General features: G+C 48.0%; 1 protein-coding gene across 2 annotated transcripts; it reads left to right on the top strand.

Moving 5' to 3' along the window:
- Window positions 1-25,881: 25,881 nt before the first annotated feature.
- On the top strand, window positions 25,882-43,882 carry SLC34A3 (solute carrier family 34 member 3). 2 transcript variants are annotated; one of them, XM_083161259.1, is made up of 13 exons: window positions 25,882-26,451; window positions 32,580-32,719; window positions 33,250-33,357; window positions 33,469-33,597; window positions 33,716-33,859; window positions 33,959-34,070; window positions 34,246-34,441; window positions 34,719-34,814; window positions 37,424-37,541; window positions 38,100-38,267; window positions 39,173-39,289; window positions 41,123-41,247; window positions 41,743-43,882. In XM_083161259.1, the coding sequence occupies exons 2-13, from the start codon at window positions 32,614-32,616 to the stop codon at window positions 42,247-42,249; spliced, it is 1,926 nt and encodes a 641-aa protein (XP_083017385.1). In that variant the 5' UTR covers window positions 25,882-26,451; window positions 32,580-32,613; the 3' UTR covers window positions 42,250-43,882. The 2 variants fall into 2 exon arrangements, with proteins under 2 accessions (XP_083017385.1, XP_083017386.1); XM_083161260.1 differs by lacking the exon at window positions 25,882-26,451 and adding an exon at window positions 28,158-29,722.
- Window positions 43,883-62,570: the final 18,688 nt, after the last annotated feature.

Consider the following 62,570-nt stretch of genomic DNA (forward strand, 5'->3'; position numbering starts at 1 on the left):
CTTCTATGCCTAGTCATCTTACAACAACTTTATTTAAACCAAGCACAAATTCACAGTCCCTTAACTACACTTGGGCTTATACAGCCCTCGTTCCACCTTAACCTGCCCCCGACTCTCCCCTCATTAACCTGCCCCCCGACAATCCCCTCATTAACCTGCCCCCGACAATCCCCTCACTAACCTACCCCCCGACTCTCCCCTCATTACACATGTCCCCACTCCCTCTGATTACACATTTCCCCCCGACTCCTCCCTCATTACACATGTCCCCCAACTCTCCCCTCATTATACATGTCCCCCCAACTCTCCCCTCATTCTACATGTCCCCCCAACTCTCCCCTCATTACACATGTCCCCCAACTCTCCCCTCATTATACATGTCCCCCCAACTTTTCCCTCATTATACATGTCCCCCAACTCTCCCCTCATTATACATGTCCCCCCAACTCTCCCCTCATTACACATGTCCCCCCAACTCTCCCCTCATTACACATGTCCCCCGACTCTCCCCTCATTATACATGTCCTCCTGACCAATGTTCCCTCTAATTTTACGAAGGCTGTGTGCGGCAAAAGATTTTGGCTGTGCAAAGGAAATTAAAATTTTTGTGCATCACTTATATATACAGTAACTGGAAAATGACATTCAGCATTTGTGTTAACTTTACTTCAAAATTATATTAAACATTTAAACATTCAAAACACAGCAAACAATGTAGTTAATGGGTGAAACACACATTAATTGAGTCCACAACTGCAAAAAGGGACCACTGCTGCTTTGTGCGCTCTGTTGTAATGTCTGTGCGCACGCTCGTCGAGTTGTGTGCGCGCGCATGAGCGCACAGCTTAGAGGGAACACTGCTCCTGACTCCTCCCTCATTGCACATGTCCCCCGACTCTCCCCTCATTACACATGTCCCCCTGAATCCTCCCTCATTATACATGTCCCCCCCAACTCTCCCTTCATTACACATGTCCCCCCCCAACTCTCCCTTCATTATACATGTTCCCCCAACTCTCCCCTGATTACACATGTCCCCCCAACTCTCCCTTCATTACACATGTCCCCCGACTCTCCCCTCATGACACATGTCCCCCCAGCACATGCGCAGTCTGCGGATAGCGGCAATAAGCTCCTCAAGCCGGGGGTGCCCTTGACTCCGAATCAGGCCCATTATTACAAGCGCACATCCCCATGTTATACTGTATATACGCCCCCCATGTACTACAAATGACTTAGAGAGAACAGACTTCCAAGCGCTCTATAGATAGACCATCTGCACCCTCCCTACCCAGGTGGTCTGTAAGCCCCCCTGCACAGTGGCACATCTAACCCACCACACATCCAATGCCTCAGAGCCTGAAAAACTGCCGCGGCCTGACAGTGACGCATTGGGCGGGATCAGAGGAAAAGTCGCTGTGATGTCTGTTTAAAAAAATATATAAGAACGTAACATTTTCTGATCCGCGTAAGTGTCCCGGGGTCCGTAGAACAAAGCCAGTTTCCAACACTGTGTATATATTAAGCTTTGCATTGTTTTGTCACAGTGGCCATCTGGAGAGGGACCGTTATAAACATCATTTCATCCTCGCGGGTCCTGGGATAATTATATATTTGACAAATACGGTGAATAATGAATTTTCCAGGAAATAAGGTTTCTGTAACCGACAGCAAAGTGAGAAGAGAGGAGTTAGCGGGGAGTGCGCGGCTTAGAGGGAAGACGGATTTATGAACAGGGCCAGGATAGCAACTAGATTAGGAGAACCAAATTGGGGACTACGTAACAACCGGAACCGGACAAGACCCCAGAACGTGCTTTCTGGAGCTTGTAGTGTTCGGTCCGGGGGGAGTCTTGTCCAGGGGCGGGGGGGCGGTGGTGGTGGTGTCCTGTGGGGCAGCACGGACGGTGTAATGGTTAGCATTACTACCTCACATCGCTGAGGTCATGGGTTCGATCCCCACCATGGCCCCAACTGTGCGGAGTTTGTATATTCTCCCTGTGCTTGCGTGGGTTTCCTCTGGGTACTCCGGTTTTCTCCCACAATCCAAAAATATACAGGTAGGTTAATTGGTTTCCAACAAAATTAACCCTAGAATGTCTGTGTGTGCATGTACATGTGGTAGGGAATATAGATTATAAGCTCCACTGGGGCAGGGACTGATGTGAATGTTCAAATATTCTCTGTACAGTGCTGTGGAATATGTGTGCGCTCTATAAGAAACTGTTAATAAATAAATAATACATAAATAAATAGCTTTCACCAGGGACATGAGGAAAGGGGAGAGTACGGGCTCCCCGTGTGGTCTGGACCGTTCCGGTTTTTAATACACCCCTGGACCATGCAGGGAAGCTGTATTCTCCCCCCTTCTCCTCTCCCTGATGACAGGTGTCAGAGAACCTCCCTCTGAGGGCAGGACTCTCCCGGCATTGCACCAGCTAAACAATGGGAGGTGGTAGCAGAGTCAGGGGGCTGATGTGTCCTTCTGTGGTGCAACTGGCTGGTCACTGGCTGGCTTGCTGATGCGGCTGACTGCGAGCATTGGGTACCGGACGGGGTCCCGACAGTCGAGATCCCGACTGTCAAAACACAGACAGCCGGGTTCCTGGCGGCCGGCGGCTATTTTCCCTCATGGACCCCCATAGAGGGAGAATAGAATAGGTGGCTCGCAGCGTGGCGAGCCTGCAAGGGACTTAGTTGCGCTACCAATGCTGTATGGGTCCGGACAGTCTGGATCACGATGTCGGGCTAATGACTGTCGGGATCCTGACTGTCAGACCCCTGTACCACACCCGTGAGCATTTAGGGGTGCGTTTGGTATAGCTGACATGTTACAGGCTGATTTTGAAAAGTGACAGTCACGAGTTTAACACCGTCCACTTTATCTCTCTCAAAATCTTAGTCCAGAGACCCATTATTCTAAGCAGGAGAGGCCTGTTTACTGCAAATTTGCAGATTGCACCGCCATTGCCTTGATCTGTGGGAAAATACATGTATAAGTATTAGTACACTGTGTGCTGTCGGCTTGGCCATGAATCACCTACGGTACATGAGAGAAATGCACTCTCTGAGTGTAGCAGCAGTATTAGTATGAGACAGAAGAGGTCACATTACCCGTGCGCTGGGTGGAACGATGTTTGCCTATTAAAAGGTTTAGCAGATTTCAGGCCATATTAGCCAAATCAGTAGAATGCGAGGTGGCTCAGCAGAGAGCGGAGTCTTGCTGTTCGTCCATACACCCCCTGATGTCTTCCTCTCATGCTAAGTGAGAATGTGAGGAGAAAATGAGGTCTGGAAAATGAGCCTTATCTTCTGAGTACTTCCGCAGTTCAGGATGAGCTGGGACCACATCATATATCATTACTGTGTCACAGAGGGCTGGAGTTCATTAGAGCCAGCGAAGGTTTATTTCCCAGGTCGGCCATGAATTATATTATTATACGTAGAGAACACAGTGCAGCCTGAGGAGGCCACAAGGAAGCCATCTTGTTATGGCCCGTACTGGGAGCATGTGTCGATAGAGGCGGCACCCATGTTATTGTAGCCCATCAGTCAATGAATTATGCAGGCCTAAGACTTCTGTGGCACAGTTCTGATCTTCTGTGGAAAGAAGGGGTTTGGTCTCAATAGAAGCGAAGGTGGTTTCACGTAAAGGGGTGCCGGAGGTCGGCCCAGGACTGCCAAGACATCTGGCAGTACCGGGGGGGGGGGGGGGGGGGGAGCATGTGCCAGTGTGGCTGCTGGAAATGACATTAGAGTTATATGGGCACACCAGTGGGTGACTCAAACTATGAACAGACAAGTCACTTAACCAGTGGTTCTGGTTTATTGGTAGCAGGTACAGCCGTACTCACTGTTGCATACAGTTTTCATTAGGCGGAGCTTCAATGCAGCGGAGTGTCATGCCACTCGCCAGTCAGCTACGCCAAAGACACAGGACCATATATAGGAATGCAGCAAATTCTGTAGGCTGTAAGTTTTACAGGAAGGAAATATGGGATCGTCCAGTTATAATTACTGATGCAGTCCAAGCAATGGGACTAATTCAGACCTGATTGCACAGCTGATAATTTTTGGAGCCTTGCATTCAGGTATACGCCTCCCAGCCAGAGTGACATCCCGTTCCGTGCAAGCCAGCAAATTGCCGAGCACGGCTTGTGAAATTATCACAGGCCTGCAATTAGCTGCAAATCCATCGGATGATTTCCCAGTGGGTGCAGTCTGTGCGTAGCTCAGGACTTACTCACCGTCTGTGATAGAATCAGGCTGATCGCAGCTAGAGCTGATGTCACATGACTTTCCTCAACCACAAATGCCGGCTTCCTGTCAATCACCCTGAGTACGGCCAGTGATAAAAAAGTGAGCAGGATTTTACCACAGGATCCTCGCACATGGACTTCTTCTGAAGAGAGAGCAGGTAGTCAGTGATCCTCCTACATGGACTTCTTCTGAAAAGAGAGCAGGTAGTCAGTGACCCTCCTACATGGACTTCTTCTGAAGAGAGAGCAGGTAGTCAGTGACCCTCCTACATGGAATTCTTCTGAAGAGAGAGCAGGTAGTCAGTGACCCTCCTACATGGACTTCTTCTGAACAGAGAGCAGGTAGTCAGTGACCCTCCTACATGGACTTCTTCTGAACAGAGAGCAAGTAGTCAGTGACTCTCCTAAGAGAGAGCAAGTAGTCAGTGACACTCCTACATGGACATCTGAAGAGAGAGCAAGTAGACAGTGACCCTCCTACATGGACTTCTTCTGAAGAGAGAGCAGGTAGTCAGTGACCCCCCTCAATGGACTTCTGAAGAGAGAGCAAGTAGTCAGTGACCCCCCTACATGGACTTCTTCTGAAGAGAGAGCAGGTAGTCAGTGACCCCCCTCAATGGACTTCTGAAGAGAGAGCAGGTAGTCAGTGACCCCCCTCAATGGACTTCTGAAGAGAGAGCAGGTAGTTAGTGACCCTCCTACATGGACTTCTTCTGAAGAGAGAGCAAGTAGTCAGTGACCCTTCTACATGGACTTATTCTGAAGAGAGTGCAAGCAGTCAGTGACCCTCCTACATGGACTTCTTCTAAAGAGAGAGCAAGTAGTCAGTGACCCTCCTACATGGACTTCTTCTGAACAGAGAGCAGGTAGTCAGTGACCCTCCTACATGGACTTCTTCTGAAGAGAGAGCAAGTAGTCAGTGACCCTCCTACATGGACTTCTGAAGAGAGAGCAGGTAGTTAGTGACCCTCCTACATGGACTTCTTCTGAAGAGAGAGCAAGTAGTCAGTGACCCTTCTACATGGACTTATTCTGAAGAGAGTGCAAGCAGTCAGTGACCCTCCTACATGGACTTCTTCTAAAGAGAGAGCAAGTAGTCAGTGACCCTCCTACATGGACTTCTTCTGAACAGAGAGCAGGTAGTCAGTGACCCTCCTACATGGACTTCTTCTGAAGAGAGAGCAAGTAGTCAGTGACCCTCCTACATGGACTTCTTCTGAAGAGAGAGCAAGTAGTCAGTGATCCTCCTACAAGGACTTCTTCTGAAGAGAGAGCAAGTAGTCAGTGACCCTTCTACATGGACTTATTCTGAAGAGAGTGCAAGTAGTCAGTGACCCTCCTACATGGACTTCTTCTGAACAGAGAGCAGGTAGTCAGTGACCCTCCTACATGGACTTCTTCTGAAGAGAGAGCAAGTAGTCAGTGACCCTCCTACATGGACTTCATCTAGAGGTCCCAACAGTAGCGGTGTTACACACCTGCCGATACGCCCATGATATTTACTCAGCATAACCTTCACCCTCCTTCTGATCTGCAGCCTGACCCTCCGATCCTGTCTGATGACAGCAAATCACTGAGCGAGACAGTCGTCTCTGTTGCTATGGGTCTTGCTGTCACCCATGGTAGAAGATGTCCTCCATATTAATCCAAATATCTCCAGCTGACTTTACAAGCAGTTTAAAAGCTGGAAACAGATCAATGAATCTGAAGTTACCAGATCCCTCGGTAACGTCACAGCGACACTTGGCGTGTCGGGGAGACAGCGCGCAGAGGACTGGGGATTAGGAAGGAGAGTCATACGTTGGGTTTAGCGCACAGGAAAAGGGAAATTCTACACAATGGAAAGTCTGCTGTTTGATGTGTGAGCTTCAGGTTAATTTTTCCGGCCTGACTGTTTGGGTTATGAGAAGCAGCCGTGCTTAGCGAGAGGCTTGTGATTAGTGTTAGAAGCCGTTTGACGTGATACATGCCGGGCGGGAGTTCTGTTCCGTGTTTGATCTCCCCGCTCCTGGCTCGGGCGGCTTCCGGGCCACGCGTTGTCTCAGCGCAGATTGATCAGGGTCATGTGGCTTAGATATATTCCCTCATATTGCCTTATATCAGGCCAAGATATTGAAAAAGATGGTCTGTTATTAATGCAAGCTTGCAGCCACCAATCAGGTTTCAGCTTACAATTATAAATGACGGAAACTTCTGTCTGATTGGGTGCTATCTGCTACTATGTACCCTGGCTAATGCATACCCTCCAACTGTACCGATTTAGCCGGTACAGTACAGTTTTTAAATGGTCTGTATCGGCTAAATCATAGTGTACCGAATGTACCGGTTTTTGGGATCCCGCGCTGGTGTCAGTGCGGTCGGGTGGGCACTGGCGCTGTATCGCCATTGCGGGTCGGGTGGGCACTGGCACAACAAGCTGGGCCACAGAACGGTGACTCCTGCTGCTCTAGTGTTGCCGCCTTCTCCTCCCCCCCCCCCCGCACGCCCGGGACCGGTGAGAGCTTCAGCCGCCGCGCGTGTGCTACGTCGCTTGCTCTGAATGACACCCAGGCCAGTGCAGGAAGGAAAGCGCCGCTCAGTCAGTATAATAGGGCTTTCTGTGCAACTACATGTGTGGGTGTATCGGTTAGTTTATCATCGTGGAAATGATCCTTCACTGCAGCCAGCCGCTCTTCTCCCTGTGCTGCCCGTGCGCACGGCAGCACAGGGAGAAGAGTGTCTGGCTGCAGTGAAGAAGACTGACTGAGCGGCGCTTCCCTTCCTGCACTGGCAGTGCAAGCGACGTAGCACACGCGCGGCGGCTGAAGCTCGCACCGGTCTCGGGCGTGCGGGGGGAGGAGGAGAAGGCAGATGAACTGGTAAGACCAAGTGGGGTGTCTTGGGGGGTGGATGACTGCTCCCACTATAACACTACTTCCACTCTTCGTCTCTGTTTCCTCAACTTAACTCAGTAGTAGTCGCATCTGCTACTATTTCCTGTTGCGAACTACAAGTCCCAGCATGCACTGCTGGCCACTTGGTGCTGGGGATCCACTATAGTGGTGCTGTTATGGAACAGCAGAAGGGGAACTGTAGAATATCACATCCGATGCTGGCTGAAAGGGGAGGTCCACAAGCAACAGGACCAGGGACACCATCAGCATAGGTAACCTGGGTAGTGGGTACATATACATGGGGGGTAGTAGTTGGTGCACAGTACACATTCAGAAAGGGGACGTGGCTGCACCGGGGGACGGGGGGGGTTTATACCATGGCCACGCCCCCTTGTTAATGGCCACGCCCTCTTTCTGAATGTGTACCGATTTCTTATCTTCAAATGTTGGAGGGTGTGCTAATGCAGTAATAATGAGTTATTTATTTATTAAGAGACTCTTATATAGTGCAGCAAACTCCATTGATTTTTGCAATTGGCAGCGACAGCGGCAAAACTGGGTAATAACAGAGGTAGGAGGGCCCTGCTCGCAGGCTTACACACTATAGGGAAATTGACATTGATACACAGGGATAGGTATATATTGTATTCTGTCCACCAGAATGCAGAGGCTCTTGTTGGGCTGTATGATATGGTCACCCAGCAATGTTGACCAATGGCCAGGGGTCAGGAGGGACCATAAGTGAGGAAATGTGTGGCCCAGGGTTGTCGACTTTTGTAGTCTCCTCTTTGGGAGAAGTCCGGAGAGGAGACTTTCCGCAGGACTTCAGGGGTGGGGCTTGAATGTGACTTCATTATGCCCCGCCCCCCAGATGGGAAATGACCCGTGTTGCTGATCTCCGTGGGGCCAAAATTACGCGATTATGACACTTTAGCCCCGTCCCCTCCTCGGAGATCAGCAGATCGGGTTATTTAAATGCCATGGTCAGGGGGAAGGAAGCCGCGATCAGGGGGCGGAGCAGGGGTCCCCAAGAATCCGGGAGGGTTGCCCACCTTTCCGGGGGGGGGGGGGGGCTGGGAGAGGGATCCGGTTTTCGTGACCCTCCCGGCCATTCCAGGAGGGTAGGCAACTCTGAAGTGGCCTGTATTATTATTATTATTTATATGGTGCCACAAGGGTTCCGCAGCACCTGCCAATACATATACGATCAAAAGAGCAAAACAAGAACATTTCCATTTACAGTACAAAAGCAAATTAGGACAAGTACATGGTAAATTAAAGACAGATGCAACAGCGGACACTGAGGCAATTATAACAGTGCAAAGATATATTCTTAGAAAAGCACATGAGGAGAGAGGGCCCTGCTCGTTAGAGCTTACAGTGGGGATGTGATTGGATAGGAAGTATAAATGATGGTTATGTGGCTGGTTCTGGAATCTGATAGGATGCCTGAAGAGCTGAGTACTCAGGGAACGCCTGAAGGATTGGAGACTAGAAGAGAGTGTTATTGTGCGTGGGAGCGGCTTCCAGAGTGGATGCAGCCTGAAGAAAGTCCTGCAATCATGAGTGTGAGCAAGTAATGCGTGTGGGTGAGAGATCTTGTGAGGAACGCAGAGGTCGGGTTGGGGGATATTATGAGATAAGAGAAGAGATGTACGTTGGTGTAGTCTGGTTTATGGCTTCTGGAACCAGTGTTCTGCATAGCATGATTGTGTGTACAGTGACGTAAGTTCGTCCCAGTTGCCCGGAGGCAAGATACATTTTGGTGCCCCCCAAATAGCTCAATCAGTAAGGTGTCTGTCTCTAGTAAGACAGGTCATGGGTTCTAATACTGGGTGTGACACTTGCAAAAATGATGCTAGGAGGGTGAGTCAGCCATAGAAGCGATATCAATGGATTTCAATTAACTGATTCACACTCGAAGGGTAGGAGAGGCAGTATCGCACGCAGGGGGGGTTTCTGAGTACCCAGAAACCCCCCCCCCCCTAGAAGTCTAAGGGCCCTAGGATGAAAGCTGAGGGTCCCCTCTTTCCATGGGTACAAGAATTTTAAAAACCGGCCCTTGGGAACCGGAGATATCTGACTTCAAAACAGTGGTCCCCATCCAAGCCTGTTAATTGCTCTTCCTAGTCAGATATTTCAGGTTCGGTCTGACTTACCCTCTGAGGGTATATTCCAAAAGCTGGGACTCTCCCCCTTTGATGGACACTAGTACGGTAGCTTGTCTCTACTGTTCCCAGAACCAGAGATATCAGCCTTCCAGTAGCTGGTTACTGCTCCAGCTCCACACACCTGGTATGTAGTTTTATATACTCGTTGGCAGATTGCTCTGCCTCCTGAATTCTGATCCCCTAGTCCCCAATACCATTTGGTAGGTGGGATTCTCTAGTTTTTAATTCCATTAAAATCTAAGAAATCTATTTCTGGAACTGGAGATATCTGCAGTCAAGCAAGTTGTCCTCCCACCAGAAAATTATGAATAATAAGCCCACTCCACTGTACACCCCTCCTCTGCATATTAAACATCCTCTACCACCCTGGAAGTTATGTATCAGCAGGGCCGGTGCAAGGATTAGTGACGCCCTAGGCAAAATGTCAGCCTATTGCCCCCCTCCCCCCAGTTATCCCCTTCCCAAACAGTAAGGTGAAAGTGCATATATATATATATATATATATATATATATATACATACACGCACGTGTGCATACCATCCCCCACACTGTACACCTGACCCCGTCCCACACAATGTACATCCTATCCCCACACTATGCACCTGACTCCACCCCCACACTGTATACCTGACCCCTTCCACCCACACTGCACACCTGACCCCATCCCCCCACACTGTGCATCTGACCCCATTCCACACAATGTACACCTGACCCCATCCCCCACACTGTACACATGACCCCATCCCCCACACTGTACACATGACCCCATCCCCCCACACTGTGCATCTGACCCCATTCCACACAATGTACACCTGACCCCATCCCCCACACTGTACACCTGACCCCATCCCCCACACTGTACAGCCTATCCCCCCACACTGTACACCTGATCCCATCCCCCCACATTGTACACCATTGTACACCTAATCCCTTCCCCCACACTGTACACCTGACCCCATCCGCACACTGTGCAGCCTATCCACACACTGTACACCTGATTCAATCCCCCACACTGTATACCTCATCCCCTCCCCCCACACTGTACACCTCATCCCCTCCCCCCACACTGTACACCTGGCCTCATCTTCCCACACACTGTATCTGACCCCATTCCACATGCCACACACTGTCCTCCCTGTCACTCCCAGTCCCCATCCATGCACTTACCTACAACAATAGCAGCTGGAAAGGTGAAGGCACCGAGAGTTGAGTTCTAGACGGCTCCTCTGAGGTTGAGACTGGAGAGCCTATGACTCATCGTCAGACAGTGCAGCTCTCAAGCCCCAGCAGCGTCATGTGACTTTCAACAGCAGCCTCAGCACAGTGTCTGCTGCAGGATGTGTATGCAGCATGAGTGTGGCTGCAAGCATATGGCTGTGCCCCCACAGCTCTAAACATATTTAGACCCCTCACTAGCTTGCACACATTAAAAGAAGGATGACTTCTTCCTTCATTTTTTCAGAATAACAGATATAACAGCGCCCTCTAGTGGCCAGCGCCCTAGGCAGCTGCCTAAAGCTGCCTAGTGGTAGCTCCGGCCCTGTGTATCAGGGCCCCTTCATTCAGCCCAATTCCCCCTTCTCCCACCACATCCCCCACCAGCTGTGCAGTAAAGGGGTAATTAGTGGAAATTACTGATCCAGGCCCTACATGCTGAGCAGTTGATAAAATACCCCCTACCACCCGCAGGACATCAAAGCTTCCCCCACCCCTACCGCTGGAGGATCGGTACGGGCCCCAATACATTGCTATGCCAAGGGGTCTACATTGCTGTTATGTATGTATATGTATGTGTGTGTGTATTATTTATTATTATTATTATTATTATTATTATTATTTATATACATTTGGTCTATCTATAATACATATACTGGGTCACCTAAGTGTCCATCTCCGTGCTTTGCTCCGCACCTCTGGAAACCCCCTTCTGAAAATCCTGCGTTTGCCACTGAGAGGTGCCCCCTTGGTAGCAGGAGCCCAGCGGCAGATGACTCCATTGTCTCCCAGAGTTACGCCTGTGTGTGTGTGTGTGTGTGTAAGAGTATCTAAAATCTCATACACCAGGGAGTGTGGTTTTCTGGTCACAAGGCCATGCCGTTTTCATGTAAGGTGTCCCGACACCAGAAAGGTATGCTATTGGGAAAGGCAGAGGAGCTGGGATCAGTGATATGTGGGTGTGGTCAATGATGGATGGGTGTGATTAATCATGAGTGGGTGTGACCAATGAAATGCGGGTGTGGGTCAATGCTGGTTGGGTGCAGTCAATGATGTGTGGGTGTGGTCAGTGCTGTTTGGGTGTGGTCAGTCTGGTATGGGTGTTGTCATTTCTGTGTGGGTGTGGTCAGGGCAATGTTTGCCTCTGTGTAACTAAATTACATGGCAAAAACTATTTTTGGCTGACAGCTGCATCGTCCCCAGCACGGTTATGGTCATGTGACCATCACTTCCGGGTCAGGCCTACAGTAAGTATATCCCTAACACTATTCCTTACCACTAACACTCTCTTATTGCCTTCCCCTGTTTGTCACTTAAAATATATGTAGAAGGGACCACAGTGTATATCTCCTATCCCCGCTGCGATCGCTCCATTCCAGCACACAGCAGTAGTCCCTGTAGGTTTCGGTACTTGTTTCTTATCGTGGCCACAATCGCGATCATCGTGTGCAATTTTAACATTGAAGCCTATGGGGAAATCGTGGCCATCGCGTCGCATCGTGTGCCTTAAAGTTAAGGCACACGATGCCCGCGATGCCCACGATGCCCACGATTTCCCCATAGGCTTCAATGTTAAAATATTTAACATTGAAGCCTATGCGATGGACCCGATTTCTCCATAGGCTTCAATGTTAAATTATTTTAACATTGAAACTGAGTCCATTTAACATAGTCAAAAATGGGAAAAGGCCGAATAAGGGCCATTTCTCATTGGCTATGTCCCCTCATGTGTGTAAAAAATAATGGCCCCCCATTGTATCCGCCACCCCCACGATTAACGCGAACCCGAAGCGTGGCGAGCGCAGCGAGCCCGCGAGGGGCGGCGGTGCGCGTCCTCCGACCTTTTCATTCCCCTACTATCCACGTCGGCGTGGAGTTGAGAATAGATTAGTGTGGCGAGCGCAGCGAGCCCCGCGAGGGGGCGCTGATACCTGTGAAGCCCGCGACGGGACGCACGGATCTGTGAAGGTATCAGCGTCCCCTCGCGGGTCTCGCTGCGCTCGCCACGCTTCGGGCTCGGTGGCTCGCTGCGCTCGCCACACTAATCTATTCTCAACTCCACGCCGACGTGGATAGTAGGGGAATGAAAAGGTCGGAGGACGCGTACCGCCGCCGCTCGCCACGCTTCGGGTTTGCGTCAATCGTGGGGGTGGCGGACACAATGGGGGGCCATTATTTTTTACACACATGACGGGGCCATACCCAATGAGAAATGGGCCATATTGGCCCTTTTACCATTTTTTACTATGTTAAATGGACTCAGTTTCAATGTTAAAAAAATGTAACATTGAAGCCTATGGACACGATGGACCCGATTTCTCCATAGGCTTCAATGTTAAAATAATTTAACATTGAAGCCTATGGAGAAATCGGGTACATCGCGTCGGTCGCGTCGTGTGCGTTTTGGTATGCACCCGACGTGACCGACACGATTTTTTCCGACACGACCACCACGATAGAAATCGTGGTGGCCGTGCTAGGAAACAAGTACCTAGGTTTCTATAGGGGATGCTATGCTATGATTGGCCCCTGCAGCTACCACTGAAGCACTATGGGCTGTACATCCCTTACCCAGCCAGGAGAGGGATCCTTCGGGAACCCTCCTCAGAAATATGTGCTGTACATATCTGGTCTATCTTGCATCTTGCCAATGGAATTGGCTGCAATTACAGCACCTTTTTATATTAACACGTGCACCAGTTTGCAAAAAAACACGGGAGTGAGATGTGACATGGGTGACACAAGGATTCCTATAGAATTGCAAGCTCCCGGGACACATCGGGCTTCACACCCTATCACCCCCGCGGCTGTATACGTCCACACAACTCCCAGACACCCCTCGCACACGCCGCTCACATGCAGTCTCTGAGCCGCAGATTTATATCCGTGTTTATTCTAACATGTGTAATGTCAGTTTTCCAGCCGTTCTGTATACACGTTCCCTGAGCTGGGCTGTAATGAATTATAAACGTGTCATAATCTGCCGAGAAGTTTGTGCTGGGGATTTTTCCTTGGACCACAGATGGTTTAATTTCAATGTAAACAGCGGTGGGGGGACGTGTACAATGCCGGCTGCGCCAGAACTGTTTTCCATATGGTGTTCGATCCGAAGTGATGATGTGATGGATTAGGAGGAGAGGATGGAAGGCTGTGATGACGGGTGACCCCACCTCGCCCTGCAAACTACCACTGGGGGGTTTCACCAAGCGGCCTCTGACTCCCAGAGCGGATCAGTTACAGCCGCGGCCTTGAGGCTGGTGTCTCAGAGTCACAAATAATAAATCTGCATCATGTATTGGTCCATTCCAGGCCTTGTGGGTTGAATCAATAACAGAATGGACAGTGGTTAGACAGTCGGCACAGTGGTTAGCATCAGTCCTGTAATTAGGGGTGTGTGAACGCGGTTCTTCCCAGATACCGGTGGCCCCGCCTCCTCAGTATACCGTAAGGATGTCATGCATCCGGGGGGGGGGGGGGGGGTGGCCAGCACAGGGCTCTTTAAAGCCCTGTTCCAGCGCTGCGGAATATGTGTGCGCTATATATATATTAAACAGTAGTAAATAAAATAAGTTTTATTTCTCAGACAGGCTTCAAATGAAATCTGAGGTTCTGAACTTTCACCCTTAGAATAAACCATTTGAGATACATTTGTGCAGTATGATAATTAGAATATATTGGAACTGGCATGTAAATAATGCACAGTATTAGTACACAGGGTGCGGCCTTTTGCTGGCCTGCAACGGGAATAAGAAGCTAAATTGAAAGAACAATATACTACGTTATAACACCTCTTGGAGGGTCTCAGTCTAGCTGCCATGTGGCCTATAGATGCTAGGTGTATGAGGACTCACCTGCAGGGCAACTGCTTACTTACCGCCTGATTCCCCCCTCACTTACCGTCCCCGGGTCCCAAACCCCTTCTTCTGGCTGAACGAAGCCCTGCTCCCAGAGTACAGGCTTCTTTGCCTCCAGACGCCGGCAGCCAATTAAAATGTGGCATGGCTGGTGAGCCAATCAGAGCTTGCGTACTTTTAGCCAATCAGAGCGGCTGCCGGCGGTGCGCGAGCTCTGATCGGCAGCCGGCATCTGGAGGTGAAGAAGCCTCCGGGACTCTGCAGGGCTTTTTTCAGCGCACTGAGAGTGCAGGCAGCACAGCGGAGGCAGTGGCGGGGGGTGCGGTGGGAAAAATTAACTGCCTGGGCCCTTCCCTCTCTCTCAGAGAGGTTGGGCCCGGGGCAGCTGTACCCACAGCACCCCCCTATTGGCGAGCCTGCTCACCTGTATTGTCTTATGGCTTCCTGTTCTTTCACATCACGCTTATACCGCACTGATACCCATCTGTAGTTTAATAAGTGTTCGCAGGCCTAATATATAATATAATTCTCCCTCATTCCTGCAGTAGTGTTGCATCCAATGACTGTTTTTGGTGTAGAAGCGGTGCCCCCTAGTGGATGAGATGTGATATGCATGTTTCTGTTTTATAGCATTACAATCAAGACACTTGCGTCCAAAATGCATACCTCCCAACTGTCACAATTTTAGAGGGACAGTCCCGATTTTCGGGTCCTGTCCCGCTGTCCCACCCGCGGCAGGCATTGTCCCGCTGCGGGGGGTGGCAGTTGGGAGACCCCCCAATCTAGTAGAATAGACGTTGTGCGCATGTGCACAGCGTCTATTCTCGTATGAAAATGAGGTCATGGCTAATTAGCATAAGCCACGCCCTCAATTGCATACGCCCCGCCCCCTTTTCGGGCGCGAGTGTCCCTATTTCTTCAGGTCAAAAGTTGGGAGGTATGAAAATGTATTTGCTAAGATACTGAGCAGTGAGGTACTCATACAGCACATAAAGGGAGCCTGGGGTGATATTATTGGATATTGAGCAATCCAGACCCTGTTATATGGACTGCAACGTTTATTTCATTTAAGACTAAAAATTATTGTAGCAACTCTACGCTTGTCTATTTCTGAAAACTATAATCAGTGAGATTACAGCACGATGCTCCATCAAGGGGGCGTGTCACACTCTCCCTGAATGGGCGTGTCTAGCTGCACATATGGGCAGGTCTAACTCTACATATGGCCGTGTCTATGCTTAAAGGCTTGTTGCTGCGAGATATTTCTATATAATATTAGTAACAATATATTTTGGGAAGCTTTGCAAGTATTGATAATATTATTGCTGCCTGCAATATTGAGTCACCATCACTCTGCCTGCATATTGCATTCTTATAGGTATTTGTGCAATTGTATTAAGAATTAAAGTGAGTTAGAATGTATTAGTGGCTGGGATGGTATGTAACCTCTTACCATTTGTTTATCTTAGTTTTATTGCTAGTGGGAGAGGGGCTCTGGCTGGGTGGGGTCTTAATCAATTAACTTAGAAACAGCTTTTAGTATTTAGTGAGAATACTAGGCTGACACAGCCTGGCTGACTATTGAAAGCTGACTATTGATATTTTGTCAGTTTTTAAAGTAGGAAGATTTTTAAGTAGGGAAAAAGTTACATAGATTAAAGATTGGACTTATTCTGGACTTTAACTGGACAGAAACTGACAACCAACTTAACATCTTGATATCAAAGTGATTCAGAAAAACAGAAACTACAGCAACTCAGAAAACCAAGGGACTGCTTTGAGTGAGCTCACTTCATACTCACAACATACTACTCCTGGCTATCTGTATGTTCATCCAACTTATCACTATTTCTGCAACTGCTAAAACTTTGAATATCACTGTTAATGCTTGTATTTGCACTGTCTGTTTTGAAAATGCACAGCTGTACCTCTAATGACTTCACCACTTCTGCTCTTCCATTGATAGTAGGTGTCCCCCATCATTTTATTCTTGGTCCTCTTCTTCTTCTCTATCTCTATATGCCCTCCCTGGGTGAGCTTATTTGCTCACTTAACTTCCACTATCACCTCGATGCTGATAATACTAAAATATACTGCTCCTTTTCTGATCTCTCTCCCTCTATCCTCACTCATATCTCCTACTGTCTCTCTGCTATCTACTCTTGGATGACCCAGCGCTTTTTTAGACTTAAAATATCAAAGACTAAGCTGACCTCTTCCCACCCTCCAGCATAAAACCTGACCATCTCTCATCCTAAACTACTGTTTATGCTCACTTCTTTCCCTTCTGTGTCACCCCTGTCTGTCTAACCCTCCCCTTTTAGAATGTAAGCTCTCACGAGCAGGGCCCTCTCTCCTCTTGTGCCTTTCTTAGAATATATAAACCTCTGCCACCCTGATGATTGCTTCAGTGTCCTGTCCCCTGATGCAACTATCCATTTTTACCATGTACTTGTCCTAAACTGTCTTGTACTGTAATTTGATATGTGTTTTTGCTCCTAATTATGCTTTGTAAAGCGCTGCGGAATCTGTGTGCGCTATATAAGAAACTGTTAATAAATAAATAAATAAATATGGGGTTTCTCATACCCCTTTTACACCGCCGAAAAATCCGGGTCAGCGGCGGGTCAGACCCGGATCCGCGGCGGTGTAAATGGGGGGTATCCGTTTCCATTTACACGGGTCCTCTACCCAGGTCCTGACCTGGGTAGAACACGGATAGGACCCGTGTAAATGTCGGTGTAAATGGTCCCGCTGCGGGTGCAGGCACCCGCAGCGGGTCCACAGCGTGCAGCGCTGGGGAAGATGTTCCCAGCTGCTGCGGGAGGAGGGGGGTCCCTGCGGCTGCTGAGGAGAGGGGGGTACCTGTCAGCCTGCTGTGCTGGGGGTACGGGGGTGCTAGGGGTGCTGGGGGTACCTGTCCTGCCTGCGGTCGGATCTCAGCGGAGAAGATGATGTGCGCCGCTGCTGTATCACCCCCCCCCCCGCATCCGGCAGCCGGTCCCTGCGGCGTATGGAGTGTCAGTATCGGCGGTCCCTCCAGCGCATAGGAACTAGTACTAGTTCCCATGCGCCAGAGGGACCCCCGCCACTGACACTCCATACGCCGCACGCCGCAGGGACCGTCTGCCGGGGAGGGGGGGGGGGGTGGTACAGCAACGGCGCACATCATCTTCTCCGCTGAGATCCGACCGCAGACAGGACAGGTACCTTCAGCACCCCTTGCACCCCCCAGCACCCCGGTACCCCCAGGTACACCAAGCACAGCAGGCAGGACAGGTACCCTCCGGCACCCCCAGCACCTTAAAAAAAAAAAAAAAAAAACACTTAACCTGGGTCAGCCCTGATATATATATATATATATATATTATATTTCTATATATTATATATTTCTATATATATATATATATTTCTATATATATATATATATATATATTTTTCTATAAATATATATATAAAATATTATTTAAGGCAGGGCTGACCCAGGTTCAGTGTAAATGGTGCAGACCCAGGTCCGACCCAGGTCAAAGTGCTGTGTAAATGGGGTATAAAGCAGGGTCAGACCCTGGATACTCCAGCATTCAAAGACCAGGGTCCGACCAGGGTTTTTGGTGTAAAAGGGGTATCATTTACATCTGCTTATTCCTTGTGATATTTATTTTCTTCTCATTGAGCACAGTATACATGATTAATGTGATACCTATGCAATAAATTCCAAATGCAATTTGACCTTGTGTGAATTCATCCCTAAGCATATAAGTATGTTTTCTGTATAGTAAATACTTTCTTTTTTATTGTGAACACTGAACTGTCTGCAGTTTGTGGGCAATACCTATATATTTATTGCATGTGCTGTTTTCCATACCATTATAGCATTAGCCAAATCAGTATGGGTACCAGATACTCTAATGAAACTAATTACTAGCAAAAATTCTTACCCTGGCAGAAGCAGCATGCTATGGAGGAGTGCACAGCAGCACAGATAAGAAGACCCTGTGTGTGATCATGCAAATCTGTCTCTCTCTCCTGTCAGGTGTTCCCACAACGGGGGATAATGAGTCATCAGCAGAGACTCCTGAGCAGCGACAGCAAATCACAGCGATTACAGCAAATCACTGGCCTTGCAGAGAAACTCAGTGGCACCGCTGGTAGAATCAGAAGAATACAGGAGATTAGATGTACAATGCATGGCAGAAGGAGAATTATGACTGAAATGGGAGCCTCCTGCAGGATGCACCGCCGTGCAAATGGATGTGTACGCCACTGTTTGGTGGGCACTAGGTGTACACCTGTGATGCACCCACCGTTTTTGTAGGCATGCCCATTTAACGATGGGTAGACCCCAGCGAACGCTCCTTGCCTGTCACTCAATTTGCAAACACCCTGGCGGGGGTTTGCCGAATTCAGACCTGTGCCTCGTATCTCTCATGTACATTACCATCCTCTTGGGTCCCTGTGCCTCATTATAGTCTCTGGTGCCTCCTATGCAGGCCTGAAATATTCCCAGTTTGTCCTCACAACTCTAGACAGTTACCTACATAGGGGCCGATTCAGCCCATATGTAACTGATTGAGGTGTGAGGCACCAGCCAAACTAGGAATATTTCAGGCCTGAGGCACCAGAGGCCTACGGAGACTATAATGAGGCATCGGGACTCAAGAGGATGGTAATGTACATCAGAGATACAAAGGCACATGACGCAAGGAGTTCTGTGAAGGGCACCGATGAGGCACGAGGCACCAGGAGGTTGTGAATGGTACAGCTGACTGATGGTAGCATGAGGAATTGGCCACTTGAGCAGACATATCTACGGCCATGGAGGGCTCCCTGGATTCGGCCGAGTGACAGACCATACCCGGACCAGGCAAAGCGACACCCAGAATCTGGGTCAGTGGGTGACGCATTCGTTCCCTGGATGCCGATTTGTTGAAAAAGTTTGTGTTTCGATGGCATCCCAGCCTCCTACGCACCCACTGGCCTCAGCTCTTGCCAACTGCCAATCATCAACTATGTACCTGAGTAATAATAACACCGTGATGGCCTGACCTTTGTCCCCGTGATCCTCACATCCCCCTATTCCCAAGCAACTCAGTTATTGCCATCCAGGTATGTGAACGCTGACATGACTGTGGGATCGATTCAGATCAGCTTGTAGCACTCCGAATTCATCCCCTTCCCTGAAGACTGGGGTTTGCATATGTAGAACCCGGGAGCGAACAGCTTCGCAAGTTGCACACCTGCCTGGCCGTTCGCTCCTGAGTGGGCGGGTGGGGGCTGGGATAGGGGAACACAGGTGTGGCGTTACCTGCTCGGGGCAGGTGGCTGATGTCACATGACTTTAGCGCGCGTCTCGTATTCATTGTTCAGCAGCGGTAATAAGTCAGTTTAGAGACTGACTTTTATTACCAAAGGGGTGGAAACTTTCTCTCCCCTTTGGCTGCTTGTGATGTGATCGAGTACACATCCCCTGGCACGCTAGTGAGTGGATTAGGCTGCGGTGGGTGTGCGAAGGGCGGCACTTACCTGTTCTCTAGGCTGCGAGTATACATGTCTGTTCTAACGCCCACTATCACACTTTGACATTTGCATACCTCCCAACAGTCCCGATTTTATCGGGACAGTCCCGATTGTCAGGGCCTGTCCCGCTGTCCCACCCGCGGGCGGCAGTGTCCCGCGGTGAGGGGGGCTGTTGGGAGTCCCCCCATCAGATGCTAAGCAGCGGGGAATAAACGCTGTGCGCATGCCCGCAGCCAGGGGGCTGGGGGCATGGCTAGAGGCTCACAGAGCCTCTGGGTCATGCCCCCATAGCGGCAAAATTGGGGCGTGGCCTCGCGGGAGAGCCGCGTGTATAGGCCACGCCCCCAAATTAGGCCAATCTATTTTTCGTGGCCACACGCACAATGCAGCTGCACATACGCATCAATGTTTATGCGCAGTGGCGAAACATCGCTCCCCTGTGCAAATGTGCAGGGGAGCGTGCCAACAAGAATAAGGTCCTATATCTCACAGTACGCTGACCTGTAATAAGGAGCGGAGTGCACCTTTCTTGGCTGCCTCTGTAATAACTAAATCAAGTCCGTAATCTATCTAAATATTTTGGATGCCTAATAAACAAAGCGATGGGGGACGTACAGTATGTAAGACACAGAGATTGCTCTAATTAGCACATTATGGGCTGGTGTAAAGCGTGTGGGTAACAGTTATTAAAAGTTGTAAATTGCATTAATCTTTTTTAATTTTATTGCTCTTCCTCCAGGAATTTGGGAGTGTGATACTGGGTGTTATTCTGATTAATCGGCTGATGTGGATTTCATGACCATCACGGACCAACATGAAGAAACACCTCAGAGATGCAACAACCCATCGCCATGGAGACACACCTAGGAGAAGTAAGTACCTGTCGCCATGGAGATACACCTAGGAGAAGTAAGTACCTGTCACCATGGTGACACACCACCTAGGAGACGTAAGTACCTGTCGCCATGGAGATACACCTAGAAGTAAATACCTGTCGCCATGGAGATACACCTAGAAGTAAGTACCTGTCGCCATGGTGACATACCTAGCAGAAGTAAGTACTTGTCACCATGGTGACACACCTAGGAGAAGTAAGTACTTGTCAACATGGTGACACACCTAGAAGAGAGTACCTGTCACTATGGAGACACACCTAGGAGACGTACGTACCTGTCACCATGGAGATACACCTAGAAGTAAGTACCTGTCCCCATGGAGACACACTTATGTGAAGTAAGTACTTGTCACTCACCATGGAGATACACCTTGACGGAGGAGATATATGTCACCATGGAGACACACCTAGAAGCAAGTGCCTATCGACATGGAGACACACCTAGAAGGAGTACCTTTCGTGATGGACACACACCTTGAAAAACAATTACCTGTCGCCATGGAGACAGATCTAAGAGAAGCACCTGTCACCATGGAAACACACTTAGAAAAGCAAGTACCTGCAATAGAGACACACCTCAAAGAAGTAAGTACATGTCACCATGGAGAATCGGAGATACACCCAGAGGCAAGTACCTGTCACCATGGAGACACACCTAGAAGAAGCAAGTGCCTTTCCCCATGGAGACATACCGAGAAGGAGGAAGTACCTGTCACCACATGGAGACACAGATAAAAAAAAAAAAAAACCTGTTGCCATGGAGACACACCTGGAAATAGCAAGTACCTATCGCCATGGAGACAGATCTAAGAGAAGCACCTGTCACCATGGAAACACACTTAGAAAAGCAAGTGCCTGCCATGGAGATACACCTAAAAGCAAGTACCTGTCACCATGGAGACACACCTAGAAGAAGCAAGTGCCTGTCGCCATGTAGACAGACCTTAGAGAAGTACCTGTCACTATGGAAACACACCTAGAAGAAGCATGTACCTGTCGCAATGGAGACACATCAAGAAGGAGGAAGAACCTGTCACCATAGAGACACACCTAGAGAGAGGAAGTACCTTTCACCATGGAGATACAACTAGAAGGAGGAAGTACCTGTGGCCATGGAAACAGACCTAGAAGTACCTGTCACCATGGAGACACACCTAGATGAGGCAAGTAACTGTTGCCATGGAGACACACCTAGAAGAAGCAGGTATCTGTTGCCATGGAGACAAACTAGAAGAAGCAGGTGTCTGCAGCCATGGAGATGCACCTAGAAGAAGCAGGTGTCTGTAGCCATGGAGATGCATCTAGAAGAAGCAGGTGTCTGTAGCCATGGAGATGCACCTAGAAGAAGCAGGTGTCTATAGTAGAGATGGGCAAAGTGACTCACTAAAGAGAGTGGGGATCAAGCGAGTGCCCAGCGGCAAGATCCGATTCTTTTTAGTGACTCGCTTTGAGAGCAAAAAATTGCTGCTGTACGGTTTGAGTGTACTAAGGGCCTTATTCTAGTTCATTCTTTCTTACAAAATCCTTCTAAGATGGACAAAACCATGTGCACTGCAGGTGGGGCAGATGTTACTTGTGCAGAGAGAATTAGATTTGGGTGGGGTTTTACTTCAAAGTGAGATCTATATCGCAGTGTAAAAATAAAGCAGCCAGTATTTACCCTGCACAGAAACAAAATAGCTCACCCAAATATAATTCTCTCTGCACATTTTACATCTGCCCCCCTACAGTGCACAAGGTTTTGTCCATCTAAGAAGGATTTTGTCAGAAGGAGTGAACTAGAATAAGGCCCTAAGTGTAGAATCTGTTTATTTTATTTACATTTCAATTGATTCTAGCAATGTAATGCAAATGCCATACATTAATTTCAGAACATCGGCAGAACAGCTGAACACCGATAAGATCCCATTTGCCGCCGGCCGGACCCACTTGTCCGATAAAGCTGCTAAAATGATTATCTCCACAGCGTCAGGCCTCAATGTGTTCAACACCACACACACAAGTGTGTAAATGAAGCCAGACAGAGGGGACCATGTGATACCAGAAAATGATGTAGCACACGGCTGTTAGTGGTCACTGGTGTAATAGAGGTGTGATACACCAGGAAGTAACGCAAGTGGGAGACCCAGGCAGATGGAGCCTAGCTCACTGGGGGGCCAGATGCACTAAGCTTTAAAAGCCAACCAGCCAATCAGCTCCTACCTGACATGTCACAGACTGTGTTTGCAAAATGGCAGGAGCTGATTGGCTGGAGGTTTATCACTCTCCATTTTATCACTTTTGAAGCTTAGTGCATCTGGCCTATGATCTTTACTTCATGAATCTGGTGCTGTCAAATAAAAGTTAACAGTACTACACAGCTCAGCAAACACAGATCTAATAAATGAAAAAAAAAAAAAAAAACATGTGCACTGCCTAGCCAAAGTGAGTGTGTGTCTGTGAGTGAGAATACGTGGTCATGCTACACACCTTTCTGTGATACTATGCTGCTTCTTAACTGGGGTACACTGCTGTGAGCCACGGCAGCATCAAATCCTCTGCTGGGACCTGTGGTGCTTCCAGATTGTTCTGCAGCAGCCCTGCCCCTGTTGTGATGCAACACTTAGCAGCTCCGCCTCCAATGCAATAGTCTCTGGACTGAGTTAGTACAGCTCAGCTGCCACAGGTGGCAGTGCTGAGCACAGACATGGTGTGGATTGCACTCTGCGGAGCTGAACTACAGCCCTGAGTCAGTCAGTACACAGTTACTCTAAGCTACCATGTTTGGCATTGCTGTGCTCAGGCCAATGCTGCATGGTATGAAAACTACAACTAAAAGAATGACCATTCACCTTTTTGGGAGGAATGACTCACTCTCTATTTTAAGTGAGTCGTTCAACTGAATCGTCTCGCTCACAACCGACCCATCTTTAGTCTCTAGCCATAGAGATGCACCTAGAAGAAGCAGGTGTCTCTAGCCATGGAGACGCACCTAGAAGAAGCAGGTGTCTGTAGCCATGGAGACGCACCTAGAAGAAGCAGGTGTCTGTAGCCATGGAGACGCACCTTGAGCAAGCAGGTGTCTGCAGCCATGGAGACGCACCTAGAACAAGCAGGTGTCTGTAGCCATGGAGACGCACCTATAACAAGCAGGTGTCTGTGGCCATGGAGACGCACCTAGAACAAGCAGGTGTCTGTAGCCATGGTGACGCACCTAGAAGAAGCAGGTGTCTGTAGCCATGGAGACGCACCTAGAACAAGCAGGTGTCTGTAGCCATGGAGACGCACCTAGAAGAAGCAGGTGTCTGTAGCCATGGAGACGCACCTAGAACAAGCTGGTGTCTGTAGCCATGGAGACGCACCTAGAAGAAGCAGGTGTCTGTAGCCATGGAGACGCACCTAGAACAAGCTGGTGTCTGTAGCCATGGAGACGCACCTAGAAGAAGCAGGTGTCTCTAGCCATGGAGACGCACCTAGAAGAAGCATGTGTCTGTAGCCATGGAGACGCACCTAGAAGAAGCAGGTGTCTGTAGCCATGGTGACGCACCTAGAAGAAGCATGTGTCTGTAGCCATGGTGACGCACCTAGAAGAAGCAGGTGTCTGTAGCCATGGAGACGCACCTAGAAGAAGCAGGTGTCTGTAGCCATGGAGACGCACCTAAAAGAAGCAGTTGTCTGTAGCCATGGAGACGCACCTAGAAAAAGCATGTGTCTGTAGCCATGGTGACGCACCTAGAAGAAGCATGTGTCTGTAGCCAGGGTGACGCACCTAGAAGAAGCAGGTGTCTCTAGACATGGAGACGCACCTAGAAGAAGCAGGTGTCTGTAGCCATGGAGACGCACCTAGATGAAGCAGTTGTTTGTAGCCATGGTGACGCACCTAGAAGAAGCAGGTGTCTGTAGCCATGGTGACGCACCTAGAAGAAGCAGGTGTCTGTAGCCATGGTGACGCACCTAGAAGAAGCAGGTGTCTGTAGCCATGGAGACGCACCTAGAAGAAGCAGGTGTCTGTAGCCATGGAGACGCACCTAGAAGAAGCAGGTGTCTGTAGCCATGGTGACGCACCTAGAAGAAGCAGTTGTCTGTAGCCATGGAGACGCACCTAGAAGAAGCAGGTGTCTCTAGCCATGGAGACGCACCTAGAAGAAGCAGGTGTCTGTAGCCATGGAGACGCACCTAGAAGAAGCAGGTGTCTCTAGCCATGGAGACGCACCTAGAAGAAGCAGGTGTCTGTAGCCATGGAGACGCACCTAGAAGAAGCAGGTGTCTGTAGCCATGAAGACGCACCTAGAAGAAGCAGTTGTCTGTAGCCATGGAGATGCACCTAGAAGAAGCAGGTGTCTCTAGCCATGGAGACGCACCTAGAAGAAGCAGGTGTCTGTAGCCATGGAGACGCACCTAGAAGAAGCAGGTGTCTCTAGCCATGGAGACGCACCTAGAAGAAGCAGGTGTCTGTAGCCATGGAGATGCACCTAGAAGAAGCAGGTGTCTGTAGCCATGGAGATGCACCTAGAAGAAGCAGGTGTCTGTAGTCATGGAGACGCACCTAGAAGAAGCAGGTGTCTGTAGGCATGGTGATGCACCTAGAAGAAGCAGGTGTCTGTAGTCATGGAGACGCACCTAGAAGAAGCAGGTGTCTGTAGCCATGGAGATGCACCTAGAAGAAGCAGGTGTCTGTAGCCATGGAGATGCACCTAGAAGAAGCAGGTGTCTGTAGTCATGGAGACGCACCTAGAAGAAGCAGGTGTCTGTAGGCATGGTGATGCACCTAGAGGAAGCAGGCCCTAGACTCCTCATCACCTCTTTCTTTTCAAATTAAGGCAGATGTTTTCAGCCACTGGAGGGGCAGACTGGGTCCCTCACACTATCAGACTCATCTGCAGACATAGGCAAAGTACTTTATAAAGAATATTTTCCATGATGAGTTGATGGGATTTTTGTTCTTATATTCCCAACATTAACTCTGCTGCAGATTTCCCTGTGTCTCCCGGGGAGATCGCAGCTCACTCTCAACTGTGAAAATATTCCTTAATGGGTTTAGTACTTAAGAGCGGCGCAGAGCGCGCATCCTGTGACCGCGTCTTGTGGCTGCCAAAACAGCCCTCAGCAAGTCTCCTAATAACCCAATGATGCATATTAATGCAGGGGAGATAATTCATGGTGCCCTGCCGCTCCTCGGAGCTGTGTCTGGGAACGCAGTGAACACGCGGCGTTGGCGGGAGTGAGGGGAGTCGCTTTGTCTTGCCTGTCACATTATGGCGCAGTAAATACGTTGCATTAGGCTATGCAGAACATATACAATAATATGGAAATAATTTGCACTTAGAAGTAGGTTTTTAGAAGATGATACAACTATTGGGGCTGATTCTCCGTCGGACGCATCTGCGGCCATCTTCCCACCTGGCCGCTCAGGCCCCTTTGTATGGTTAATCCTGTATGAGGAAGGCAATTTCGCTCGGCAGCCCCCTAGAATGCATGGGCAATCTGTGGACACCTGATCTGGCCCATTCACAAAGTGTGCTGAAATCACTGTGCACTGCGACACGAGTGTATGTCTGTCCATAAGGGATGCAGTCAGTATCTCGGCGCTCAGTATGCCAATGTCGCCATCTCGACTGCCGTCAGAAGACCAGCACCGAAACTATGAAAGGATTAGGATGCTAACGCTGGAATGCCAGCATTCCAATTGGTAATTATGCGGCCTGGGTTGTTGTCAGGCTGGGGAAGTTGGGATAGGTTAAGGCTGTAGGGAGTTAGGGAAGGGTAGGGGGAAAGGGTTAGGCACTAGGGGGAGATAGGGTTAGGTACTAGTGGGGTGTAGGGAGTAGGGTTAGGCTGCATGGGGGGTGTTAGGGTATGGCACTAGGGGGAGATAGAGTTAGGCTGACGGGGGGGAGTTAGGGGTAGGCACTATGGGGGTTAGGGTTATGCCCTTAACCCCATAGGCTTCAGCTGTGTCTGCACATGTGACTGCATCCGGGCTATTACCCATAGCTATGCAGGATCTCTCCCTAAGTGCAGGGGAGACGACTGGGAGACCCTGGCCCGCACAGCATTGGGTTAGGCTGCAGGGCGGGGTGTTAGGGTTAGGCTGCGGGGGGGAGTGGAGATAAGGTTAGGATTAGGCACTAGGGGGAGATAGGGTTAGGAAGCAGGGAGGTGTTAGGGTTAGGCATTAGGGGTAGTTATGGTTAGGCTGTAGGGGGGGTGTTAGGGTATGGCACTAGCGGGAGATAAGGGTAGGCTGCAGGGGGTGTTGGGGTTAGGCTGCAGGGGGGGATGTTAGGGTATGGCACTAGCGGGAGATAGGGATAGGCTGCAGGGGGTGTTGGGGTTAGGCTGCAGGGGGGGATGTTAGGGTATGGCACTAGCGGGAGATAGGGGTAGGCTGCAGGGGGGGTGTTGGGGTTAGACTGCAGGGGGGTGTTATGGTATGGCACTAGGGGGAGATAGAGTTAGGCTGCAATGCGGGTATTAAGGGTTAGGCACTAGGGGGAGATATGGTTAGGATGTAGGGGGTGTTAGGGTATGGCACTAGCGGGAGATAGGGGTAGGCTGCAGGGGGGTGTTGGGGTTAGGCTGCAGGGGGTGGTAGGGTATGGCACTAGGGGGAGATATGGTTAGGCTGCATGGGGGTATTAGGGGTTAGGCACTAGGGGGGTTATGGTTAGGCTCCGGGGGGGGGGGGAGTAAGGGGTAGGCACTAGGGGGAGATAGGGGTAGGCTGCAGGGGGGTGTTAGGGTTAGGCACTAGGGGGAGATAGGGGTAGGCTGCAGGGGGGTGTTAGGGTATGGCACTAGGGGGAGATAGGGGTAGGCTGCAGGGGGGTGTTAGGGTATGGCACTAGGGGGAGATAGGGGTAGGCTGCAGGGGGTGTTAGGGTTAGGCACTAGGGGAAGATATGGTTAGGCTGTAGGGGGGTGTTAGGGTATGGCACTAGCGGGAGATAGGGGTAGGCTACAGGGGGGTGTTGGGGTTAGGCTGGAGGCGGGTGTTAGGGTAAGGCACCAGGGGGAGATAGAGTTAGGCTGCATGGGGGTATTAGGGGTTAGGCACTAGGGGGAGTTATGGTTAGGCTCTGGGGGGAGTTAGGGGTAGGCACTAGGGGGAGATAGGGGTAGGCTGCAGGGGGGTGTTAGGGTTAGGCACTAGGGGGAGATAGGGGTAGGCTGCAGGGGGGTGTTAGGGTATGGCACTAGGGGGAGATAGGGGTAGGCTACAGGGGGGTGTTGGGGTTAGGCTGTAGGCGGGTGTTAGGGTAAGGCACTAGGGGGAGATAGAGTTAGGCTGCATGGGGGTATTAGGGGTTAGGCACTAGGGTGAGTTAGGGTTAGGCTGCGGGGGAGTTAGGGGTAGGCACTATGGGGCTATGAGTTAGGCTGCCGGGGGGGGAATGTTAGGAGTTAAAAGACTTAATGATCAGCGCTCTTGAACACCCTTTTATTAGCATAAATGCCTGCCACAACCTCTGTGACTCCCGGTGCTCTACTGTTTCGGACATGGTGCCAGCAGATAAGCACAATCACAGGTTACTCAGTACATGCTTTTGTCCTTACATAACTTGGCATCAGCTGTGTCTGCTGATTACCCATAGCACTACGGGATCTCTCCCTAACTGCAGGGGAGCCGACTGGGAGACCCTGGGCCGCACAGCATTTGGCCGACACTGGGCCGCACAGCATTGGGACGACACTAGGTCGCACACTATTGGTTCGACACTGGGCCGCACAGCATTGGGATGACACTAGGTTGCACACTATTGGTTCGACACTGGGTCACACAGCATTGGTCTGACACTGGGCCACACATCATCGGTCTGACACTGGATCACACAGCATTGGGCCAACACTGGTCTACACACTATTGGTTCCCCACTGGATCACACAGCTTTGGGCCGACACTGGGCCGTACATTGTTGGTCTGACACTGTGCCGCATAGCATTTGGCCAACACTAGGTCGCACACTATTGGTCCGACACTGGATCACACAGCATTGGGCCAACACTGGTCTACACACTATTGGCTCCCCACTGGATCACACAGCTTTGGGCAGACACTGGGCCGCACATTGTTGGTCTGACACTGGGCCGCATAGCATTTGGCCAACACTAGGTCGCACACTATTGGTCCGACACTGAATCACACAGCATTGGGCCAACACTGGTCTACACACTATTGGCTCCCCACTGGATCACACAGCTTTGGGCAGACACTGGGCCGCACATTGTTGGTCTGACACTGGGCCGCATAGCATTTGGCCAACACTAGGTCGCACACTATTGGTCCGACACTGGGTCACACAGCATTGGGCCAACACTGGTCTACACACTATTGGCTCCCCACTGGATCACACAGCTTTGGGCAGACACTGGGCCGCACATTGTTGGTCTGACACTGGGCCGCATAGCATTTGGCCAACACTAGGTCGCACACTATTGGTCCGACACTGGGTCACACAGCATTGGGCCAACACTGGTCTACACACTATTGGCTCCCCACTGGATCACACAGCTTTGGGCAGACACTGGGCCGCACATTGTTGGTCTGACACTGGGCCGCATAGCATTTGGCCAACACTAGGTCGCACACTGTTTTCAAAATGTAAAAAAAATAAAAAAAACTCATGTGACCTTTTTTATGTGTCAACTATTGCCACGTCAACCTTTTGACTATGTCAACCTTACTCATGTCGATCACTGTTGAAATATACAACCGTTATCTATCTCAGTGTCGGCTACACTGCAGTAAACAGGACAAATGACAAATGCAGCCCAATGAGGACAACGTTAAACACAATCGGTCTCGTTAGGCGACCTCAGTAAACATTAATAACGGTGATAGAAAACCGACAACACGCTGACATAGCAGAGAACTTTGCCCCCACTCCTTGTGGCTTATATACAGTCCACTCACCTCTCTATTACCAGCATCTGTCCCAGCTGAGGATTTGCTCTGCCAGGTAAGTGCCAGTTCTTCTGCTCCAGTTAGTGTGCGCTCCGCAACTTAGTACTGACAAATGTAGATGAGTGTTCTCTTCTAGCACCTTCTAGAAGACAATAGACTGAGGGAATATGATTAGTTGCTATGGGCAACATCTAGACTCCTAAAACCCGCACCTTAGTAAATATATGCTCAAGACCTTCTGAATATCCGGAATAAGGCCCTTATTCAGATCTGATCGCAGTACAAATTTGTTCTCAAAATGGGAAAAAACATGTGCACTGCAGGTGGGGCAGATGTAACATGTGCAGAGAGAGTTAGATTCGGGTGAGTTATTTTGTTTCTGTGCAGGGTAAATACTGGCTGCATTATTTTTACACTGCAATTTCGAGTTCAGTTTCAACAATCCCCATCCAAATCTAACTCTCTCTGCACATATTACATCTGCCCCACCTGCAGTGCACATGGTTTTGCCCATTTTGAGAACAAATTTGTACTGCGATCAGATCTGAATAAGTGTAAGAGGCAGATTTGGGTTCTACAGATTTTAGAGGTCCCGAACCACAACGCGCCATGGCATTCCAAGCGTGTCCGGATGGGAATCATTGCGAAGGTCGTATTCATTTGCTAAAGGTCCCTGTTTGGGATTGCTTTGTATTGATCCTTTTTAGGTTCCGTGGCTGATTATAACCAGGTTAATTAGAGGCTTGAATTTCGCCACTGATGTCCCAACGGTGTCCTGGATTAAAAGGATATTATGACAAGTAATAGCATATATGCAGCATAAATTAAAATGTAATTACATTATCTATGCACCTTACAATGGGTCTTATTCTAGTTCACTCTTTCTGACAAAATCCTTCTTAGATGATCAAAACCATGTGCACTGCAGGTGGGGCAGATGTAAAATGTGCAGAGAGAATTAGATTTGGGTGAGTTATTTTGTTTCTGTGCAGTGTAAATACTGGCTGCTTTATTTGTACACTGCAATATAGATCTCACTTTGAAGTAAAACCCCACCCAAATCTAATTCTCTCTGCACAAGTAACATCTGCCCCACCTGCAGTGCACATGGTTTTGTCCATCTAAGAAGGATTTTGTCAGAAAGAGTGAACTCGAATAAGGCCCAATGTTTATTCAATTCTGCTGCAATGCAATACACTGTATATAAACTTTAAGCATTCATATACGGTCAATGGCCAATTGATCATAAAGATAAAGTGTACCAACGCGCTTCTGCCTTACATATTACAGGCTGCTTTTGGAAAAAAATGACAGCTAGTAGCTGATTGGATGGTACTTTATTTCTAGTGTTTGTTGTGACTGAATTATACTTTATTTGTGGCACTGTCACATAGGACAGACGAAAGTACCCAGGCAGCCTGAACAGAAGGGCGGATTACTCTCATCACCACATGCAGGAAGGGTCATTACCCTAGGGACCTGATTTAGGGGAACAAATAGACACAAGTTCTGTGAGACAATAATTGACTACATCAACAAAAAAAATGATTGTTTGTCATGGACCCTTCAGGAATAATCAATGGATTTATAACATACTTGCCGACTGCCTGGAGCTGCCTGGCAATTGCGGGAGGACCGACCTTACCGGGGGGCCAGGAGGGGGACCCGATTTTCGGGAGCCTCCCGTGCTTTATCATTTGTTTGTACTATGCTGTGACATCTGTATGCTGCATTGCTGTAACTATACTTGGTTATGGTATATTAGATTTACAATCTCTAGGTCTACAGTCATAAGGTCGACCGCTATAGGCCAACAGGGTCAAAAGTTTGACAGGGTCAAAAGGTCAACGTGAAAAGGGTCGACGTGCGTTTTTCCTGTTTTTTTGGTGTCTATGTCGACATAGGTCGGTATGGACACACTGTCTAAGTCAGGCATGTCCAAACTATGGCCCTCCAGCTGTTGTGAAACTACAAGTCCCATCATGCCTTGCCACAGTTTTATTAGAGAATGCTAAGACTATGTCAAGGCATGCTGCAGGGATGCAGGGCCACAGTTTGGACATGCCTGGTCTAAGTGTACCGCATCACCTCGCATGGCCCGCTACGCTCGGCACACTATTATATTCTCAATCCATGCCATAGTGGATGGTAGGGCATGAAATACTGCCTGTCGGCTCAAATGTATTTTTTTTTAAACTCATGTCGAACTTTTCAAGTCGACCTTATCCATGTCGACCTTTTCACCCTGCCGAACCTTTGACTGTCTACCTTTTGACCCTGTCAACCTTGGGCTGTCGACCAACTGTGGTCGACCTTATGGACTACCGAACTAGAGTCAATCTATCACAGGGTTGCCGACTTTAACATTCTCCTCTCCGGGAGAAGCCCGGAGAGGAGAGTTTCAGCAGCCGCTCAGGGGGCGGGGCTTACGAGTGACATCACTAAGCCCCGCCCCATACTGTTAAAAGCAGCGAATTCAGGTATCTCCATGGAGGGGGCGGGGCTAAAATGACGCGATTGTGCCGTTTTAGCTCCGCCCCCTCCTCTGAGACCCGAGGATTGCGGCATTTTAATGCCGCGATCCGGGGGTCAGCGGGGGTCCCATCTGAATCCGGGAGGGTTGCCCACCCTTCCGGGGGCCGGGAGGGGGTACCCGATTTTTGGGAGACTCCCAGAAATTCCGGGAGGGTCGGCAACCCTGATCTATCATGAGTCTGGATATCACTATACTTGCTTATGCTGTGTACCTGGTATGCTGGTAAAGACCAAGACTTTATCTGATCCAGTGTCTGTGGTTCCTTGTCACAAAACCTACTTACAATAACTATACCCTATTTCGGTTGCATTATATGCATTTGCTGCATTCTGTATGAGGTGCATCCAATCTGATGTCAAGTTGTCTTCCACCACAGAGCACCATCAGCAGACTTGTAAATGGTCTGAACAATGCCATTCACCAACAACAACACCACCACCCAGATGCCTCTCTCCGACATGAAAATGAGCACCAATGACGCCCCGATAAAAATCCCCTTGGATGAGGCCCCGATAGGTAAGAATAAATAATTCAAGATCATAAATATTAAAAGGCAGCCATTTTGAATCCTGGAGCAGGAAGTAGTGACAGCTCTGAGGCAGCTCTAAATTGCCACCTGCATCTCTCTTTCAAACACAATGGCAATAAAGATTTATGAAATGCGTTGTTAACACATCAGAATTATCATAGTGGATGCTTATTATGTGGAAAGTGGGTCATGGTGGACTAGCACTTCAGAAGCCCTAGACGGGCTCCGGGGGTGTGACAGTATGAAGTGCTTGACGACAGTGCACAGCACCTATGTGTCCTCGTCCCCCCTTAACTGATGCACAGGGCAGGAAAGTACTGGACTGACTGAGTTCAGGAGATGCTGTCCGGCCTTGTAAGAGTGTCAGGTAGCGGGCGCGCCCAGCAAACCACCACTTCACCATGAGATGCTGCTACACTAGTGATGGATGTGTGTATAACTACTACCGACTTCTGTATGCATCATGGTAATGATTACAGAATACTTTCATGAGTAATATCTCACTCTGTCTCTTTAGACTCTCTTTATACCATGACCATGGACTTGCCCGATCATACAGAGGTCAACGGAGAAATTGATCCCTGGGCTCTGCCAGAACTTCAGGCTTCAGGACCCTCCTGGAAAGGTGGGTTACAAAGATGGGTCTCCAGCTCTAGTTTACAGCCGTTTTACCCAGTGTACACTTATCGCTTCTGTTAGATGTCTGACATTCAATACATTTTACCTTTGTCTACAGAGTTGAACAATACCCAGCGAGTGAAACGCGTTGTGGTCGGGACATTCAAGAGTTGTCTTCTCCTGGGGTTCCTCTATCTATTCATCTGTTCTTTGGATGTCTTGAGCTCAGCATTCCAACTGGTTGGAAGTAAGTGACCCATATAGTTCCAAAATGTAGGAGGTTGAGAGTAATAGTCCCAAATTCTGTTTCAAAAGAACCAAACGCCCCAAATGTTTGACCCTGCCTGCTTTGTTACCCTGTACAGGTAAACTTACTGGTGATATCTTTAGTGATAATGAGGTTCTCGCCAATCCCATCGCTGGCCTGGTCATTGGTGTCCTTGTTACCGTCCTAGTGCAGAGCTCAAGTACTTCATCTTCCATCATCGTCAGCATGGTGTCTTCTGGAAGTAAGCCACCAATGTGGGGTAGAAAACAGCTTAAATCCTGGGGGGCTATTCGTGATATAGAACGCCAACTCAAATTATATCCATTGTCTTCTTTTCTAGTCCTCAATGTAAGGGCCTCCATCCCGATCATCATGGGCGTGAATGTTGGAACATCCGTGACCAGCACTTTGGTGTCTTTGGCGCAATCTGGAGACCGCAATGAGTTCCGAAGGTACAGTTCTTACGTGCATTACAGTTATGTGGACACATCTAAATTAATGTAGATGTCTCCACAGCAAAATGATCATGGGGTGGCCAATATTATTATACCTGTAGATAGGGCAAAAAGTGCTGTCATTAAATGTATCAGCCTTCAGGTGTAATATTTTTTTACTGGCTGGTTTTAGGGCGTTTGGAGGTTCTGCCGTGCATGGAATATTTAACTGGATGACCGTCATTTTGCTGCTCCCTATCGAGCTCGGAACCGGATATCTCTTCTACCTCTCCGAAGCCATTATCAAGAGTTTCAACATCCATGCGGGAGGTGACAACCCTGACATTCTTAAAGTCATCACCCGACCTTTCACTGACCTCATTATCAAGGTGAGACCAGCTTACCCTTACCTGACAGCGCATTTCGCCTATACCCCCCTCAACTATACTTTCATTATGTTGCATTCGAGAAACTGTTTTTCAGTTGAAATTTAAACTTCCCCTAAGAGCTCGCACCATCGCTGAGTCACGAGGCACAAAATACCTCTGCTAACTTAGGTCACCAGGGGGGGACCTTGAACTGGGCTCCATAAAACCCAAGAATGGTAGGCTGTGGCTGATTGTCATCATACTGTTCCTGATCATGGGTCTTATTTCTGTTCTGCAGCTGGACAGCACAGTAATTGCTGGAAACGCCATCGGGGATCCTGAGAGCATGAATAAAAGTCTGATCAAGCAATGGTGCAGCACGACTCTGACAAATGTAAGTGGCCAGTCCCCGAAATCTCTGCAGTTGAGGAAAGTCTATGATGTCAGCCATTCAAACCACCAATAATTTGGTCAACACACAATATTTTAATGGCGAAGTGTATGCTTTAAACTTGAAATCCTTAATGAAAAATGAACATATAGAAATTTTTTTTTGTTGTTTTCTGGTGCAAATGGACTATCGAGCATTTTGAAGGATGTTTATGACCTATCCCCTTATAAGCATTTGGAACGCTATTTCTAACCTATCTACTTGTAAGAAATGTAAGCTGATCCTCCAGCCCGCGATTCGCTGCACCACCACCGCGCTGCTGGTTCCCCCACTGCCAAAAGTGCGCCAGAAGTCCTCTGCACCAGCGCCACAACTTTTATCAATGTCTTGCCTACATACCACTATTATACAGCCACCTGCTCTCATGCACCCCCTTACTCCCTCCCAGTGCGAGGAGACGCTCACCCCCCAGTGCGAGGAGACGCTCACCCACTGTCGGGAGCTGCATGCGGTCCCCCACCCTCCTCCAGTTCTAGGGATGCCCATCGACCATCATGATTTCAAATCATCGATGGTTTATGGCCGATGTTGAATACTTTTGCCATCGATGTGGGGCACGGAGCATAGCTCTGTGCCCCCCCACACACACACACACACCCGGAAGTCCCGCCACCGAGTTCTGATTGACCCACGGCCTATTCAGTCATATAATGGATGACCATCGATAGCTACAACAATCGATAGTTATCCAAGTAATATTTTACTACTATCGATGGCAGGGTGCAAAATCACCATCAATGCCAACATCGATGGCGTCTCCACCAATGGCCATCCCTACTCTGCAACAGCCAAAAACCTTTACTACCCCTCATGCCCACACACCACTATCACTACCCTGCCTCCTGTTCTCCTGCCCCGTAACTTCCGACAGTGGGGAGTCGCTGACGCTGCGTTGCGCTGGCATGTTGGATGCTCACCCACTGGCTGGAGCTGCACAGTGTCCCCCACCCTCCTCTGCACCAGCGTAAAAGCTTTAGTCCCCCTCATACCCACACACCCCTATCACTACCCAGCTTCCTGCTCTCCTGAACCGTAACTTCCACCACTGGGGAGTCGCTGACGCTGCGTTGCCCACATACCCCTATCATGCCTCATAGCCCAGCCTCCTGCTCTCATGCACCCTAACTCCCACCCAGTAGGAGGAGACACTGACTCAGGGCCACCGTCCTGTACTCCTGTGCTGCCACGCTGGACCCTCACCCACTGGCAGAAGCTGCACAGTGCCCCCCACCCTCCTCTTTAGTCCCCCGTATGTCCACACACCCCTATCACTACCCAGCCTCCTGTTTTCCTGTGTCGTTACCTCCGCCAGTGTGGAGCCGCTGACTCAAAAACACCCTACTATACTATTGCACACACACACACACACACCTAAACAACATGCACACCCCCCACACACCCACAAATGTCACTGTACCCTCCACACTATCAATGTACATCTTACTCTGTAACTCCTTTTTAATTAAACAAAACAATACACACCCCCTTCCACATCATATGCTCTCTATTTAACACATTTCACCTATAACTCAAGTTGCAATACAGGCATCTTTCATACAATTCTAACCATATTTCTCACAATACAAACATTCACAAATTAAGGGGGCGCAGCCCCTTACGACGGTGTGAAGTTAAGCACACGCATCCCCTTCCTTCCTCCTGATCACTACAAGTGAACTATAAAGTACTGCAAATTGCGTAACCTTTAAGGCTGTATACGTAGACATTAACTGTACAGAGACAATTTATTGCAGGAGTTCACTTTCCTCATACATCTGCGTTTCAGTGTTTCCAGATGCGTTAATAAGTGTTAATACTACTCATCGCCTATTCAGCGCTGGAGCCTTAACAACACACTTTGAATGTAATGTTATAAGGGAGGATAAAGTGAGAGGGTTTTGTCCTTTCCGTGACACGTCTTGTTGCCCACTTGTGTGTACTCTGTTGGCATAGTCACAGAGACTGGAACCGGGGAGCTATCAATCAATCTTTACAGCTCTAGACGTGTATCACCTGGGCAGATAGAGATCAATAATCAGGTCCCCCAATGTTGTTTTTTAGCCAGAAGGCGGCAGGCAAATGAATCAAGCTGTTTGTTAGACATTTTATTACTTATTGGGGTTAATAAATAAGTGTTGCAGTTTTACTTTCACTCTACAGCAATTAAATCATGAATTCATTAATTTATTGTTAACAACGTTTACATTAATTGCAACTGATCTTGCAATACAGCACAGAAGTGGAACGGCCATGGGTACCAGGTTGGGGCTAAAACAGGGCACTTATAATTATCTACCCCTGCTGAAACCTGTGTTTTCTCTCTGCCACCTGCTCTGTGAAAAGTAAATGATTTCAAATCAAAAGGAGCCTTTTATTTAAAGTATCTCTAAACCTCCAAATTAAAATTTTTGAATATCAACCAAAAATGGCAAATGCAGACACGAATGTTGGTTCCAAATAGTGGAATAGTTGCTCAACTTACTGTTTTATAATGGCGTATTTGCATTTGTATTGTCTCATATTCTTATATATACTTCTGTGGCTTGTTGTAGAGAACAGAACTCATCCCAGCTACGAACATGACTAACTGCAGCATTGCTACCTGCCTGACCAATGCAAGTGGGACATTCATAGAAAACACCTTCACTATTAAGGAAAACGTGGAGAGATGTAAGTGAGGCGTCTGCAATGTCTGTGGGATTTTTCTCAAATGCTCTGAAATAAATGGGCACTTCTTGTATGGCTTAGGCAATGACAGATGGCACTGGTTTATACCATCTTTGCCTATATTTTATGACCAGAGGGGCTGCGAGTGTGATGACATGATTTACAGAATCACCACTTTGCTTTCCACTGTGAAATGATGCATCACACAGGAGGGTGGGGCTATTATGCGTCATTGGCATCACCAGACCCCACCCCTTTCAGAAGAAAGAGCAGTGAGATGCTGGAGGGTGGCCTGCTCTTCCGGGAATCCAGGAGTCTACCGGAATTGGCAAGTGTGGTGTCTTTCATACAACTGCCCCAAATAAAGTTGGGTATGAAATAAACTGCACCTCGACCTGACCGGGCCGCAACCATGTTACACCTATTTTAAGGTGTAATTATTTTTAAGCATTACATCATCCCCCCATCCCCTCCTCCTCAAATATGATGACCAATCAATTTTCTGATAGATTGATAGATTGCAAGCTTTGATGAACCCTTTCTCTCTCTCTCTCCCAACAGGTGTCCACATTTTTGCATATACCAACTTGTCGGACATCGGCGTGGGTCTGATTCTGCTCACCGGTTCTCTGGTGGTCCTCTGCACTTGTCTCATCCTCATCGTCAAAGTCCTGAATTCTGTCCTGAAGGGCCACATCGCTCATGTCATCAAGAAGATCATTAACGCCGGTGAGGACATTGGCCGGAAAAAGCTCTTTCAAATACATTAAAAAAACACTTATTACCGGTGGTGGGCGGGGCTTGAGGTCTGTGGACTAAGCCATTAAGAAGTAGGATGCCAGGGTGGAAGGGGCACCGGAGATGCAGGCGTTGCTAGGTCTGGAGCCAGAGGCTTCTGCGCATTGCGCCGGTCATGTGCTCACACTCATATTCCTCAAAAGCATGGGTGCATGGAACTTAATAAATCCATCCATAAATGACAATAATTCCCAGCAACAGGAATCCCTTCCCCGTGACAGAAGGACAATCATTACTTTAAAAGATGAATCTTATTCGCATAAATACAACAGCTGAAATCAACACAATTGTGTTACTGGTATAAGCAGACTGCTGGTGCCAGCGAGAATGGTACATCCGTGCGCCAGTCTGAACCTGTGTAAAATGGGCTCAGGTGAGAGCATCCGTGGCTTTTACTCCACGCCAGCTCATTGTCCAACATTGTACATGTGTCTAAACCGATTCTTCTGTGGTAAAAGTCGCAGTCCGGCGTTCCTCGAGCACAGTGGGCAGCTTTGTGCTGCGTCTGCGATACCACTAAGATAGGCTATGCTAGGCCTCTTGGAATGTCGTACTGTGAGTCTTGCGTTGTAGTGTATGGCATATGACTTGTAGCGAGTGACAGGTGGTTTCCCAACTGCCCCCATGGTAGAACACCACTGCCCACAGCATCACATCAGCATTTTTTTACTGTCCCAGTCCCACAACAATTTGTATAGTTTGGAGGTATTCACTTTGTTACAGAAATGCGCAGAGACCCTGAAAATCCCATTGCAAAAGCAAACCTAGGTACATACCGATATTAGGTTAAGTGTATGAATGATTATATGGTGATGCTTTACATTCTACATCCGCAGACTTCCCGTTCCCATTTAGCTGGCTGACCGGATATTTGGCGATCATCGTTGGTGCTATAATGACTTTTGTGGTCCAGAGTAGTTCTGTCTTCACCGCGGCTATTGTGCCCTTAATGGGTAAGTGACACAGAGCTACAAATACTCACTGTACTTATGTGAGGGGAATGTATCAAACCTTCTACAGAGGACCAGGGGAGATGTTACACATACATACCGGCCAATCAGATTCTAGTTATCATGTTATAGATACTAGATAAGTAATAGTTATATTGTTCACTATACAGTGTAGGACAGGGCTGGCCAAACCAGTCCTTGAGATGTACCAAGAGTCCATGTTTTCCAGGCCACCGGTTGATCTGTATAATGTGTTGATTAGGAATGAATGTAGCACGTTTGAAAATGTAGCAGTGTGTAATGACTGCACCTGTGCTCCAGCTAGGTGGTCTGGGAAATGTTACAGTTCATAATGACTTCAGCTGTGCACCAGCTAGGTGGTCTGGGAAATGTTACAGTTAGTAATGACTGCACCTGTGCTCCAGCTAGGTGGTCTGGGAAATGTAACAGCTAGTAATGACTGCACCTGTGCACCAGCTAGGTGGTCTGGGAAATGTTACAGTGAGTAATGACTACAGCTGTGAACAAGTTAGGTGGCCTGGGAAATGTGACAGTTAGTACTGACCACACCTGTGCAACAGCTAGGTGGTCTGGGAAATGTGACAGTTAGTATTGACTGCACCTGTGCACCAGCTAGGTGATCTGGGGAATGTGACAGTTAGTAATGACCACACCTGTGCACCAGCTAGGTGGTCTGGGAAATGTGACAATTAGTAATGACCGCACCTGTGCACCAGCTAGGTGGTCTGGGAAATGTGAGTTAGTAATGATTGCACCTGTGCACCGGCTAGGTGGTCTGGGAAATGTTACAGTTAGTAATGATTGCACCTGTGCACCAGCTAGGTGGTCTGGGAAATGTGACAGTTAGTAATGCCACCACCTGGGCTCCGGCTAGTTAGTCTGGGAAATGTAACAGTTAAGGCCCCCATACACTATGCGATTTGGGCCCGATTTCACCCGATTCGGATGGATCGGGCAGTGAAATCAGCCCAAATCGCATGTGCAGACACCCCATCTGACCCAATGTGCATTGGGTCGGAGTCGGTAGGTTGGACGGGTTGCACATAAGATTTGGTAAATCTTATGTGCAGCCTGAAAGGGGGCAGGGGATGCTGTGTATAGCTAGCCGGGCGGCGGAGCGAGCCAAGAGCCAAGCTGGGCGGGCTGAAGCAAGGAGTCGGGCGCACTGACCTGTGCAGTGATTGCCGCAAGCAGAGAGCCAGGCAGGGGAGGCAGAGGGCCGGGCGGTGAACTCCGCGTTGGGGACCAGAGACTGGGTAGCATAGGGGAAGCCAGACAGCAGCAGGCGCACATAGAAATGAATGAACAGTCACTAATTGGCTGAGAGCTCTCTAAGTCAGAGAGCTCTCAGCCAATCACTGGCTGTCCATTCATTTCTATGTGTTTTTTTTCTATGTGCGCCTGCTGCCCGGCTTCCCCTACGCTACCTGGCTCTCGGGTCCCCTCGCCACCCAGTGTCCAAACTGCCTCTCTGCGTCCCTTGCCTGGCTCTCCAGGCAGGGGACTATCGGAACATCCCGACAGTCGGAATCCTGGCCATTTTTGCCAGCTCGACAGTCAGTATTTAATGTTCTAACCATCAAGTATCAGAGAGTCCTTAGATCAACAAAAATGGTGCCGTTTTGAAAATAACACGGTCGTTTCCAACTATACAGTTGTAGCAGGCAAGTCCTGGCTGGGATTGTATACTGAACTTCCGATATTTTCACTATCGAAAATATCGTCAGAGATTAATTATCCCCCTTAGTATACTCACCTTGTGCTAAATATGATCTTCCTGGGGGGTGTTTTCACAGTGCCTGTTATGTTTTCCAGGTGTTGGGGTCATCAGCATGAACCGGGCCTACCCCTTATTCCTTGGATCTAATATTGGGACCACCACCACAGCTGTGTTGGCAGCTTTGGCCAGCCCTGCGGAGTCTCTGAGCGAATCAGTGCAGGTATGATGTCATGTAATTCCTAGTTTGTCCTGAAGGGTGGTTGGGGGCACTACAGGCTAATTTATTCCCCTTGCGCAAAGAAAAAAACTTTAGACAACAGAGCTTTGGGCCTGATTCAGAGAAGTACGCAAGCCCGATTTCTACCCAGCTGGCGGCACTTGAGCCTAGAGCCATGTCTGCTTTAAAAACAATTTATGCGGATGCATTTTCCCGCTGCAGAGCATTTCCAAGAAATCATTATGTACTTTGAATTTTAACTTTCCAGCTATTGCACAAAGTCTAACATTACTCAGCTCTGCAGAGTCCAGAGGGAACGTTAACACAAGTTAAGAGATTAATGTATGAATACCTAACACGTCCACAAACACCCTTTCTCGGGATAGTACTGAGTACAGTTCTGCTGCGACAGATGCTCTACAGGTCTCTGAGTAACTCAGGGTGGTATTATAAGTGATCTGTTGGTCATTCATTTCAACTTCCTCTCCCCAATTCTAGGTGGCCTTCATCCACCTGTTCTTCAACCTCAGCGGCATCATGCTCTGGTTCGTTGTTCCCTACCTGCGTATTCCCATCCACATAGCCATGAAGTTTGGAGACATTACTGCCAAGTACCGCTGGTTTGCTGTCCTGTACCTACTCCTCAGCTTCTTCATCCTGCCTCTGGCTGTGTTTGGCCTCTCCATGGCTGGTGGGGTTATCCTGTGCGCCGTAGGAGTTCCGATACTGGTGGTCATCATTGCCATCATGGTCATCAGTGTCCTCCAGAAGAGGTTCCCAAAATGTTTGCCCATGTTCTTGAAGAACTGGGACTTCCTGCCCATATGGCTGCATTCTCTGGCTCCATGGGACAACCTGATCTTTACGATGTGTAAATGCTGCTGTAAAAAGTGTTCCCAGCACAACGAAGAAGAGAAGCCGAAAGAACTTCTGCCAGTGGACATTCCATACCTCGAAACTCATTGCTACGACAACCCGGACTTTGTACAATCCCAACCTCTATGATGTTCACCAGTCATCCTCTGAACTCAAAACTCCTTATCTCACTAACCCCACCCTCCATTATTTATGTTCAAGAACAGTTTTTATTTTTATTTTGATAAAAAAAAAATCATATATTTTTTTGTATATATAATAATGTGCTCCTCTCCTGGATACAGTTCAAACTTTAGGTTCTGGTGGGATCGAAGATGAGGTGAGGTTGGGCTGGTCTGTTCTCCGAATAATCTATATACAGTAATAGGCATGGACAGGCTTCAGGAAGTAGGCAAGCCCATCCCGCCCCCAGGCCAAACAATTTTATTGCCCCCCCCCTCTTTGGTCATACACTTCCCGCACCCCCATGGGACATAGGATACTTACCTCATGGACAGCGGTCACTACTATTGTCTTCTCCCCGCATCAGAGATGGCTCCTGGGGAAGAGGCACCTTCGTTTTCAACCCAAGATGGCCAATGTGGAAGTCTATTCAGATACAACACTTTCATATTGGCCAACTTGATTTATAAAAGATGCTGTCTTTTCTCTGGGAGCAGGGTGAAATATGGGAAGCCACAGTACAAAGGGTCAGGGCTACTTAAGCAGTTTCTAGGTATGTATCATGCACATTCATGACCTATATTTAGGAGCCTTTTGAGGGATAGTTCAAAATTACCTGAACCAGTCTCAGAAAAGCTCATGCACGGAATTAGTGCACCACTTGAGTGGATTCACCCAGCTGAAAGAGTGACACATATGCCAACAAAATCCATTTCATCATGGTGACATTTGTCTTGTTACCACCTGAAAAGGGCATGGGTACAAATAATCATGGCCTCCATGTTGTGCTTGGCACGATTATGGGTTGTAGATGTAGGTCAGCCTACATCTTTGATAGACTACAGGGGAAAGGGGAGATGACTTCACAAGCCAAAAGCTTCTTGATGGTCCACACAATCATGCTCCCATTGGTTGCACTTGCAGTTTAGGGCGGAGGTCCAAAAGAGGCCCGCCAAGGCCCAGGAATACTCTCACCACCCTGGGTATCTGTTACTCTTTGACTGGGATCAACAAATGAACTAGAGTCTTGATATATATTCACAAATGCATTCCCGACTGTCATAAAGTATATATTACGAGTCACTTTAAGAGTTCTGACCATTTGATGACATCAGTAATTACCAGATATAAGCAATGACATTTAGAAGTCAAGGATTATAGAGGCATTATGCATGTATTAGCATCCATTGTGTATTATATACCAATTAACTTACTAAGACAAAGTTCATTAAGTCACAAAGTGGAAATGACCCATCCAGACGATGTCTCTCTGATTATTGTGTCATGTCGGTATATATGGGGCATGGAGTGTGGCTTTGCTAACCAGGAATACCCCAGGCCGTGCTGTTTAAGGAAGTTCAAAATGGCGGTTAAGATGTTAGCATCAAGATGGCAGCATCACTCTCGGACATTTATCATATTAGAGATCAGCGATGTCCGCGAGTTATTGCACTTACTGGCTGTTTGCGCAGTTATATCCTCTGTATTGGTATAATGTTTAACACTGTCATAACGTTCTGTCGCTGTCATACGTGACAAGGTGGCGTCATACAAAATAAAAAATATTAAAAACTCCAAAAAATCAGTCACTTGTTCTTGTCTATCTTGTCTATAGTTTCTTATTATGGCCTTTTAATCACTTGGGAATTGGGAGGAATGGGAAATGGATGGACGAAAGTGTTTCGATAAAGCTAGTTCTCATAGTAGCATGTGTGGTAACCATAGCACCTAGTCAGATGTCATTGTTCCTCAGTCTAGTGGCTGCCGGACGGTTGCTTTGGGTTGCAGTGTATTTCTTCATTTCGACCATGAAAATAGACTAAGGGTGAGATTTAATGGGATGAGAGATTCAGAAAGTGAGAGATTTGGTAAGAAATCTCCAGTTTTTTTAAAGCGGCAATCATTTACACTGCAAAACCAGTTTGATTTTGAAGTGTGAATGATTGCCGCTTTAAAAAAAAACTGGAGATTTCTCACCAAATCTCTCACTTTGTGAATCTCTCATCTTATTAAATCTCACCTTATGTCTTGAGACAATAGGAGAACAAAAGTAGGTATCAAGTTCTACATTCAAATCAGACATTTGGCAATGGCAAAACTAAGTAATACCCCTTTAGCACCAAAGTCCTTGGGTCTGACCCAGGTGCAGGACAAACCTAGTTCACACCATGGCTCAGACCCAGGTTTTTTCTGTTTACAGTGCACATGGGTGAAGTGGAATTGTTCTGCATGCACCTGAAGATGGCATAATCTTCAAGCCCCAGGACCCCGGCTCTTCCGATGCCATAAATGGGACCTGGCTTGGTGGATGACCTGAGGTACCCGTTATCAGTGCCAGATTAAGCCTTTGGGGGGCCCGGGGTACCTTGCACTTGTCATTACTGGCCGCAAACTGCATGGGAGAATATTACACTGTCAAAACACAGAGTGAAGGCAGAATAAACTTGGTCAATGGGTAACTGCAGGGTATATATACAGTATATATATATATATATATATACATATACATATACACACAGACACACACACATACATACATACATACCACATGAAAAGCCTGTGTTTGTCCCTGTGCACCTTACTCTGTAGGAGACCTCACAGTCCTAGTACTGCCTCTGCATAGCACACTTGTGCAGTCAGTGTGCCTTGGCTCCCGATGCTCAGCACCATTAATCATTGTCACATTGGCAGATAGGTGAAGCTGCAGCACTACCCCACTCCCATGCACAAAACCTTTAGCTAAAAAAAAAAAAATACATGCCAACCACAGGGGGCCCCTAGCTAGAGGGGGGCCCAGGGGCACTGACCCCTTGTGCCTCCGTTATAATCCGGCCCTGCCCGTTATTGCTGCACCTTAACTGTGATGGTATTATTTAATACCAGCTGATAGGGTTGGAGAAGATCCAATTAGGGTGGCATTCTCCTTGATATGTCCCGGGTGGTTGCCGCATTATTCTTCCCGTAAAAGGTCTTATCACCTTTATAGGTGGGAATTAGGTCAACAATACATAAATAAAACAAATGTGCAGATTTTTCTTTTTATTTTTTTTATTTTTTTGGCGGTTGAAAAAAAATTAACCTTGGTGTAAACCATTACCTCGGCTTAACCCATATTCAAGAAAATGTCGGCTGCTCATTCACCAGGAATCTGTTTCTTGGCCACAAATGGCCTTGTGATAGCACTAGTCTCATTATTACAAAATGGCTGCTGTACCACCATCATCTTTATTAAGCAGCGTTCCCTGTGCCGTTTTCACCAGACATAGCTTTCATTCTGTTATACATAGACCAATAGAAAAGAAACAGACTATGATTTAACGTTAGGATTTTGCCTACATCTAGTTTGAAAAAGTCATATATTTATGTCTCAGTATCATACCGCTTTCACACTGCCAAAACGTTTTAAAACCGGTATTTTTAAACAGTATTTAAAACGGGTCCGAGCCTTCACACTGCAATAGATTACCGTTTTAAATACCGTTTAAGTACCATTCACATCAGTCAACCCGTTTAATCCCCTGAACACGTTTCAAGGCAGAATGCAGGGGCCAGCCTATCACAGGTCTGTAATCTGTTGTTTTTACTAAATACCGTTTCAGAGCCATTCTCACTGCATAAACAGCGGCTCTGAAACGTGTAGGACTCTGCTTTTTAAACGTTTTGAAATACCGGTTATCTTTAACCGGTAAATGAACTCTGGCGCTTTCCCACTGCAGCCTTAAACGTTTTGAAATGGGAAAAAAACGGCAATATAACATTTAACAAGTGCGGTGTGAAAGGGGTATCAGTTTCTAATCTGCATATAAAAACAACAGATATCACGCACAAGGCATGTGAGCAGCGCTATAAAGATAATCCAATAACAAGTGTTTGTCACAGTTTCAAATTTAACTTTTACTAAAAATTTACCACATATATTAAAATACAATGTATATACGATAATTGAAATGAAAATAATAAAAATAGAAATAAAAACGATAATATAAGTCCCATGTCACAGGAATTGGGATTAGTGTGATGTGGAACTAATATTATTGTTTTTATTTCTATTCTTATTATTTTCATTTCAATTATCGTATATACATTGTATTTTAATATATGTGGTCAATTTTTAGTAAAAGTTAAATTTGAAACTGTGACAAACACTTGTTATTGGTTTATCTTTATAGCGCTGCTCACATGCCTTGTGCGTGATACTGTATCTGTTGTTTTTTTTCTTGATGAGGACTGACTATCCCCACATTTCGAGCAGCTGTTTTTTTAGAAATCCAGCTACTGTTTATAGCGCCTGATTATTCTTGTGAATAGTTTCTCCTCTATTCTGCATATACCATGTGCCCTGCAAGAAGAGTTATTATCTCGACGCAAATAACATTCATACATATAGAATAAATAAAATACAATTATCCAATCAGCAAGTGTATCAGCTCTGGTGAATAATTATGTGACGTGTCAAATGTGGTTGGTGTAATCAAGAACTGTTCCGGGAGACTCCAATAAAAGTTATTGTTTGTTTCATCAAATAAAGATGGTCTCTCGACCAATCGTCTGTCACCAGGAGATTGTACGCCATTATTGTGCCGGTGTTACATTAAAGCAAAAAGAGAACTTCAGATTTGTCCCTCACAATTCAACCTTCTCTAACCCAACTTCTGCTTATTTCTTATTATTCTACCTTCTCCGTGTCACTGACTTCTGCTTCATCCTTCAAGATTATTCCTTCTCCAGCACATAAACATCTGCTTCATCCTTCAAGATTATTCCTTCTCCAACCCATAAACATCTGCTTCATCCTTCAAGATTATTCCTTCTCCAACCCATAAACATCTGCTTCATCCTTCAAGATTATTTCTTCTCCAACCCATAAACATCTGCTTCATCCTTCAAGATCATTCCTTCTCCAGCCCATAGCATCTACTTCATCTTTCAAGATTATTCCTTCTCCAACCCATAAACATCTGCTTCATCCTTCAAGATGATTCCTTCTCCAACCCATAAACATCTGCTTCATCCTTCAAGATTATTTCTTCTCCAGCCCATAAACATCTGCTTCATCCTTCAAGATTATTCCTTCTCCAGCCCATAAACATCTGCTTCATCCTTCAAGATTATTTCTTCTCCAACCCATAAACATCTGCTTCATCCTTCAAGATTATTTCTTCTCCAACCCATAAACATCTGCTTCATCCTTCAAGATCATTCCTTCTCCAGCCCATAGCATCTACTTCATCTTTCAAGATTATTCCTTCTCCAACCCATAAACATCTGCTTCATCCTTCAAGATGATTCCTTCTCCAACCCATAAACATCTGCTTCATCCTTCAAGATTATTCCTTCTCCAGCCCATAAACATCTGCTTCATCCTTCGAGATTATTCTTTCTCCGTTCCATCCATATCTGCTTCATCCTTTATGATTATTCCCTGTCCATCCCATTGACTTGTGTTTCATCCTTCATGAATCTACCTTGTACAACCTAATAGCTTCAACTTTGCCCCTCACAATTCTGTCTTTAATATGCAAACAACTTCAGCTTCTATAACTAACTTCTATAACTCATCAATTTGAGCTTCTCAGAACCATGAAATTCACCTTTTACTCCTTATAATTCTACCTTCTACAACCCATCTACTTTAACCTCTCATGATTATTTCTCCAATCCATCAACTTCACCTTTTGCCGTCATGATACCATATTCTCCAACCCATCAGTGTCACCATTCACTGCTCATGATTCTATTTTCTCCATCCCATCAACTTTAGGTTTGGGCAATGTTCCTCCCTAGAAGCTTGACTCTCCCTACTCCAACCTATCAACTTCAGATTTGCCTTAAGTTTCTAAATTATTCAACCCATGGAATTCAGCTTTACCTCTCAATACTATCGTAACGCATGATCAATAACTATTCTTAATACATATTAATTCATGATCACGAAACATAATTGAGCCCAAAGCATCTCAACATCTGTAATCTCAGATGTGTTAGATGGGACTATAGGGTCTATGAGCTGATCCTTGGAGAGAGAGAATAGGTGGAGATAAAGTACCAGCCAATCAGCTTCCTGTTGAAAGATGACAAATAAGAGCTGATTGGCTGGCACTTTAGCTACATACACATACAGTATCTCTCTCCAAAGCTCTAAGTACATACTGTAGATGTCTAAGAGACAAGAGACACAGGCATCTGCCCCACCTGCAGTGCAGCATGGTTTTACCCATTTTGAGAACAAATTTGTACTGGGATCAGATCTGAATAAGGGACAATGAGTACTGGAAGCAAGAGTGGAACAGAAGGACGGAGGTCCCTGCCTATGAGAGATTACATGCTCAGAGGCGCAGTGAACAATTGAAGGGGTTAAATTAAGGAGTAAAACTGAGTAATCTCAATAACCATGTGCTGGGTGCCCCTACCGTCCATATCACTGTGCCCCAGGGCACACCAACTTAGGGCCCGATTTAAAACTGCTCGTTGGGTTGCGAGTGTTCAGTGGTCAGCGAGCACGTAAATGCCGCCCCAGCCAAACTCCCTTTGTGCACAGCTGCAAATGCCTTTGCAGCTGTTCACATGGGGAAAATAATTTACCATTGTATGATTTCCCCCCTGCTCGCAGCGCTGAGTAAGTGTAGATTTACTCAGTGCTGTGAAGGCCGCTGGAAGAATGAGGCCGCTGCTGATGTCAGCACAGCAATGCCTGCGTTCTCTGGGGCACTCCCAGAAAACACCGGCGCTCCGCCCCCAAATGCACGGTGCCTGACAACCGCCTTGCGCGCGACCAGCGGAGACTAGCCTTTGCACGATCTGTACGCAGGGGGACTCCGCGCATGCGCACCACTGACCGTGTGCATGCGTAGACTTTCCATTATCGGACAGGCTGCAAATTCACAGCCGTCCGAATGGGTCTGAATCAGAGCCAGTACTCCTAACTCTAAGGGACAGCAGATTGTCAGGGTTAAGAAGTGGGCGTATAAGGCGATAGTTACAATTATACTCTGTGTGCGACTGTGCGTGGTTGGAATGTAGCGATGGTTGCGAATTCGCACACTGTTTTACAAGAGCGCGTCTCCATCATAAATAAGTATAGAGTTCTAGGAAGTGCACATTCCATACTGTTCCAAACATGGTCAGCAATTCACCAATTATAGATGTATGATGCAAAAGTCCCCATGCATGGACCAATCCCTGCCCTCCTAGCCTTTAAGCACCTTTTCATAATTACAATTACCCCATGTCGGTGAATTAGGCGTGGCAAGCTTTTTTGACTTGAGCACCACCTGGTGGATAAAGATGAGATTCACGTTAAAGAGACTTATAGTTTACAGTACACTTATTCCCTTTTACTGGAAAATGCACTAAACAAAGGTAAGCTCTGTGTCCATCATGTGCGGGGTGGAGTTGGCACCTGTGGGAAGTCATCCAGCTGACTGGTCAGCAGCCAAAAGGCCTTCCCATTAGATCGAGTTGAGCCATAAAATTATAGCAAGTAAGGTCTATGTGGATTGATGGTTATTTTATGTGATGGCTCCCCAAACATGGCAATTCAAAATGGCTGCCACTAGGCCCAAACTCTAATACTCATGCCTGCCTTGGTCGCTGAATTATGTCATCATGGCTCCATTTGCTGCTTCGCAATGCCAGTAATCAGGGCATTGTATATGGTTGGAGAGCCATGATGATGTGAGTATTACATCACTCCTCCTGCCACCGCCCACTTTATAGTAGCATGCCGAAACTCCCTCAATGACGCTGCCATAGCTTACCCCTCCAACTGCTCTCGGATAGTGGCTAGCAGCAACCTAGACCAAGATATTAGTTGCTGCCATGACAAGATGAAGAGGTGGTCCGTAATGGGGTCCCACATTGCTCCAACACACCCCAAAATTCTTAAATGGGCCTACTACGGCTTATGTAAATATCACACCACAAAGGCTCTCAAATGTGTCAATTCTACACAACACACTAGTTACAACAAATGTCATTTGGAGAATATTAACACTGTGCCACTTAATTATAGATTCACAGGGCAAAGGCTATGGAACAGAGTTAATTTTTCAGGTCATTGGTGTGACAGAAAGTTCAGCCTGGTAGGTACAAGACATATAATCAGGTATTTTAGTGTCTAATGGATAACTCATTGCAGGCTTATAAATTTTCAGTTTAAAAGTCTAACCAGGGAATGTATTAATAAAAAGAAAATAAACCACCGTTAACTTTTCTAAATTAAACTGTGAACAATAATAAATAACAGAAAAACAACAGCAACCAGACACAGCATTAATGAGAATCAAAGCCTCAAAAAATTAAGTTAAATTCAAAAATAAACATATAAGAGAATTTTATATAAATAACATTAGTTAGTTCAACTCCCAAAAACTCAACTGCAGACCCCACAATTGAGGACTCTGGCACCTCACAATAGATAAGTCATCCAAATACAGGTTTGGTGTCCGTACCCAAAATTCCAAAATACCGAATATTCTGAAACGCTGAATTTTGGGGTGCAACGGAGGTAATGACGCGTTTGCTTTAGGACCGTTCAATATGCACAAACTTTGTTGAATGCACCAAATGAATAACAATTGTGGTATAAAATGACCTTCAGGCTGTGAATATAAGAGGGGCAGATTAGAAGAGAAGGTGACCCCTGTCTGAGCTCCATGTGGGCCCTCTCCTCTCTGGCAGGGGCGACAGTACTGTAGTCTCTAGATATGTTCCAGAGGCTACATCACATGGGAAGGTCTCCGAGAACATGGCGCACCGCACCTTATTCTTGTGGACATCTATACTGGCAAGGCCTCCAGATGGGTAAGAATAATTATATGGATGCAGGGTGTATATGTTATTGCGTATAAGGTGTATATGAACCATTCTGTGATTAGACTTGGGCCCCATTCCTCTGGGATTAGGGGCCCTAAAGCTAATATTCCTTATTCTCTTAGTAAATCCACCCCAGCTGCCGCCCGCACATGTGATGTCATGTTGTCACAGAAGAGTTCACTGATACCAGGAAGCTCAGTGCCAGGTGCGCCCACTCGTAAGGGCTTGCCAAGTGGTCTGTGTGTTGTTGGGTGCTACCCTAGGCACCATGCAAGCCACACGGGATGCGGTCACTGGGTCGACAAGCATTAGGTTCAGAATTACAACCGGGACACTATCTCAAGTCTCTAAACAGGCTTTTGGGTGCCAGGTGCTCTACCACCCCCAGGTTTGTGCAGGTGGCAGTGGCGTAACTACTGTAAGGCAGCCCCAGCAGCCGCTTGGGGGAGCAAGCAGCAGGGTCTGTGTGGGCGCCGGCACCCGCTCGTCTCCTAATGTGCCACGGGTATATGGATATACAGGGCGAAACATTTCTGTTTATACACAAGAGAATAGGTCAGTACGGAAAACTGAAGTATCAGAATCCTTATCCGTATTACTGGTGAGGAGCAGAGCTGTGCCCGGCGCTGCGCTACCCTTGTGGCGCCACGTGAATAAAAGTTCATATTAATAGTTGTAAGTTAGTATAAAAAAATTGTTATTCTGGTATTACACAACATGGTTTACACAGTAATAATCTGAATACCAGCGGGGAAACTTATCTGCGGCAAGTTACTGACGTGTCCTATTAATTACAGCTTGCAACTTACTCTATTATTTTATCTAAGAGATTATAAGTGTAGGATTAGTATACGGGTGATCAGGGTTATAAAATAACACGCTGCTATTAATTATTAAGAAGATCCCCATCTTCAGGTGACTGATTATTTATTGATTTGTCCCGGACTGATGATATAAGTACATGGCTGAAAAGGCCAAGGAATTAAAGCAACGCGTTTAGTAAAAGTGGCCGCAACACAAGACGATGACACAAAGTCGACTGAAGACGCAAAACACCCATGTCAATTTTAGCAGTAAATCGGCGCCATTCGCTTTGTACAGCGCTGCAGAATGTGTGTGCGCTATACAAATGACAGTTCAATGGTTGTTCTATTTGCACCACGTGCCTCCCTTCCCGTCTATCGCCTCCTTCAGTGGTCAACGGTTCCGAGTCATAGTAGTGATAGTAGTAGGGCAACAGTACAGATTGGTCGGGAAAAAGTCTGGAAGCCAACACAAAGGGTACGCCACATGTGGTTCCATCAGGGACAGTTTGGTTAGAAGTCACAGAACCTACCAGTGGGTATTCAGGCTGGCGGGAAGCAGAGAACCAACATCACGCTGGGCCTAGCCATGGCTGGAGCTATTACTAGGTGGCTCTTGGTGGTCAGCAAGGTTTACAGACCGGGTAAAGCGGTGAATGAGGTAATGACAATCCTATGGAGCTTTTAAGTTCCCCGAGGCTGACTGAGCGTCAATGGTGGCCATATCAGCGATATTATGGAACAATGATGTAAGGAGGGGGTGACGCGGCACACAAGGAGATACAGGTCACCACGTGCCACCAGGCAGCAGCCTGTGGGCTTCCAGCATCACTCAAACTTTGGTGCGGGAGTCCCTCATGTACACTCCACGCCTTTGTTCTGTCAGGGCAATTCTTGACTGGCGTAAGGAAGGCAATACTTCCCCTCAGTAACCCGGCGGGTGCCGGGACCCAGCTGTGAGTAATTGTGGGGCCCGGGACTGACAAAATAGGCAGGGCCCCCCTCCAGTTTCTAGAACACCCGGCATGCCTGGTGAGAACTGTGGGGTAGATGTATGAAGCAGTGATAAGGGAGGAGAGGTGATAAAGTGCCTGGTTTTTATCACCAGCCAATCAGATCCTACCTTTTATTTTTCAAACCAAGCCTGTAACTTTAGAGTTAGGAACTGATTGGCTGGTGATAAAAAAAAGACATTTTATCACTTCACCAAGCTTAATAAATCTGCCCCTTTATCACCGGCCAATCAGCTCCTGACTGTCCCTTTTAAACCCAGCCTGTAACTTAACAGTCAGGAACTGATTGGCCGGTGATAAAGTACCAGGCACTTTATCCCTTCTCCCTTATCACTGTTTCATACATCATGATCTACCCCTGTGTCTGCAGCACTGGCCGCACTACTCCACCCCTACATTGCTTCAACTGAAATGTGAACATTATACTTTATACTCCAGTACTGAGCCCACTTCCTGTCTGGGCCCAGTACTGAAATCCCTGCATTCCCTCCCCTGGTGGCTGCCCTACTCCTCAGTCATACAGGCCTCCGTGATAGGCTGATATGTAAAATCCAACAGAGCATCTGAATGTCTGACAGCCCGGGGCAAAGGTTTCCTGACGATAAACTCGTTGCATCCAGTCCTGCTGGGGATACGTCTGGCGCTCATCCAGAAACCGCTTCCAAGATGACAGATAAGACCAATCTCTAAGTCCTGAGTGAACCCAATGACACAGGATCCTGCTCGGACTCTGAGACGAAGGTCAAAACAATCACTGTAGGATTCCCAAATGTTCTCGAATCACGGCATTCCTAGAGCATCAGCATTTTTTTCAAGGCGTCCCCGGGGATAAATTTGGATAACAGCCATCATCCTTAGGGCCGGTTGTGGGATGGCTCTTCTGATTGGCCACGTTTTATGATTGGCAGCTGCTAGCACTGGTTTTGTCTATCATTTTGATTATCGGATAACAGTGCGTATAGCGCACTATGACAGGAGGGGATGATACATTTTTGTGGTGTAATATCATAAACTGCGAGGAAATTAATCCCCGCTGAGTAACGCTGCGCTGCCCCTCCTGTCATTGGCGGTTATTCTGGTTGATTTGCTCGGATGCGTATTCAGATCCTTGCGAGTCAACCTAACCCCGCCTTGTGAATGATGGTACGCCGGCCCACCATTCGCAATGCGCGTTCCTTCACACTGGCTGCGGATGGATGTTTTACAGCGTGCAGGAGAACACCCACATCACTCCATGCTCGGTGACCATTGAATGATGTGGAACATGCATGTATATGTAAGGTTGTTCTGAGGCACCCTTATATATGCTCGCACGTTCAAAGGGAAGTGGGCGGGCAGCTGACATCCGGCGAAGTCAGCTGGCCACCCCTGGCTCCCATGGCCTCATTAGCATAAGAACACCCAGCGTTCTCATGGGAAATCCCATAAAACGCTGGGTGTTCACAAATGCTAATGGGGCCGTCCGTCTCCCCTCTCTTACCTGGGTGCATGCACCCAGCGATCCGACTTCGCAATTGCTTATCATGCACAATGAAGGAGGCATTTGTTACATACTGCCAAATGCCTCCATTTGATGCCCCCCCCTATCCATCTGAGCAATAGCTACTCAGAGGTCAGAGGCAGGAGGGTATAATTGCATTGCTGCTGGAGCGTCTGAGATAGATAGAGCACAGATAGAGCGCCACAGAAGAGAGGATATCATGCGGGCGCCAGCGCTGTGTTAGAGGCGCTCACTAGGCTTGACAGCAGCTTAGGAGTAGCAGCGCTTGGCTGCTGCGGAGTCAGCGTAGAACGCTGAAAACGTACATTACAGAAGTGAGGCAGCTGCCTGGATTCAAACAAGCGCTAGGCTGATAACGTAGCTTAGAGAAGTAAGGCAGTTTGACAAGCTGCCAAGATTCATAGCTAGAGCGGCACGCGCTGCCGCCGTGAAACTAAACAAGTACCCATTTCTTTTGATCGTTAAAATAAACAATAGTATAACAATACCTCCCAACTTTGAATCCAGCCAGGGAGGGACATCATCGCGCACCAAAGACGCGGTGCTGAAATTAGGAGGCATGGTCTAGCAACAAGGGGGTGTGGTCTACAAATTTCGGCATTTTGCGGGGCCACTCCCCTGTTTTTTTGCCGCTGTTTGCGGGAATAGACGCTGTGTGCCTATTCACCGGGTGACAGGGGGAACTCCCAACTGCATCCCCCCACTACGGGACACTTCCAACCCCGGGCGGGATGTGGGAACGTCCCCAAAAACCGGGAAAGAGGGACAATTGGTAGGTACGGTATAATGGTTATCAATTTACCACTTGGCAGCCGGAATTACTGGCGTCTGACACAAATGTTGTAAGACAGCGCCATGATAAAGAAGGACACTGATTAGCGCTGTCTGGAGAAGTGGTGGCAATGCCAGGACGTTCTAAGTGGTCTCCTAATGTGCCACGGGTATATGGATATACAGGGCAAAACATTTCTGTTTATACACAAGAAAATAGGTCAGTACGGAAAACTGAATTATCAGAATCCTTATCCGTATTATTGGTGAGGAGCAGAGCTGTGCCCGGCGCTGCGCTACCCTTGTGGCGCCACGTGAATAAAAGTTCATATTAATAGTTGTAAGTTAGTATAAAAAAATTGTTATTCTGGTATTACACAACATGGTTTACACAGTAATAATCTGAATACCAGCGGGGAAACTTATCTGCGGCAAGTTACTGACGTGTCCTATTAATTACAGGTTGCAACTTACTCTATTATTTTATCTAAGAGATTATTAGTGTAGGATTAGTATACTGGTGATCAGGGTTATAAAATGGCATGCTGCTATTAATTATTAAGAAGATCCCCTTCTTCAGATGACTGATTATTTATTGATTTATCCCGGACTGATGATATAAGTACATGGCTGAAAAGGCCAAGGAATTAAAGCAACGCGTTCAGTAAAAGTGGCCGCAACACAAGACGATGACACGAAGTCGCCTGAAGACGCAAAACACCCATGTCAATTTTAGCAGTAAATCGGCACCATTCGCTTTGTACAGCGCTGCAGAATGTGTGTGCGCTATACAAATGACAGTTCAATGGTTGTTCTGTTTGCACCATGTTTGTAAATTGATCACGTGCCTCCCTTCCCGTCTATCGCCTCCTTCAGTGGTCAACGGTTCCCAGTCATAGTAGTGATAGTAGTAGGGTAACAGTACAGATTGGTCGGGAAAAAGTCTGGAAGCCAACACAAAGGGTACGCCACATGCGGTTCCATCAGGGACAGTTTGGTTAGAAGTCACAGAACCTACCAGTGGGTATTTAGGCTGGAGGGAAGCAGAGAACCAACATCACGCTGGGCCTAGCCATGGCTGGAGCTATTACTAGGTGGCTCTTGGTGGTCAGCAAGGTTTACAGACCGGGTAAAGCGGTGAATGAGGTAATGACAATCCTATGGAGCTTTTAAGTTCCCCGAGGCTGACTGAGCGTCAATGGCGGCCATATCAGCGATATTATGGAACAATGATGTAAGGAGGGGGTGACGCAGCACACAAGGAGATACAGGTCACCACGTGCCACCAGGCAGCAGTCTGTGGGCTTCCAGCATCACTCAAACTTTGGTGCGGGAGTCCCTCATGTACACTCCACGCCTTTGTTCTGTCAGGGCAATTCTTGACTGGCGTAAGGAAGGCAATACTTCCCCTCAGTAACCCGGCGGGTGCCGGGACCCAGCTGTGAGTAATTGTGGGGCCCGGGACTGACAAAATAGGCAGGGCCCCCCTCCAGTTTCTAGAACACCCGGCATGCCTGGTGAGAACTGTGGGGTAGATGTATGAAGCAGTGATAAGGGAGGAGAAGAGATAAAGTGCCTGGTTTTTATCACCAGCCAATCAGATCCTACCTTTCATTTTTCAAACCAAGCCTGTAACTTCAGAGTTAGGAGCTGATTGGCCGGTGATAAAAAAAAAAGACATTTTATCACTTCACCAAGCTTAATAATACCCCTTTTAGACCAAAACGCTGGGTCATACCCGGCTTTTTGGACCCTGGTTGAAGCCGGGTGCGACCCGGCGTTTAGGGGCATTTACACCGGATGGGCTTAAACGCCCGCACCCCCCTCCCGCCCCTTCCCGGCGCTTGAAGATGACAGCGCGATGTCATCTTCAAGCGTCGATCGACGCCGCCGTACCCGGAACGCTGCTGGGGGCAGCCCAGCACTAAGGTAAGCTGCTAGGCTGCCCCCAGTCCCCGCGCGCACCCCCCCCCGCCCCGCCATTGGACAGGAGGTGAATGGATGCCGCACAAATGCATCCGTTCACCTCCCTCCCCCGCTGCTGTCTGCAGAGTATAGCAGACAGCAGCGCTGGCTGTCAGTGTCAGACTGACAATCCGTCCAACCTGCGGACGCTACGGTCCACAGGTTGGACGTTCCCCATTCATGTAAATGGGAGCCGGGTCATCCGACCCGGCGTTCCCATTTACACCGCCCTCTACCCAGGTCCTAGCCGTGTTCTACCCAGGTCAGGACCTGGGTAGAAGTCCCGTGTAAAGGGACACGGCATTAGGGATTTACACCGCCGAAGATCCGGGTCTGACCCGACGCTGACCCAGATTTTTCGGCGGTGTAAAAGGGGTATAAATCTGCCCCTTTATCACCGGCCAATCAGCTCCTGACTGTCCCTTTCAAACCCAGCCTGTAACTTAACAGTCAGGAACTGATTGGTCAGTGATAAAGTACCAGGCACTTTATCCCTTCTCCCTTATCACTGTTTCATACATCATGATCTACCCCTGTGTCTGCAGCACTGGCCGCACTACTCCACCCCTACATTGCTTCAACTGAAATGTGAACATTATACTTTATATACTCCAGTACTGAGCCCACTTCCTGTCTGGTCCCAGTACTGAAATCCCCGCATTCCCTTCCCTGATGGCTGCCCTGCTCCTCAGTCATACAGGCCTCGGTGATAGGCTGATATGTAAAATCCAACAGAGCATCTGAATGTCTGACAGCCCGGGGCAAAGGTTTCCTGACGATAAACTCGTTGCATCCAGTCCTGCTGGGGATACGTCTGGCGCTCATCCAGAAACCGCTTCCAAGATGACAGATAAGACCAATCTCTAAGTCCTGAGTGAACCCAATGACACAGGATCCTGCTCGGACTCTGAGACGAAGGTCAAAACAATCACTGTAGGGTTCCCAAATGTTCTTGAATCACGGCATCCTAGAGCATCAGCATTTTTTTCAAGGCGTCCCCGAGGATAAATTTGGATAACAGCCATCATCCTTAGGGCCGGTTGTGGGATGGCTCTTCTGATTGGCCACGTTTTATGATTGGCAGCTGCTAGCACTGGTTTTGTCTATCATTTTGATTATCGGATAACAGTGCGTATAGCGCACTATGACAGGAGGGGATGATAAATGTTTGTGGTGTAATATCATAAACTGCGAGGAAATGAATCCCCGCTGAGTAACGCTGCGCTGCCCCTCCTGTCATTGGCGGTTATTCTGGTTGATTTGCTTGGTTGCGTATTCACATCCTTGCGAGTCAACCTAACCCCGTCTTGTGAATGATGGTACGCCGGCCCACCATTCGCAATGCGCGTTCCTTCACACTGGCTGTGAATGAATGTTTTACAGCGTGCAGGAGAACACCCACATCACTCCATGCTCGGTGACCATTGGATGATGTATATGTAAGGTTGTTCTGAGCCACCTTATATATGCTCGCACGTTCAAAGGGAAGTGGGCGGGCAGCTGACATCCGGCGAAGTCAGCTGACCACCCCTGGCTCCCATGGCCTCATTAGCATAAGAACACCCAGCGTTCTCATGGGAAATCCCATAAAACGCTGGGTGTTCACAAATGCTAATGGGGCCGTCCGTCTCCCCTCTCTTACCTGGGTGCATGCACCCAGCGATCCGACTTCGCAGTGGGTGCACGCACCCTGCGTATGCACATGTGGCACAACATCGGCCCATGCGAACGAACGGCCATTGCGAACAGACCTGAATAAGGTCCATAGTGCGCTATTCACACTGTTATGTGATTATCTCCAAGAGTGAGGACCACCTCTGAATTAGCAGCACTTACCCATACTCTCCTTCCCCCAGATTGCTCCCACCACCCCTTCCCCCCTTTCTACATTTCCTTCCCCGTTCTCTCCCTCCCTCCTTGTTCATGTGCAGCGGAGTACAAACCATTTTTTTTAAATATAACTTTGATTAGTCCTGGACCACCAACCCGGGGCACTCCTGCAAGAGCTGGACCACCAACCCGGGGTACTCCTGCAAGAGCTGGACCACCAACCCGATGCACTCCTGCAAGAGCTGGACCGCCAACCCTGGGCACTCCTGCAAGAGCTGGACCGCCAACCCGGGGCACTCCTGCAAGAGCTGGACCACCAACCCGATGCACTCCTGCAAGAGCTGGACCATCAACCCGGGGCACTCCTGCAAGAGATGGACCACCAACCCGGGGGACTCCTGCAAGAGCTGGACCACCAACCCGATGCACTCCTGCAAGAGCTGGATCGCCAACCCGGGGCACTCCTGCAAGAGCTGGACCACCAACCCGGGGGACTCCTGCAAGAGCTGGACCACCAACCCGATGCACTCCTGCAAGAGCTGGATCGCCAACCCGGGGCACTCCTGCAAGAGCTGGACCACCAACCCGGGGGACTCCTGCAAGAGCTGGACCACCAACCCGATGCACTCCTGCAAGAGCTGGACCGCCAAACCGGGGCACTCCTGCAAGAGCTGGACCACCAACCCGAGGCACTCCTGCAAGAGCTGGACCACCAACCCGATGCACTCCTGCAAGAGCTGGACCGCTAACCCGGGGCACTCCTGCAAGAGCTGGACCACCAACCCGGGGGACTCCTGCAAGAGCTGGACCACCAACCCGATGCACTCCTGCAAGAGCTGGATCGCCAACCCGGGGCACTACTGCAAGAGCTGGACCACCAACCCGGGGGACTCCTGCAAGCGCTGGACCACCAACCCGATGCACTCCTGCAAGAGCTGGACCGCCAACCCGGGGCACTCCTGCAAGAGCTGGACCACCAACCCGAGGGTGTCCTGCAAGAGCTGGACCACCAACCCGATGCACTCCTGCAAGAGCTGGACCGCCAACCCGGGGCACTCCTGCAAGAGCTGGACCGCCAACCCGGGGCACTCCTGCAAGAGCTGGACCACCAACCCGATGCACTCCTGCAAGAGCTGGACCACCAACCCGGGGGACTCCTGCAAGAGCTGGACCACCAACCCGATGCACTCCTGCAAGAGCCTTGCAACAACTCAGGGCGACTAGGCACGCCACGCTGTTTGTGAACCACTGCATTACTGGCATCTTGTGGCAGTCTGAGATACATGCAGCACAACTTTTTGGACAGAACTGGAGTCATGTCTGAGGTGAGCTTGTAGACCTAAACCTTAGCGTTTGTGGCCCACCAGATGAGGTCACATGGTCATGGATGCTACGTGCGCCATTTTGCTAAGCACCTCAGATTTACACTATGCTATTTGCAGAGTTCATATAATCATTGGGATTAGTAGTGTCTGGTACTATAGAGTGTGCATTTGCTTTCTGTGTGGTGTCCTGGAATTGCCAAGGACAGAAGAGGTGGCAGATTCTCAGCGGTGAGCGCAAAATGGCCGTAATGTTCGCACGGTCCCTTATCCAATTACCCCTGCCCTCTCGTTTATGTTACAAAGACTGAAACTCATGCTCTGATCCAAACTGCGTCCTTCATTGTGTTTCCAAGTCCAGCATTAGGAACCCTGTTATCTACCAGCTTTACACCTGGGAGTCCCCTACACTGGGACACTGCACTAAGCAGTTAGGGCAGCGTTTTTCAACCACTGTGCCCTGGCACACTAGTGTATCTTGAGCTGTTCAAGTGTGCCCCCCAGATCTAGAGATGCCCAAACCAGTTTACAGCCACCACCATATCATCTGTTATTTACTGGTCTCTTCTTTTCATGTAAAGGGCTAATGTATTTTATTTTTGTTACCTGTGGGGACCAGTGTGAATTTTTTTTTTATCTGGGGGTCAATGTGTTTTTTTTTTTCCTGTGGGGGCCAATGTGTTTTGCCCTGTGGGGATCTCATGGTGTGCCTTGGCAATTTAAAAATCTTACTAAGTGTGCCGCAAGGTAAAAACGTTAATAAATCACTGAGTTAGGGGCAGATGTACTAAGCTTCAAAAGTGCTAAAATGGAGAGTGATAAACAGCCAGCCAACCAGCCCCTGCCTGTCATGTCACAGGCTGTGTTTGAAAAATGACATGCAGGAGCTGATTGGTTGGTTGTCTATAACTCTCCATTTTATCACTTTTGAAGCTTAGTGCCCTTAGTGTTGGAATAAGATCCCAACCTGATACTATTTCGGTCCATGCAAAACTCGCCATGGGCCCGATTCATTGCCTGTTATCCGATCAGCACCTGCCCCGGGAGCGTAGCCTCTGTATGGCTTTGGGATGACAGAAAATCTTAAGTAATCTACATTCCTACACTAAATTCCAACCCTTCAATATTCTATGTGTTCCACGATACTATATATGGTATAATACGCTAATTCCCAGGACCAAGATACTATCGCCTGCTGTATTCTTCCATTGTGAGATAATGGTGACGGTTTACACTACGTATGATATGGGCATGTGAATACCGCCTGCAGTAAGTGGCTTGTATAATACTATTTACAGTATAGGTCTCTGAGGCTCCATGCAGCGCTAACAGTCCAGTGCCGCGTACACTTTGTGCTCCGATAACATCTTAGAATACGGAGACAGCTGTCTCCCAGGCACATTTGCAGATTTATTTTTAGTAAATAACAATCTTCGGCCACTCGAGATAATCAGTGTAAATAAATAGAGGACTTCATTGACCACAGAAACGTACCCGGGTTGACGGAACCCTCATCGAAAAGATTATATATTTCATTATCACTATAAAACCGATGTTATATCTGCATGAATGTATATTGTCATATCCTCTGATAATATGAAGATCACATTGAAATATCCTGCAAGCTGGCCTATGTTTACATTATGCCACATTAAGTGCTAGAAAATGTATATATTTCAAATTATTCACAGCTGGTCGTTCATCAAGCAATATCTTATATACTTTGGCTTGCTGCGCCATCTTGTGGCAGGCGACTGTTACTACATGCGAGATCCGTCACACTCAGAACCAGCATTTTAAGCCCCACACTAGACAATAAATTGCGATGTGAATGATAACAATATTGTTAAAGATATATCATTCATCTCATCCAGTGTGTACGCTCAATATTGTTAAAGAAGCATGCTCCGTTGGTCGCAGTGGCGGAACTTTTGAGTCAGGGGCCCAGGTGCAAAAGTACAATTTGGGCCCCACAACAGTGGGTGACAGAGGTACAAGCTGCTGGTCTAGGCAGTAGTGGCCCCCTTAGTCCTCAGGGGCCCCGGTGCAATGCACCTGCTGCACCAATGGTAGTTCCGCCTCTGGTTGGTCGTTAGCAATATCTACTGTCGTTTGAACATGCAGCTCAATATTGACTATCATCAGCGACTGCATGTACAGCTGCGGGGGGCTGGGTGACGTTAAAGAGCTAGTTCATTCGGGAGCATCGCGGATATCATTAGAGATCGACACACGCAAAAGGCAACACATAAAAAGCTCTTTCGATGAC

The sequence above is a fragment of the Crinia signifera genome, chromosome 9, assembly GCF_055691185.1.
Source record: "Crinia signifera chromosome 9, ASM5569118v1, whole genome shotgun sequence".
Classification (NCBI taxonomy): Eukaryota; Metazoa; Chordata; class Amphibia; order Anura; family Myobatrachidae; genus Crinia; species Crinia signifera.

Coding starts and splice junctions, on each gene's coding strand:
- SLC34A3 (XM_083161259.1), top strand. CDS start 32,614: ATGCCATTCACCAACAACAACACCACCACCCAGATGCCTCTCTCCGAC. Junction 33,860..33,958: donor CAGCATGGTGTCTTCTGGAA/GTAAGCCACCAA, acceptor CTTCTTTTCTAG/TCCTCAATGTAAGGGCCTCC. Junction 41,248..41,742: donor CTCTGAGCGAATCAGTGCAG/GTATGATGTCAT, acceptor CCCCAATTCTAG/GTGGCCTTCATCCACCTGTT.